The sequence below is a fragment of the Pteronotus mesoamericanus genome, unplaced genomic scaffold (assembly GCF_021234165.1).
Source record: "Pteronotus mesoamericanus isolate MK-2021 breed Mesoamerican mustached bat unplaced genomic scaffold, CSHL_Meso_final contig_82, whole genome shotgun sequence".
Taxonomy (NCBI): Eukaryota; Metazoa; Chordata; class Mammalia; order Chiroptera; family Mormoopidae; genus Pteronotus; species Pteronotus mesoamericanus.
Genome location: NW_026555265.1, coordinates 29,185,003 through 29,257,091, shown reverse-complemented (window position 1 = coordinate 29,257,091; position 72,089 = coordinate 29,185,003). Strand labels below are relative to the sequence as shown.

At 34.3% G+C, this 72,089-nt stretch overlaps 2 protein-coding genes and 1 pseudogene across 2 annotated transcripts; 1 reads left to right on the top strand and 2 right to left on the bottom strand.

The window, feature by feature from the left end:
- The first annotated feature begins 16,423 nt into the window (after positions 1-16,423).
- On the top strand, positions 16,424-31,381 carry POU1F1 (POU class 1 homeobox 1). The gene is made up of 6 exons (XM_054585296.1): positions 16,424-16,565; positions 19,439-19,510; positions 27,005-27,229; positions 29,280-29,444; positions 30,224-30,284; positions 31,171-31,381. The coding sequence occupies exons 1-6, from the start codon at positions 16,424-16,426 to the stop codon at positions 31,379-31,381; spliced, it is 876 nt and encodes a 291-aa protein (XP_054441271.1).
- Positions 31,382-35,275: 3,894 nt separating this feature from the next.
- CHMP2B (charged multivesicular body protein 2B) lies at positions 35,276-64,949 on the bottom strand. The gene is made up of 6 exons (XM_054585235.1): positions 64,673-64,949; positions 51,318-51,409; positions 46,001-46,195; positions 41,021-41,123; positions 37,150-37,256; positions 35,276-36,948 (listed from the first exon to the last, which is right to left on the bottom strand). The coding sequence occupies exons 1-6, from the start codon at positions 64,704-64,706 to the stop codon at positions 36,838-36,840; spliced, it is 642 nt and encodes a 213-aa protein (XP_054441210.1). The 5' UTR covers positions 64,707-64,949; the 3' UTR covers positions 35,276-36,837.
- Positions 57,863-58,506, bottom strand: LOC129079948 (60S ribosomal protein L14-like; annotated as a pseudogene).
- Positions 64,950-72,089: the final 7,140 nt, after the last annotated feature.

Genomic DNA, 72,089 nt, shown 5'->3' with positions numbered 1-72,089 from the left:
TTACTTGACCTGAATAGATGATCCTGTATATTGATTTAAAGCGTTAATCTTCTGAGGATGAAATTTATTTTGTTGACCTGTGTTGCTTTATCATTAAATGATGGTCAATGCTGGCCATCTGCTTGAATGAGCAACAGGAAAATGACTAATTCATTTTGGTGCTAATTTGTTGAGGATTTGAGTTGGCATGTCACTGAGGAAGCCTTCTTTTATTTGCTTACACAATTTATCTTTTTATGTAAACTTGCTGAAAGTATCTTTGTTGTCTCTAAAGAACTGTTTTAAGAGATAATTTCAGTCTGAATAAAAAATTTCAACTTATCCCATTACACTTAAAATCCTAAAACTGGATCTGGAGACTGGCTAGCCCATCTTTGACAACCCACAATGTAAACTCTTCTAGTGAATAAATCTATCTGTAAGAGTAAATTGGATACCTTCTGAAGATACATGGATTACAGAAAATGAGATTTAGTAAAAATTGATATTAATTTAGTTAAAAGTGTGTGCTTAAATGATAGAAGATACTTACTGTGAGAAAATAACAAATTTTCTACTTGTGTGTTATTAATGCTCATTGCAACTCTCTCATTAGTGGTTATAGACTAATTCAAACACAGAAAATTGTGGCTGTGATTTGCTTAAGTGCAAACATGCCCACAATAGTAGTGAATGTGAATGTACGTTCAATGCCCTGCTGACCAAATGCTCGAACTTGGGACCTTGGAAAGTATTTCCCAAGTTGTTAAGATCCTGTGCTAGGAAACACAGAGACTCAAGTGTTGGTCCACGTACCTGCTTAAGCTGAGATCAGTATGTAAAGTTTTAACACCTTTATTACTTACTATGGAGATTATTGGTAAAATGTATTATATTGTTGAAAGGCCAAAAAATAAACAAAAAAAAACCAACATCCTAACCTGTAATGAAAAAAGAATCAAATTAAAAAGCAATAATCAAATCAGATACCATATCCTTTCTATCTATGTATTATTCCATACTTCATGGGTATGTTGAGAACTTCACATTCATAAATAGCTAGTAAGAATATAAATTTTAAAATCTTTTTAGAACATAATCTGGCAATATGCATCTCTACTTTGAAAATATTTCTATATTTTTTAATTTAGTCTTTATTGTATTTTTTTCCATTACCATTTAGCCCCTTTGTACTTCCCTCCCCCAGCACTCACCACACTGTTTCTATGTTTGGAGCAATTTATTTTCATTTCTGTGACAATTCATTTTAGTAGTCCAAGGGGATAATCATAGATGTTAGCAAATATTTGCAATCAAAGATTTCATTGGAGACTTATGTGTAATTAATCAAATATTGAAATTTCCCTAAATATTTGAAAATAGGTTTATATTAACAGATACAATAATAATATACATGATAAAATATTATGCAGACATTTAAAATATCTTTATTAAATTATTTAAACATGAAAAATGCTGATGCTATTAAATAAAAATGATATAAATATATATTGACAGAAATTATTATCCAAATTATATTTATTTGGCTAATTAAACAAATATTGCCAAATGCTTCTAATGTCTTTTCTGCCTTGGTATTTTTTTTTTTACATGGGGAAACAAAATAGAATATAATTAAAAATTGATTGTAGGTTTTAATTAGAATTCAAATACTAATTCAATAAAATTTTACATAGCTATTACAATCTAGTTAATAAAAGGAAGAAACACACCTGCTCATTTTTATCACTTTTTAAAAATGTATTTAAAAAACCCTGAATGCCAAAGGCACCATAGGCAAATATGGATAATGGATTGGTGGTTTTTATTTTGTTTCCATTAATCTTTAGAAGGTAAATATTATTACCCTTCTCCAGCTTTGCATGTGTTCTAGCCTCTCAGTCGCAGGCTGTCCCACCTGGATGTCAAATGAAGTATTTCCATCATCCAGTCCTAAAGTTCAGGTCAACATATACCTGCTATGTGTCCACTTGGAGTTCTGTTCTATGCTATATCAATCTTCTAGTTTATGGTTATGATGACTCATGATTCTGTTTTTTAACTATGCTAGAGATGCGTAACATAGAGCCCTTTGTCCTGGTTTACCTTATTCATACCTGTTACCTAGTATAATTGTTAATAGTACCACTTTCCTTCTAAAGACTGTCCATATTTGGATGAAAAATTATGCGGTTAACACCAACCACAAGAGAAGAGGACCATTTCAAGGAAGGGATAACCAGTGGTTATCATCACAGACTTGTCAGTGGAGATAATTATCAGGGAATGAAAAAGGTTTGTTCGGTAATATCATGTAAACAGCTATTAAGTAGCCTTCACATAGGACTAGTCCTGTTATTGGCTTAGTGTCAGGAATTAAATTACTCATTGAATTATGATCATTCCATTTTTGCGATTATTAAAATACCTTTTTAAACCTTAATTTTCTCATCTGTTACTAATGATATCTCCCATAATAGTTACCAAAAATGAATTGTGTACTTTAATAAACTGTGTATCTTTAGTTCTTCACATCTACTTTGGTTACTTCCACTTTTTATTGTGTCTCATTTATTTGTACTTTCATAAACTATTATAATTTAATCTGTACTTTCATAAGAAGACTGACTTAATTGTAGCCAAATGGGTTAAGTTTGAGTTTTTAAAACTCCCTGTGAAATTATTCATCTCATTTTCAAATATAACCTTTTAGATTCTAATATTAACTACTAATTGAAGAAAGTGTACATGTTCTTTCTCCAAGTAATGCTTTCAATAAATGAGATAATCACTGCATTGCAAACGACTTTTTAAAATCAAGATGTTCTTATGCCAGAATTTATCTCCTCCAAATGCAGTGGATAGATGAGGCCAAGAGTAGGTGGAAACAGACACGATTCTTACTTATCTCAAAGGTGTAATTAAGAAAATGTAGTAAAAACCATTATTCTGGAAAGAAGTATTTATGAAAAGATTTTAAAGACTTATATGGTAGTGATATTCTTTTTAGTGTTTTTTTTTTTTAATTTAGGCAACAATTTCCAGCTCCCTTTCTCATCCCAGATTATTTATTTATTTGTTTGGATAAAGTTAGATTTGGAATTTTTTTTCAAAGACCTGGTATTAGAAGACAGCCGTGTAATGAGGATATTGATTGCCCTAGTGGCCAGGAAGACAAGCGGAAAGCAGCTCCCATTGCTCACTGCATTTCCTCCACCAGCCTCTGCAGCTTTCTGATTTGGTCTCCTAGTTCTGCCAGCCCACAGTGCCTTTCTTCCAGTTTAATTACCACCCTTGCCGCAAGGCTGCATTCTAGCCTCAAGCGCTCCATAAATAATTTTTATAATGACTTCATCCTCAGCAATATCTTTCTTCAATCTACTGTACATAAGTCTTAGAATTTAGGGCAAGATACTTTTTGGAGATGTTCCCATTTACATGTTCTTCTTACATTTCCTATGTTTTCTTTCTCTATCTTTCCTTTCCATCTCTTCAAGTGCTTCCGTGGCTTCTGTTGCAAAGCTTTCTGCGTTGTTTCCAAAAGTCTGAAGACTTGAGGAAAGGATGGCGTAAGCCTTCAAACTGTTCCTGCTGAAAGAAGAGTGATGTTGGTACTTGGAGAAGAGGAGACGAGCAGGCCACTCTCCGGCAGGACCCAAGGACCTCAGAGAGAATGGACGCAAGTGCTTGATGAGGTTCAGCCCACACCCAGAGCTCCGCAACAAAGATTTCTGTGTCTCAGTCATGGCAGAAATGTAACAATGAAGGCTCGAAATGACCGAACAAAATGTATCTAAACAATAACCAATGCAGCCAGGTGATCATAACTTCAGGGACCCACGACCTTGAAAAAGAGTGGGTTTGGGAATCTCCAGAAATGCCTTAAGTTTAATTTCCCAGCCTCCTTAAGAGATAAGGAACTTGAGTTAAAAAGAAAATGACTTAGAGAAATTGGCATGGTTAGTATTTCTTACATAGCTGGATTTGTGAGTGTAAATTCCCACGTTTTGAAATTATTTCATAGAGCTTCATAGGAAGAAATTATGCCCTATTCTTCATTTTAAAGTAGAGCCGGTGGGAAGAAGTTTCTCATAAACTTCCAGGTGTTTCAACATAGATAGGCCTGAGATCTCAGACTCCTTCACCACAAATATTTTTTACCAACTTCCCCTCTGGTTGTTGATGGTGGTGGGGGAGGGAGGCCTTTTAGAATTAATGTTCATTGACGTTATGCTCTGACAGGTGACTGTGGTATTTGAGAGGACTTGCTTTTGCCTCCATTCCTGAAGTCAAATGTATGGTTGCCCTCCCTGGATGTAGTAGGAGAGTGTCCCTTGGACCATGATACCTTCAAAATGCATAAGCTGAGTACTTGCAATGAAATTAGAGTGGTAGGGAGGAAAAATATGGAACAGGGGCAGCCAAAAGACTCATAGGCTTCCATCCAGAACTGTCTCTACAATGTTCATTTCCTTTGAGTATCTCTACTTACACCAACTACAACTACCAATTTCTTTACTTTCCTCTACCTCGAGCCTCTTTAAAAACAAACAAAAAAAACAATTAGACTGACTTGACAGGAAGGAGGCGTGAAAGAGGTAAAGGGATTAAGAAGTACAAATTGCTTGTTACAGAATAGTCACAGAGATGTAAATTACAGCTTAGAGAACACAATCAATAAAATTGCAATAACTATGTATGGTGCCAGGTGGGTACTAGAAATACCAAGGCAATGACTCTGTAGAGTACGTGATTATCTAACCACTATGCTGTATATCTGAAACTAATACAGAATAATATTAAATGGAAACTGTAATTCAAAAATAAAAAATAAATAAAATGAAAACAATAACAAAAACAGTTTGAGTTTCAGCCTCCAATTCCTGATCTCCTTTTCACTTAATTACTGAGTAATCTGGTTTTGTATTAGATAATTCTTTATTTTTTTTCTGCCACTGTATTTTCTTCTTTAATTAAACCTTAGTGTTTCTTTGGGTAGCTACACCTTGTGTTGAATATGATATATAATATAGAGAAAATGTGTGGCCACTACAGTCTGGATCTTGACTGTTACTAAGTCCAACACTTCCTTTTCCATACACAAGCCCAGATCTGGTATAGATTCACCAATGTATTTATCCCTGTTTGTTTTTATTGTCTGGCAGAAAGTTTCTTGGTTACATAAGTGTGATTTTTCCAGACCTGAAAGTACTAAAATTGTTGTATTTATGATGATTTTGATATGTAGACCTTTTTCATGTGCACATATAGCCAAATATGTATGTCTTTTCCTAAAAGAATCCTTTTCTTTTTCTTTCAAAATCAATTTTCATCATAAGATCAGATAATCACCTATAAATCCTACTTGCAAGATTACATTTTTTAAACAAATACTTTAATCCATGTGTACTTATTTGATATATGCTCGGAAATGAAGCTCTTATTGCAATGTGTTTTTCAAAAGTAAGTCAAGTGTCACAGGACCATTATTAAATAACACTTTCTTTTCCTGCTGGTTTTCAATGACACTTTCATCAAAAATGAAATTCTCACATTGATACTTATATAAATGATTTTGAAATTATTAATAGAATTTGAAAAGTTATTGTAAATACTAAAATACTATTTTGTTAGAAAACAATTTAATTATTATATTTTTAGGTTAAAATCTTGCCTTCTCTTTTGTTTCAAAGCATTACAAGTGACCTTTTACAGGTGCTGGAAATTGATTTAAATATGCTGATGAAATCACTTGGCTTGCAAGATGTTTGATAGAAAAATGAAACTTTAAACTACCAACTGTGTTGAACAGATGATGTTTTTCTGCCTAATGCACCAATATTCATCAAACAAGCATGTGTCCAAAGTTCAGGTATGAATAAAAATGAAATGGATTTTCTGGGTGCTTACATGTTAATCTTGATTAGGTCATCATTTCTCAATACCATTATGATTTGTACTTTGTTTTTCAATATGAAAGAAGCAATTAAAATATTATAAAGCCCCCATGAACTCAGAAGAACTTTTGTTCCCATTACTAATCATTTTTAAACTGGAATTCTGTAGTTAGCTTTACAAACTTGCGTAACTGACAGATTCTAGGAACTTGTTCCACTCCTATTTTCATCCTTCTTATCTCCCTAAATTTTGTCCCCAGATTATGGATATCAAGTAAAAGTAGAGAAGATACTAAGAAGAATAATTTAAGAAAACAAAATTCTTTTTTTAAAAGATTTTATTTATTTATTTTTAAATAGAGGGGAGGAGAGGAGAGAGGGGAAGAAACATCAGTGTGTGATTGCTTCTTGCACACTCCCTGCTGGGAGCCTGACCCACAACCCAGGCATGTCCCCTGACTGGGAACCAAACCATCAACTCTCTGGCTTGCAGGCCTGCGCTCAGTCCATTGAGCCACACCAGTCAGAGCCCAACTTCCTCTTTTACATCCCTATCTCTTTTAGCCCACCTTCTTCAAGCTATTTGACTTCTTGGAAAATATGTAGAGTTAAAATAACACAAGTAAGAAATATGTTTACTTCACTGTGTATCAATTAGTTATGTGTGTTTATTAAATGGAAATGTATTTTACCACATATGTGTTTTTGATATTTTGTAAATATTGTCAGTATTTTAATTATTAATTATTTTTAACTATGGAGACACTGATACATTTTTACATTAGAAATATAATGATCACATTTGGTCTACTATATAATGTGTTTTTATTTCATAGACTGAAGTAATTTAGTGATTTTAGTGATGTTCAATTTTGTGTCAGTAAATGACTCCATAAAAACTAACTTTCTAATTTTTATTTATTCATAATATCCCAAGAATATCAGTGTCACTGGATTTATTTATTTATGTGTTTAACTTCATTGTCATGAACATTTCCAGGTCCTGTTTTACTCAGATTGATTATTTATGGTCCTTTAAAATTCAGAATTTAACTAATCTAGTTTTGACATTTTTGTCAAAACACTTTGTTTATACCCTACATGTTTTCTGAGAACCATGGGAAGAATAGCTTTAGACTTAGAGATAGTTCCATTTTTCAAGGTCCAACAGAGTGGTTTTCATTTGCAAAATCAATCTATTACAAGGCAGAATTTCTCTCTCAGGGAGAAAAATCTAATTTTATTTACCTTTTATTGAACTCTTCAAGTTTTCTTTCTTTTTTTACTTATATATTTTTTCCTTTATTTTTATTGTTTACACTATTACAGATCTCTCCATTGTTCGTCTCTTTGCTTGCCACACTTCATCCTTACCCTCCCTTCCCTCAGCCATCACCGCACTGTTGTCTGTGTCTGTGGGTTGTACCTATGTGTTCTCTGGCTCACCCCTTCAGCTTCTTTCATCCAGTCCCCCTTTCCTCCTCCCTTCAGCTGCCAGTCTGTTGCATGTATCTTTGCCTGTTTCTCTTTCGTTCATCAGTTTATTTTGTTCATTAGATTCCACAGAAAAGTAAGATCATATGGTATTTGTATTCACCAATTGGCTTATTTCACTTAGCATAATAATCTCCAGGTCCATCTATGCTTTTGCAAAAGGTAAGAGTTCCTTTTTTTTTCACAGCCACGTAGTATTCCATTGTGTAAATGTACCACAGCTTTTTTATCCACTCATCTGCTCATGGACACTTGGACTGTTTCCAGATCTTGGCCATTGTAAATAATGCTGCTATGAACATTGGGGTGCATATATTCTTCCAAGTTGCTGTTTTGGGATTCTTAGAAATGGAACTACTGGGTCATAAGGCAGTTCCATTTTTTTAATTTTTGAGAAAACTCCATACTGTTTTCCACAGTGGCTACACGAGTCTGCATTCCCACCAACAGTACACTTAAGTTCCCTTTTCTCTACATCTTTTCCTGCACTTGTTGTTTAATTAAACTTTTAGACTCCTGTCAAAAATAATACAATTATTTTTTAGGAGAACTAGGATCTAGGCAGCTGATTTTATATATAGACATACAAATGTCTACATTTGTATATAAATATAAAATATACAAAATATACAAAATTGGACATAAAAATATACAAAAAATATACATACATACACATATATATATACATATGATCACACACACATACTACATATATGGTTCTTTGTTATTGTACAGGTCATGAGGAAGTATTCTATAAGTTGTCTTTTCTATAAGTTGAACAGATAAGTTATCTGTTCTTTTCAAGTTTCCTGGCAGAGACAACGCATTCTACTTGCTTTGTAAAGACACCTAAACTTGAGTTTACCTCCCAAGACTTGTTCAATTACTACACTGAAGGATTCTAGTACTTGATGAAAATATATGTGAAGAGATAAAGATTTTCAAAGTAAGTGCAGGAGAGAATATGTGGATATTTCTGTGATAGTAACACTATAAGAAATATTAAAGAAGTATTTTTGAAGAAATGTAAATAAATTTATATTTAATAATGCATATATCTAACAATGTTGGAAAAATATAGGACAGAGATTAGCATAAAATCACTTGAACATCATTAAATTTACATAGAACTAAGCACAAATGGGTCACATGTTCGATAAACAATTACAGAATCTAAATTCGGTTTAGAAAGATATGCCTTTTAAAAAAATGTTCCTTTCTAATTATTAGGCATGAAATGGTGTTGTGTGCATACATGCCAAGAACAGCCCTCAGCATTATTCTTAAATAATATCCCCCAGCCACTGAGACATTTCAATGCGTTTAGTTATGCTGCCACTTAGTTTTCCTACATTCATCACGTCATTTACTTTTCCCATTTAAATTATTGATTAAAAAGATTTAGCCACATCTATTTCAGAGTAGTATAGATTTATGAAAGTTTAGGTTATTAGATCTTCTGTTCCTCGTATGATCACACAGAAATTTTAAAATACTTCATCTGCTTATGAAATTTTTGCATAATAAGTAGAAAAGATGAAAGCAGCATAAATTATAATTTTAAACATGGTAGTAAAAAAGATAAGCAGAAGAGGGTACAAATGCTATTGACAGCATTTTAGGATAGGTAATCTTAAAGCAGAATAGGGTATGAATATGTCTTCTAAAACACTTATGATTCTCATTGTGATCGGTAGTAAGTCTTGATTACTTGTACTTTTATGATTTTTTCCCAAACCTTGTGAATTACACATAAATGACTGAATTTTTTAGTTGACATATTTTGGCTCTCCTCAAAAACAAAGCAAAACACTGAGGCAATCCCAAATAATCAAACATAGCCTTTGATCTCTAGCAGAGGAAATGAAACACCTTTCTTTCTCCCATTTTGCACCCCTGTTTACATTGTCTCCCTTCTACAACTCCAGCATTAGATTATCTTGGGTCATGAACTAAGCCATAGCCAGATGATTATAATTAAATAATCTCACTGCAGTAACTAAGGAAAGCACTCTGCTTCTTTCATCTTCAGAGATGCTTAAATGAAAAAGGAGTCAGGCTCTTTCGGCACAATATCAATTAAGTTGCTGTGTTCTGTATTCATTTCTTGTTACATCATACGATATCCTTGTGTCACCCAGTAAGACTACTAAGGAGCTAATCATTTTTTTTTATACATCATGAGTATAAGGAATAAAAATGTACATTTTCTGATTCAGGTCCCAATAGCAAACATCTTTTGTGAAAGATTTATACACTCCAACACATACGTGTATACATCATTTATTAATGTTGTCTAATAAAACTAGGAGCAAAGAGGTTTTGTGACTAAATTAAATCAGACACAGCAGTCCATTGTTTAGACAAGACTTACTCTGTTTAAGTGAGTGAGGCGAATGACAAATCCCCCCATGAACTCTAGCAGGGATAAGGCCCTTATGGACAAGCATCATTCCTAAGTCAATGACTCACCTTGACATTTATTTTCCATAAGTGACAAGTTTACCCTTTAGACGGCATTAGGAAAGCATTCATCTTCAGCAAGGTTGCCAGCCATTGTCATTATCTCTTCCTTGGGTAATAAAGAACCTCGATTTCTGGAAATGAAAAATTTAAGCAAGAATAAACTGAATAATCTGCATATCATTGCTCCTTTCATTATCAATAAAGAGCCAACCATGATATGCATAACTGACACGCACTTTAAATAATGTCTGATTGCAATGTGACTGAGTTCCTCTTCAGTCCATATGGCTATATAATCTTTTTCTTAAAACACTGCTCTGAGTAAAATTTATCATCTTTTTAAAAGTTATGAGTTGTGGGAATACTACATTTTATTGCCACTTAGACTAACTGAATAAATTAATTTAGATTCATTTTCATATCTAGGTGGGGTCCCCCCAACTTAATTCCTCTCTCGTGCGTGCTCTCTCTCTCGAGAAAGAGTAAGAGAAAGAGGGAAAGTGGGAGAGAGTATAAAATAACCACACATTCTAATTAGTTTGGTGAGATGTGAATTGCAAGTTGGTAAAGAATGAATTAAGAGCAATTGAACACATTATTGTATAAAGTTAAATTGTACAGTAGTACTGCTTCATTGCCATACAAGAAATAATATTGATATTATTTATGTAATATACCTGTGTTCTAATACAGTTTGCATGGAGATCCAAATGCTGAAAACAAGAGAACATTATGTGTTTCAGAGAATTTGTTTTTTCTCATGTTTTCTCTCTAAATCCATATGAGAGACAAAAGGTCTATATAGAGAGATACATAGATACAGATACATGAATAGCATTAGATAAATCTCAATATCAATATACCTTTTCCTTGTACAACATAAGGCAGTATTATAAACTTCCTCAGCTTTAAGTGCTTTGGATTCCTATTCCAGCTCCCCTACTTACTGTATGGCTTTTGGTAAGTCTTTAACCTCTCTGTAACTTAATTTTCTAGTCTGTGAAATGGTACCTACATCACTGGATTAGTGGGGGGTCAAATAAAATAATACTCACAAAGCACATTAACTTAATAATCATAAATATTCATTATTATAAAAAGTCACTTATTAATAAATGCTAACATTTATTATACTCTCAACATTTCCTAAATGAAACAAATGTCAATAATTATCTCCATTTTACAGATAAGATAAACAGACACCAAAAGGTGTAGTTACTTGCCAATCAGTGCACAGTATTGAGGTGTAAAGCTTGGGCTCAAGTCCAAACTATTTGGCTGCAGAAACTAGCTAAATACTAAACCATTATGCTATCATTTTTAACTCAAGCAAAAACGTTTGAAAACTTAGAAAGCATAGATTAAAAAAAGAAAAAAATATCAATTTTATTACTTGGAGATAAATATATTTGAATATTACATTTAAAGAACATAATAGCATTTTTATGGGTTTATATATTTCTTAAAATGTAATTATTCTATTAACACTCACATAGTGTATTTTTCAGAAATAATTCCTCGCTTAATTGAAGAGGAGATATAGTAAATGAACCAGACTAATAAATATTCCTGAGTAAGACTTCTGGTATATTTTCTCTTATTACCTTAAATTGAAGTGGATTATCTTTTTATTTATATGACAGTTCTCAGATTGTGTTACCATTTTCATTAGTATTTAAGCAATTATAAATAAACTCTAAAAACATAATGAATGTTAACAGCTTAAAATCTCAAGAAGAATTGTTTAAGTTTCCAAAATAACAAAAAGCAAAACAAAAACAAAACCACTGGATGAAATTTTTAGAACTTAAAATTATTAAGAAACACACAAAATAAAATATCAGTATATTTAGCTCATACACAAAACCCTGTTTATGAGGAGGGGACACTCCAAAAAAACCAATTATCTTCTGGAAGGCAGGCCTCTTGTAGTACAGGTTTCCCCGATATGTGTGTTCTAGGAACCCATCTGTATCAGTGTATAAGCAGATGTTGTTGTGAGAGGCTGAGTTCATCTTCATTTTTTTTTGGAACACTATCTCAAGGCATTTGCCCATTTCATGACTGGTGATTTGCGAGCACACATGCCCACACTGTACTGAGTGTTCAGCAGTTTTGACCAGAAAACAGCATGAACCCCAAGCTCTACCCTCCGTATTCACCTGATCTCATCCTGAGTGACTCCTTTTCATTTCCCCAGATGAAAAAGTCTTCAACAGGAAATGTTTTGCTGATGTGGAAGAGGTGAAACAAAAAATGGTAGAAACACTAAAAGATACTAAAATCCAAGAGTTCAAAAACTGTTTTGATCATTGGAAAAGTCTTGATAGGTGTGTTGCATCAGAAGGAAAGTACATTGAAAGTTACTGAAGTTTAAACATGTAATAATAAATACACAATTTTTTATAAATAAATTCTGGGGGTTTTTTGGGGGGTCCCCCTTGTATTTCAATGTCCCATATACATTGAAATTACCAGCCACAAATTAGAAAAATTTTAATCATAAAATTATAAAAATAATGAAAATTAACATACTTATACATTAAAAAACACGAATTGATAAAACTGAAGGTTATTACATAAAAAGACAAAATACACTATCTGTTAATTAACAAAATGATGAGTACAAATAGCTAATATAGATATGAAATTAGCATATTAGCAATCAAAAGTGGACATTAAATTAAGAAATGCTATTGTCTTAACAGACATAAAGCATTAGTAATGATATTTTATTCCTGACATTGAAAATGCAAAAAAAAATGTTAATTTGACTCTTTTGGTGCTATTGTAAAATGGTAGAACAGCATCAATCATGTTTTAAGATTGTTTTTACAGATAACAATTTCTCATCATCTACAAATGCTTCCAGGGCAAACCAATTTATTTACAAGTGTAGGCACAGGAGCCATATTGGAACACACCCGTAGCCACAGCCAGTGGATAGCTATAGCCAGTCACAATGGCTCTCTCATCAATGTAGTTTGAGAAGCAGCAAAGTAATCTCCTTGCCTGGCTAAGAGCTTAAGGTGTGATCTGGAGATCTGTGAGACTGCATAGATGGAGAATCAGCTGGATGTTTTGCAGAAAGCGTGAAAAGTGCGGAATGCAGGGGGAAAGAGTAGGAAAGTCAGAGAGATGTGACAAATGGCTTTCCATTTCCTATTCATACTCAGCCTATGGCTTGACCTTTTCTGTGAGCTCTATTTTTTGCTCAAATTGTTTCTGATATTTGAAACCAAATCATAATAGAACAAATTATTTTAAAAAGCAATTTGGAAGACAAGCCAACTGTGGGGGCAATGAAACTAAGAGAAAATATTTGCAAAAGATAGAGCTGGTACTGGATTGTGATCCCAAATATATAAATGATCCTTAAAATACAATGATATGAAAACTAATAACCCAACTTAAAAATGGGCAAACAATCTGAACAGACACCTCACTAAAGAAAAAATACAGATGGCAAATAAACATATAAAGGATGCTTGGCATCATGGGCCATCAGATAATTGCATATTAAAACAACGGTGAGGTACCCCTGCATACCTGTTAGAATGGCTGAAAGCCGAAATACTGGCAGCACCAAATGCTGATTAGGATGTGGAGGAATAGGAACTCTTATTCATTGCTGGTGGGAATACAAAATGGTAAAGCCCCTTCGGAAGACAGTTTGGGAGTTTCTTACCAAATAAAACATACTCATGATTTAGCAATTGCACACCTTGGTATTTACCCAAGGAACTTAAAAACTTATGCTTACACAAAAATCTGCACAAAGAGGTGTATAGCAGCCTTATTCACAATTACTAAGACATGAAAGCAACAAGATGTTTTTCAGGAGATGGATGAATAAATTAACTGTGGTATGCCCAGACAGTGGAATATTGTTTAGCACTACAAAGAAATAAGCTATCAAGCCATAAAATAATATAGAAGAAGCTTAAATGTATGATATCAAGTGAAAACAGTAAATCTGAAAAGGTACACACTGTAAGTTTCTAAGTATATAACATTCTGAAAAAGCCAAAACTATGGAGACTGTGAAATGATCATCAATCAATGTCAGGGATTAGGAGGAGGGGGAAAAAAAGGATGAATGGATGAAACACAGAACTTTAAGGGCAGTGAAACTATTCTGTATGATATTACAATCATAGATACAGTCATTATACATTTGTTAAAACCCACAGAATCTACAAGAGTGAACTGTGGACTTTGGGTGACAATGATGTGTCAGTGTAGAGTCATTAATTATAACATACGTGCCGTTCTGGTGGGTAATTTTGACAATGGGGAGGACAATGCATGTGTGGATGCAAGGAGTACAAGGCCTCTATCTGTACGTATAGCTTAATTTTATTTTGAACCTATAGCTACTCTAAAAATATCCTTTTTAATTAAAAGAAAGCAATTTGGAAGTGTTTTCAGGAACTTAAAATCTCATAAAACAAATTCAGTAATACTAGTTCTAAGAATATATCCTAAGGGATGATATTTAAAACAATTCAAAATAGTTATATGGTAAAGATACATTGTATAAAAAATATTTTGGACACAAAAATTAATTGCATTGTTATTTATAAAAGTGAATAGCAGAAAAAATACAAACACCCAACAGCAAAAAAATGGTTAAAAGTATAATGGATCTAAACAAATATTGCATAAAATTAAAACTGTTTTATAAAAAGTTGACTTGAAAATTGATAAGTTAACAGATTATAGTTCTGAGAAGATATAATGGGAACTTCTATTCTTGGCTTTCCACAACTTTAACTGTTAACATTCTGGTTTGCATTACACAGTGCAAATCGTTAAAATTTAAATATTATTAAGGGAATGATGTCTATGATTGCAATTTTAGAATTGTAGGTAGCATGGTAATTCCAGGCAGGTTTTATAATCCTCTTCATTATCTATCTATTGGCTGATCTATTTTACTAGCATATTCCAATGGTTCTAAATAATAATAGCAAAATTATTAGGGGAAATTTTCAAGTGCTATTCTGTCCATATATCATTTACTTAATTTTTAAAGTATGCAATGCTCAATAAATTTATTTGTATTTAGTTTAACAAATTATTTTTATAAACACAATGAAAAGTACTTTTGTAAATGTGAAGTCTGAAAATTATAAGAATTTTGCAAGAGTGAGATAATTATTTTTGATTACCTGTAATCTCTCATCAGAGAAGACTAATAAGTCTTGAAAAAATGGACAAATGTGTCATTTTAAAAATACATATTTTGAGGCAATAGCTAATGATTTGAGCAACCTTATCTTTTTTATAAAATATCAACTGGTTATTAACAAAACATTTAAGTTTTATGAAAATACATTCTTCTCAACTTTAACATTAAATTAGCAGAAAATGGCCAATTCCAAGTTACCTTGAAACATTCCAAAATATACAAGTTAAAAAAAAAAATCTAATGAGGTATGGTCCTTGCTTAGGTCAGTAATATCTGTGCTTGCCAGGTTACTTCTGTTTGCTATCTAACTCCAGTATACATTTTTTTAAAGTATCACATTATTCATTTATATACTGAAATCATGATCATTATAAAATCTTGATGCTGATATTTATCAAGTCAATTGTAGCATTTTTTTTCATTCTCATATAATGTGAATATATTCTGTATACAAAGTTTGCACCTAGTGCTACCATGGTTACTACTAGTTCTGAAGCAGAATGGCTAAGGGCAGAGGCTCAGGCACAGTCATGTGTGGTGAGGATGGTATGGTATACAACTCACACAGCTGTTGTCCAATTTGCATCACATAACTGTGGAAAGTGCCTAGAAGCTCATCAGCATATAGTAAGAACCTACTATATATTCACTTTTTAATGAGTAAATTGAAATCTAGGGAGCAACACTATTACTCATGTTCATCTTCTCTACAGATAACTGTAATTTTATGCAATATTTTTTCATTTATAATGTTATAAAATTTAAATTGGTTTTCATAGTTTTTCAAAAATCCATCTCTGAGTGTGAATCAATGGTTATATATTCATTCTTATATTTAGTCTTCTATGCTATCAGTTTAAACTTAAATACTTTCTCCAAGTTATATAGTACATTCTCTTGTTATTTTGCAAGTTTAATGGAAAGTTATCAAAAAAGAAAAAATCTCGTATATAAATTTCTCATTTTTTAGTAACAAAAAGACACCTAATCTTCAATTTATTGGAGCATTATTTCTTTGAGGGACACTTTTCTAAGTTTTTTATTTCTTTCTGAAAGGTCTGAATTAGTGAAGTTGTCAAAAAAGTTTCAGATTTCTCCTTCCCTCTCAATCTATACCCCAGAACTGGCTTTCCTCTCGGGGGTGGATTACGTTTGAGTTAGAAGGAAGGCAGTTCAGATTGATAAAGCAATACCCCTGGGAAAAGATGATTAACATGTATAAAGGGATTTCCCTGCAGTATAAATGCCAGCACGCGCCCTCTTGGCGCTTCAGAGGCTTCCTGATGTATATATGCAGGTAGTGAGATTTGAAACAGCCGTTTGAGACAGTAATATAATAAAACTCCGATTTGGGGAGCAACAATACTCTTCGTTCTTCTACTCGCTTGTGGGAATGAGTTGCCAACCTTTTACTTCAGCCGATACCTTTATACCTCTGAATTCTGAGTCTTCTGCAACTTTGCCACTGATAATGCATCACAGCGCTGCCGAGTGCCTGCCAGTCTCCAACCACGCCACTAATGTGATGTCCACAGGTACTGATTCCAGTAACAGTCTGCAGGTGGCTCGGCCTAAAGATTTCAGAATAGATGCTTTGAATCTTGTTAGTTTAGAATCTCTCTGCTTTTTTTTTTATTTTTCTTTTCAGTTTAATATGTTTTGAGTACTAAGAATACTGAAGAAGTCAAAATGTCTAAGAAACTTTTCAAGAAATATAAGTGTAGTAATTTAAATTATTTTTGGTTTGATTATAAAGATCTGTTTTTTGCACAATTGAACAGTGAATTTGGCTATTGTTAACCTAAAATCACTTTAATGGAAAGTTCATGGGTAAAAAAAAAAAACTAAAGAAATAATGTAAAATAATTTAGTGTTTTAAAGGTGTAACGTCTTTAACTTACAAATATATTTGGTTTTTAGATAACATTTGCTACTATTCTAAAACCAGCCAAAATACCTTATAGTAAAGACAACTAAATGATTCCCAATACCAACGGCAATGGATTTCAAAAAAAATAAACTAAATAAGTTTAATAAACTTACCTTTTTAGCGTAATTCAAAACTCAAAAATAAAAACTAGAAGCAATATATAACATTTAGAGCCAAGGAACTGAGTTAAATTTTCCCAAGACTGCATTCTGAAGAGATTTCAACCTCTAACCAAGTTTTAATATTTTCTTATATAAATTTCCTAAATAAAAATTAAACTTGAGAATTCAAATGTATTATCTTAAATACAATCAAATAAGTATATTTTGCAAAAATACAATACATTCTTTAAGCATGCAGTAACAAATAAAGTGTTTTAAAGTAGAATCATAAAAAGACAAAATTGAGTAAATTCCTTCCATTAAATAACAATGTGCTATATTCATTTTCCATTTGTTTTGAAAGCAATCAAAATAGGAAATCAATTTTATACATTTAGAAATCAAAATTTTAGTTGACAAATTCATATTCTGATTTAAATTATTTATGTTTTATCTTTTATTATAATTAGGCAGTTTACAAATATAGATGTAAGTTCAGCATTAATCTCTAGCTGGATTTTAAAGAATATAGAGATTATGTAGCTAGACTTTGGTAAAATTATTAATGTTGAGATTTTTTTCACCTGCCTAAGAGTCTTATAATTTAATTTACAAGGTAATATTGAAAGTACACTCAAACATATTTTAAAAATACAATAAAATATTTTATAAAAAATATATGATATAAAAATTTAAACTATCACATAGCTAGCTAATCGTATATTTTTAATAATAGATCTTTCTATAAATAAGAGATGAGAATAATGCTTTGTTTGTTTAATTTACTGTGTGTGAATATTATTTCAGTATGAAAATATTTAAAATTGAAATAATGACAGCAAGTTTAGGCACAGACCCCATTTACTTATTTTTAAAATGTATTTTTAAAATAAATGAGTAACGTATTTAGTAAATTAGCCTATTCTTTATCCATCTTCTCAAAATCAGAGAAATAAAATGTGTTTAAACTTTATAAAGTAAAAAAAAAAATATAATGAGTAAAAATGACCTAAGTATATTTTAAATGATAATGGCATTGTACTTATATTTTTTCCATCAAATCATAGTCATTTGTCCAAATAAGAAATTAGAAATAATGAGTATAATAAGAAGATTGGGTATTTAATTTGTTTCATGTTTATTTGTTTAATTTTTGAATGCATAGCGAAGTTTTTATGTGTAATCATAATGAAAAACGACTTTAGTTCTTTCTGCATGTTAGTTATAAAATGAAAATTTATGCAGATATTTTAAAATATTAAACACTGTTCTACAGCTAGAGAAAACATGTTTTACTTTCTGAAGAGACTTCTTGGCTTTAATTACTAGATCATATCTCAATATTTTCAAAGGATCCAAATTTTCTACTTTTCAATATCTCTTGAATTTGTTCAAGGAGATATAATTATAGTATATTTATGAAAAGCCAACACTATATTCAGGATATAAAGGAGAATAAGAAAATTAAATAAACGAGGAAACATTAGCTAGTGATTTTATTGTCAACAGCTCATGCTTTTAGTTATCTTGGCGATTCATGTTTAAAGCTTGATTTTAAAAAGTTCAGCAATTTAAATTTACTTTCAAAATATACATTGATTCCATGAGGCATATTCACTATGAACAAGCTTATGTTTCTATACCACATACAACATTTATAGACATTGCCACCCAACAATCAACTTATTTTTTTACCAGCTTTATCATTAGAATTGTTAAATTGATTTTGTGCCTGCAAAAATCTATCACCTCAAGGTTTCATCATCAACATAAACATATCATACATTGTCACAGGGTTTTCACAAACCTCTAAATTCAGGGGAACTTTTATGAGGAGCCTAGCTGCTCTGCCATTTCCTCTTTGGTGGAAGAAATTTGTCAGGAGAATAAGCAAAAGTAAAGATTGCTAGAGTCAATTTCTGTATGCATTCTTCCAGAGAAAGACCACTTTATAATACCGTATTACAGAAGAATTTTAAGAGACTATTCCTCTAGTCAGTTCACTGCAATGTCTATACTGAATGGAACCTACAAGAATTCTACAATTCTCAATTAGCCAAGGTTCAAACTGGCCAGTCATCCCCTCACAGGGTATAGGACAATCAGTGAAGGCTACTCTCCACTTTGATGATTTATGATCTCGTTACTAGAGATAAACTTTAACCACTAGTTTTAACTTACTCGGAGAACTTCCCCCAAATGAGAGCAAACAATTGGCGTGTAAATTTAAGAATCGCATAAATGTGTATGTTGGAAATGAAACGAATGTGTCTTGAATCCTCATACATTTTCTTACCAGTCCCGTCTGTTTTGTCTTTGATCCAAACTTCTAAATGTTTGCGTACATATTTCTCGGTGACAATGTTGGGAAACACAGCAACTGGACTTCATTATTCTGTTCCTTCTTGTCATTATGGAAACCAACCATCAACCTATGGAGTGATGGCAGGTAAGAAAAATTGTCTTTATATATGAAATCGAGTTTGGGGAAACTTTCCTGGGTTTGAGAGACTCTTGATCAGAAATTTACATACATTTTTCTTCTGAATAAACAAATCATCACTAGATCAAGACTATTTATCTATTGATCCTTGTATGAGGCACTGACAGCATATTTCTTAAGGAAGAGAAAAATATCACCAAAGGGATCCACTCATCTCAAAACTCATGACTTAATTTTAGGCCAGAGAAAACACTTTAATGGTTTAATATTTCAATGGTTTAAATTTTGTTATGCACCAATTTTTTAGATATTTTTAATCTTTTATATTTATAATTTCAGGGAGAGAAATATGGGTGACAATAAATTACTAAAGGCTCTATGTTAGAACACAAGTGTGTGTGTATGTGTGTGCACGTGTACACTTGTGTAACACTGAGAGGGAAACTTTGGATAAAGGAATCAGATAGTAGGAAATTTTTTTCTTGTGTTCTGTTATCCAGAATAAGTAATGAAAAAGTCAAACATGGACTTATGCCTATAAATTTGGAAAAACTTAAACAAGTTATTTAATTTACCAACCTTTAATTTCTCAAAAATTTGTTATAAAATTTTTGTAAAAGTGAAACATTAAAAGTTTAAAAATAAAATATTCCAGAACTAAGTAGCTTTTCTTACATTCTATGAAAGCAGCATTCTGAATAAACTAGTATCATCACCTTTGTGGAAAATGAAGACTGATGCTCTTAATGATTATCTGTAGGTTCTAATGTCTCTTTTTAATGATTAGGAAATAAGGAAAGCCATATATATTTTTCCCCTTTGAAAACTGATAATTTATGATTCAGACACTTAGTTGTTAATCAGTGTTCATGGTTAATGAGAAGAACCCTCATTGATGATGAACTACTTTCATTATAAAATAATAAAATGGTTGCGTTTAGCCAGTGGAGGTACAGGAAGAATGCTTTTGGTGGCCTCCACCACATTTTGATTATAAGACAGAAAAGGACAAGCACATGGCCACGTGCTGCTCTTCTGGTGGGGAGGCCTTGCTCCTCATTCACAGAGACTTCCCTGGAGCCAAGTGCAACACGATGCGCCCTCGAAACCCAGCAACTGGCAGCAATGGATTGAGGTCAGCCCGAAGATCTGATCAGCCACAGACCGAATGCTTCAAGATGGTTTTTGCTATCACCTTTCTTTCTACCAGATCAAGGCCAGAGCTGTGGACCTACTGAGTTCCCAGCTGCCCGGCAATTCTAACATTCTGCAGTTTCCCTGATTGGAGCGAATAGGCTCAGGCAGCCCAATTTGTTCTGGTACAACTGTCCTGGCAGGCACTCAGCAAACCTGGAGAGGCCCTTGGAAAAGCCCTGTGAAATGATTCCATGTCTGGGTGACCTCAAAAACCAAGTGTTATCCTAAGATTTGGAGGTGTCACTACAGTCTTAAAATGAAATGTGTTACTGAAAGAAAAACTCACCATAGCAAGCATATAAATTACATTTGAATTATTTTTTGAGTGATATCATTAAAATGTGATAATTTCTAATTTGTTAGAATGTCATTATTTTGACATATATTCAGTACTAGCGTTTGTGTCACAGCAGATTAAACTCAGAGAATCTGAGCTCTCCTGACTTCATCTCCAAAGAAGCTACACAAATTGAGTTATAAAACACAGTAATTCAGAAATAAGATAGCAAAGGTATAAAATGCAGAAGAGAAACGTAGTTACATCATTTGAATTTTCTGAGTAGTCTCAAGATGTTCATCAAATCACACAATCCACAGAAGTTTCTTATCATGAAGAACAAAGACAGGTTCACTGCCACACACTCCATATGAAAGTAGAGCTACAGAAAGCACTATATTTCAAAGGAAGTAAAATTGCTATATTTTAAAAATAGTTTTTATTATATTTTTTATTACCATTTAGTCACCTTATACCTCCCTCCTCCCTGCAATCGCCACCCTGTTGTCCATGTCTGTGAGTCCTTTTTCCTTCTTTGCTCAATCCTTCCACCCTCTCCTTCTTAGCTACCATCCTGCTAATGTGGGCATCTTATTACCCATCCTCTGATGCTTACATTTAATTTGAGCATTTCATTACATTAGTAACCCACTGAAAAAGAAAGCTATAGCTAATATTTTGTTCAAGTTAGTAGGGCAGACTTTAATTACAGATTAATTCACTGTACCTCATGGTCCAGGTGTGGACATACCAAAGAGATTAACTAATTGGGAGCAATGAATTAGCCACACCATGAACTAATTACGAACTTTGTTCAAGTCACTTAACATCCCTAAGTTTCCATCTCTTCCTGTTTAAGTTGTGTGGGTACCTCAACTTTACCAGAGTTGAGTTGTGGCTAATTTTTACCAACGCAGCCCGTCTTTCTCCTTTGATCTTCTGTTTAGATACACTTGCAGCTAAATTGCTGCTTCTGTCTCGTCTCTTTTGAGAATTCAGATTATTCAACACCCTACAGTATCGATAACAGCAACCAAGGAATTTTAAATTCTATCCAATATCTCTTCTAGTTAATCACAAAACAAAACAAAAGAACAGCAAACACTCTCAAAACTTTGATTTTTGAGTGTTTTCTCATTTCTCACGCTGGGTGAAAGTTAGGAAACAAGGTCGATGGGCTGTCCCCCTGCCTGTGGAAACTGAGCAAGTCAGCTACATGGTAATGAATGTTTAACCCAGCAAGATTATATTACATAGTGGCCAAACCAAGACCTAGTGTGAGAGTTCTTGTTTGAAAATTAATTTTAAGAGATAAGCAAAATAGCTGAGGTTTGGAAATCAGCCAAGAAGATGAATGTCTTTTTTTTTTTTCAATGAGAAGTAGATAATAGAAAAAATTACTATGGCTGTAAGTGCCCACTCCCCATGGATTAATGCAACAAGGCAACAGAAATCAGTTTGACAGATGACATAGAGAAATAGCCTATTCTGAAGTCCGTCTCTTCATTCTCAAATTGTCTTTCTTTTCTTTCCTTTTTTTTTTTTCTTAGTTCTAAAGATCTTTTGCCACTGAATCATGAAGGGCCTCTCAGTAGCCTTTTCTTGTTTTTTAGTTAGTCTCTGTCTCAACTAGTCAACTTGGTGACTGCAGACTCAACTTGGTGATTGTAGCAGGAAAGCAGCCATAAGCAATATGCAAACAAATGGGCATGGCTGTGTTTTAAATGAACTTAATATACAAAACCAGGCAGAGGACCCCTGTTGTATATGGATAGTATTTACCAGTACACAAAAGAGAAGAGATCATAATTCAAATGTATGACTCTTCACATTGTCATGCATGAGGGAAAAAAGAAAATAAATAGAAATATTTAAATGCTTATTCCTGGGTATGTCTACAGCAAGGCAAGAGTATTTTTGCTTTGTCTCTTTACTTCACATTTTTGTTCTTTTAAGGCTTCGAGGCCATCACCTCAGAGATGCTGTCAGCATGTGTCAGAGCCACATGCCGCAGAAGAGCACTTTGGTCCCATGGTACATTGGGACCAAAGAAGAGCCCTGCAAAGCAGGCCAGGCCTCTGCTTCCCATTTCCTGCTTTAAAGATTCACCTCGGTCCTCCCACTTCCACCACACAGAAATACACGTAGAGCAATCCAGCAAGGCTGTAGGGGGTTCATGTGCAATATGAAAATAGACTTTGGGCTCTGAAGAATATGCAGACACTTCCAAGCTATTTCAGTGAGCGCTTATCTAAGCTTACAGACAACTTTGCTTTCTCCATGTTTGGGATGTTGAATATGGGACTCGCTGCTGCACATGAGTCACAGCATCTTTTGTCTTCTCCCTTTTCCCTTTTTCACTAATCCAGGCTTTAGAAAGATTTTTAAAATATCTTGCCAAATATGCCATACCAATCTCTCCTCAGTCTCCCCCAAATATGGCATCAGATGACAGAAACTGCAGTGCATCTGGCTGTGCTTACGACTCATTGTGATTTTCTGTTTAGGGTTAGTTCCAGAAAAACTGCGTCCCTGTGGATAATTGCGGAAACTTTCATTTAATGAAAAATAAAAACATCACATGTGCTTTCCTTTTTGTCCTGGATGCCTGGTCTTTGAACATGGTATTTACTGTGCACTTTTTACAGATTCATGATCAAGTTTATTTTCTAAATATATGTTTCTACAGAGTATTTACAACATATAAAATACTCTTAAAATTTTTCTGGAAATAAACATTGCCCACTTCTAATATTTTAACAAATAGCTATAATATTTTTTGTCTGAAAGTATTTGTTTTAATGTAGCCAAATGTGTTTAAACGGCAGAAATTTTTCTAAGAAAGAATTTAATTTACCCAAGTGTAGATGAGGCAATTGTTTTGATGTGATTTATTGCAATGGTCGTTGAACTTCAGTTCTAGTTTCAACTATAGAGTTAATTCATTGTGGCACCCAAGGAAATTTATTTAACATCTTTTTACTCAGGTTTCCTAAATTTTAAATTGTGGGTAAAAAAATCACATTCTTCCTACATCATTTGTTTATATAAGGATACAAAAATGGCAACACAGAACAAAGTGTCATGAAAATTTGTAGCGGTGCGTGGTTATGATCAGCAACAAAAATTGAATGATCAGGATCGCTCACAAATTCAGGTCTTATAGCATCTCATGTAAAAGATATGCAAAAGAAAATACCTATTTAAAATAAACATCATTTGACATAGGTTAAATGAGTTATCTAAAGCAGAGGTCCTCAACCTCTGGACCTGGGCCTCAGACCTGTAGGTCCAGCCTGTTAGGAACCAGGCAACAAGCAAAGCTCGCTGGAGCTCCGCCTCCTGTCTTCCCCACTAACCCCAACCACAGCAGGAGAGTGAGGCTCACCTGAGCTCCAGCTCCCCGCCCCTACCACGCCCACCTTCCATGAAACTGGTCCGTGATCGCAAACCAGGTTGGGGACCGATGAAAAGTAGCTTGTAATACATTAGATGTACAAAATCTAACAGCAGCCTGACTTTTTGTCTCTGCTTTTACTGTTTCTCGGGGTATTTTATCATTAAGTTGGATTTGAAATTTCCGAATGGGGAAAGACGTAAAAATTGTTTTACATGTAAGAACCAACTCTGAAAGGATTGAAAGAAAAGTCTTGAGATAATTGTTAATTAAATGCTAAACTAAATGTGATCAGTTTTCTTTGCTTATGTACTAATCTTTCTTTTGCTTCAACTAGCAAAAATCTAAAACTAATAGAAAGCTAAAAATGAACCCCAAATTAATAAGCATTTTCAAAAATAAACTATGTAATAAATTAAACATTGATACAATTGCTTTTAAAATTTTTGTCTGGTTTGATCATGTAAACAGCCACTAAAACATTAATTGGAGTAACTGACTTTTTAAAAACTAAAACTGAATAATTTTGGTTTGTAAAAGTAGCATGAAATTTTCTAGACATGAATGGTTTCTCTCAGATATTTTTCATACCTGTGAAATAGCTATATTTATTTTATGCCTTTTATTTAATCTTTCACTTGTATGTTTACTTTGCTGCAGAAAAATAATATAGGCTATTGGATAGGAGTCCGCTTTATAATTACATATTCTTCTATAAACAAGCCAACAATTTGCTTACTTACAGTATTCTTTACTCATTACATTTTGATATATTAATGTAAGATCTATATGTTCTGGCAAAATACATTAGTCATGTCTTTGATTTGTGAATGTATTTATGAAGAAATTATAGGTAGCATAAACTTGATGTATATTTTCTACATTTCCAAGAATGACTATTGCATGTATTCTGTAGTAATTTATTTGTAGTTTAAATATTTATTTATATTCATAACAAAAAATGAGTAATTGCTGAATATTTTATTTATATCAAAATACCTCAGATACATTTATCATTTAACATAAATTGAAGTGACATCTCTACCAATTAAAATGTAATGAATTGATGAAGAAAACAAAATGTTTAAGAATTTGGCTTTATATTATCTTTCACCCATGCTCCCCAACTGAGATAAACTCTTCTCTGCTAATAAAGAATGAAGTCTGGAAGCAATTTAAAATTATTTAGATATTTTAGTTTTTTGTGATTTATTACTTAATCTGCTCAATCAACACAATGCTTTATTTTTTTATTCATGGGTGATTACCTATCATATGTAGAACTGTACTCTTCCTTGTCTTTTTTTTTTTTTTTTGCTTCATAGCATCATTAATGGCATGAACTAGGAACATAATGTGTTCACAGAAACATGATTGTGCATCAGCACCTTTACAATATTAAAGGTGTTGTGTACAAGTCTATAGGCACTGTACACAGGACGGTGCCTGCTGGGGGCCCCACCCACAGAGCAGGTGTCCATGGTTTCTCCACCTGGGAAGACACAGCTCAGTCAAGAACATCAAGACTGGGGTGTCCATTTTTGGGTCTGTCCTCTAAGAGACAGCAGGTCTATGAGGACCCCTTGGGGCCAGTTCTTGTGGGAATCTGGGGCAAGCCGGCCAGGGTTGCCTAGGTCCAGGTCTTACCAGCCGGTTAGTACAGCAAATTTAATTAAAATTCTGTATGCATATTTTTAAAATGATCAAAAATGATTTCATTATAGTGAATACTTCTCAAAAATTCTTTTGCTGACTTTTTAATAGAACTTTAAATATTACCTTTTGTTCATGTTTATTCACTCCTCAAATATATTTAAACCATATTATTGTAGTTTATGTTCTCGTAATTCTCTTTCTCCCTGCCTTTGTTAGATTTTAAAAAGACATGATTATTTCCCCTTGAAGTTAAGCATTTCTTGATAAAAGAGTCAGGCTTCTAAATATTGTAAAATCAATTTTCTGATCCTAAGAAAACTTTCCTGTATAGCACTTAACCATGTGACTTGATTATAAAAAAAAATCACAGATTATTTGTTCGGTGAATTAAAGAAACAGAAATCAAAATATACATCTGATGAACAAACTCAACTAAAAGCAAAGCAGAGACAGACTCATAGATGGTGAGCAGATGACAGCTGGTGGCGGGGGCAAGGGGGAGGGGGATGGAGCGAAAAGGAAAAAGGAGTCCTGGACCTGGACAACAGTGTGGTGATGGGGAGGGAGGGGTAGAAGGGGATTAAATGGTAATGGAAAAAATACAATAAAAATTAAACTTAAAAAACAAAACAATATACATTCTGCTTAGAGTTGAACCTCAGATTCCCAGAAATGGGCATCTTTAATAATAAAAAAAATAATGGAAAACTTACACTTCTGAGAGAATTTACTTATTTTTATTTTAATTATTTGCAATTCCTTTGGCATATCTTTGTTTTTGCTGCTCTAGGGAAGGTGAGAAATAAATAATCACATTTATACTAAGCTTCTCGTACTTCTTCAGAAGACCGAATGTCAGTTCACCTTTTAGAATTGGGACTGGTTAGAGCGAAAGAATGGACTCTAACAGGCAAAAACCTTGCTTGTATAGAAATGGGGGGTAATTACAAATGGCCCTTTTCTTTATTCACAGGCAGCTTAACCCCTTGTCTCTATAAGTTTCCTGACCACACCTTGAGTCACGGTTTTCCTGCCATGCACCAGCCTCTCCTGGCAGAAGACCCCACAGCCTCTGATTTCAAGCAGGAACTCAGGCGGAAAAGTAAATTGGTTGAAGAGCCAATAGACATGGATTCTCCAGAAATTCGAGAACTTGAAAAGTTTGCCAATGAATTTAAAGTGAGAAGAATTAAGTTAGGTATGTGCTTTTTAAGAGCAATGGGCCACATAGTTTAGTCACCTGATCTTTACTGTATTACTGTTCAATCTCTTTTACTATCCTCAAAAGCCCAAGACAGCTCTCATTCTACATCTGTACTGTGGATTTAAGTTAGTACAAGTGTGCAACTCTAAACAAACCTTTATTTCCTTGTAATTTTTTAATAGCCTCAACACATAGATTTTAAAATTAATGGCACTTGTTTTCAACATAACCACCTCAACATTAGGTTAAAAGTGCCCAGTGTTCTTTATATTTTTTTTGAACTTTTGAATAAATGATACATTCATTTTATTCAAAGGCATAAAATAATATAAATATAATGTATTCCTTCTGTTTTTCTTTCCTATTAGTCAATGTTGTTAGTTTCTTGTGTAACCTTTTAGAGATATTAATCATATACAAGCAAGTACATATATTTCTTCATGCAGGTTTTTTAAAATTTAACTATGTTGGGGAGTTTTCCATATTAAGTTTTAGAGAGCTTTTTTTTCTTTTTTTTAAAAAAGGATCTGTTACATTCCATTTTACAATTTATTTAACCAGTCCCCTACTGATGATAAATTTATGTGGTTTCTGATATTATTTTGTGAAACACAGTGTTACAATAAGAAACTTCAGAAATGTCATTTTGTACCTATACACATATATGTGTAGGAAAACTGTTACAAGCAAAATTCCTTCATCAAAGAGTATGCATATTTTGGTAGATGTCAAATTTGACTGTGTAGGAATTACACCAAATTTTACTGGCACCATGAGTGCCTCTTGCACCTCCCCTCAGAAAATAATCTCCATCAAGACTGGAGGTTTTTTTGTTGGTTTTTGATTTGTTCATTTTTGTTTTCTCCTTAATGACATATCCTCAGAACTTACAGCAGTGACTGACAAATAGAATAAATAGTTGGGAAAAAATATGCAATTAACCTTTTGTATCCTTTCAAATCAAATAGGTCAAAGTTGTATCTCATGGTAATTTCATTTAAAATTCCTCATCTGAATGAAGATTCAAGTGTTCTGTCACATATTTGACAGTCATTTGTAATTTCATTTCTGTAAATTTCGTATTTATAGCCTTTGCTCACTTTCTATTGAAAAGTGTTTCAACATAAAATAACTGCAACAACTAATCTTGATTTAAATTCATGAAGCAGTGAATTTTTTTAATGGATTGAAAACGATAGTTCAAACCTCTGTACTTGTGGAATGAATCATAAGTTATTTGGTAATAATATTTATCGATGGGTATCATATGTAACCACCTTATGCATACAGGTAAATAGCTGTAGGCCCTAAATTAATATGCAGTTACTATATGCAATAAATTAGCAGTAGGTAATGTATAACATTCATTTTCAGTTTGGTATTTATATTGCTGTGAATGTTTCACATTCGATAGTGTTGGTTTCTAGCAACTTGTACTCTAAAAATGTTTGGGACAATCAATGAGGATCTTTGCCAGGAGATGGAAGCATTACCAAGTGATGTAATCAGTGTGCTTGGAGGAGTAGATAAAATGTTGGGTGATCAAAGTCTCATAATAAACATAGGAAGCAAAATAAAGTAAGCATAATCTTTAGTTTTATTTGGCACTCTTCAACAATATAGTTGATTTTTTTCCCTCTAACAGTAAAGATAAAAATAGTTATGATATAGCACTATATATTTCATGCATTGTATTAAATATACTATAGACTTGAGCATATATCATCAGATATTTAATAATAACAAACAGTAAAAGAATTTTTAAGTATCTGATAACACATCTATACAATTTGACTAAGTATGTATGGCAGTTATTTCTCTATGAATTATTTTGACTCCCAGAAAAAATAATTCACTAGAAGGAATATTTTTTGAAGTACGGGACAATTTTATACTGAACCTTACAAAATAATTCTAAATTTCCAACAAGTATATGCTTAAAAGTGGTATTGAACAAAGAAAGATGCACAGATTTATGCAATGTTGGACCAAAATGAATGCTTCCTGAAAGCTGAAGCTAATGGTCTTTGCTGTCCTTTCACAGGATACACCCAAACAAATGTTGGGGAGGCCCTGGCAGCTGTGCATGGCTCTGAATTCAGTCAGACAACTATCTGCCGATTTGAAAATCTGCAGCTCAGCTTCAAAAATGCATGCAAACTAAAAGCAATATTATCCAAATGGCTGGAGGAAGCGGAGCAAGTGGGAGGTACTAAAGCTATATATCTCTGAAGGCTCTGTGATGTTTTAACCTAGTAACAGTGGCTTCAACTGGTAGGATTAATGATAAAGCAAGAGGTTTGAGGTTATTTGAGGTTTTTTTCTTCTTTAAGATAAAAAATAACTGTCTTGTTTCAACACACCAAAAGAAAGGAAGGCTAATGCAAGTGCAGAAATAAATTTACTGAGAAGGTATAATGAGAGAATAAGCTGTATGAAGACAGCTTTCTAAGACAGTGTGGCATAGATGTGAAACGGTGAAATAGATTTTTAACACATTCAGATTTTTTTTTTGCCTCGGTTCTATACGATAGTGATTGTGCATGCAATCATTTTTATAACCTTACACTGGCATAACCAGAGCATTTGCACACATTAGTCTTCAAAGTGAATGACATAAGCAACTGCCAAATGAGCAATTTAATGTGATAAAATTATCTACTTATACTAATATGTCAAGGCTGGATAAAGAGCAAGGTTTGGGAGATTTAGAACAAGAGATCCAACAACAAAAAAAAAAAGTAGGGATATGATTTTTTAGATAACTGTCTTTGAACAGTTAATATTTATTTTTGTATTAAGATTTTTATCTAGGGCTTGTAATATAAAATCACACAGGTTACAAAAAATTAAAACAAAAATATATGGTGATTTTATTTTGCATTGTTTTATAATCAACATTTGAAATCTAAATCCAAACCTGAGGGTTTGTTGTTTTTTTTTAACCCTACCTGGTTTCTGTACTTGTCCCTCTTTTCCCCATTACAGCTTTATACAGTGAAAAAGTGGGAGTAAATGAAAGGAAAAGGAAACGGAGAACAACTATAAGGTATGCTTTTGAGATAGTAAATGTTACTAGAGGAAGGAAAGGATATTTTACAAATGAAAATAAGCTTTTAGCATAATATAGATGCAACATAATTTATAAATGTAAGGTGAATATAGTCAACTGAAAAAAAAGTATGAAAAAAGCATATTTTTAATACCTTAATGGTGAAAAATAGAGAGCTAGTCATTTTTAAAAAACTGTATTGTTTGATTCAAGAACACTATTGCTTTTGCTTCACAAGTTTTGGATAAAACAGAATCTGATCACTTCTAAAAACAGTGACTTTTTATGCTGAACTGTTAGATACAAGTCTTGCTCAGGCAATTTGGTATCTGTGTTATTAAAAAAAACAAAACTAGTAATCAGTATTTTAGTATCTTCAAATTAAAGGTAACTTCTTGCAATTTAAACCATAAAGATTGTTGTTTGATCTTTTTGTAATGTCTGTGAGGTTCACAGAGGAAATGCTAAAATATAGGCTTTGTTTTAGTTGGTTAGTTTCACTATACATTTCATCTCTTGTATTGTAAGCAGCTTAAATGATTTCTGGAGGACTTTTAGAAATGCCTACCCAAAGTGTTCCTTCCCTTCTCAGGAAGTCAGTGCCCTCTTGTGGTGCAAAGTGGGATAAACATAGAAAGTCTGGGTTCCTCTCCTTTCTTCCTGTGACTCTGGTAATAAATGGTACCCGGCATAAGACAAGCATCTAAAAGTATGACAAATCGTACATCTACCTTTTCTGAAGAATTTTAAAAGTGTTTTCAGAGTATTTAAGTTTTGTTTTCATGTTAATATTTAGGAAATTCAACCTAATTTAATTTTGATGTGCCAAAAACAAAATCTCACCCTTTCTACCCCTACCTCCTGCCCCAATCCTATCTCCCAGTATTGCTGCAAAAGGGGCTCTGGAGAGACACTTCGGAGAGCAGAATAAACCGTCCTCTCAAGAGATCATGAGGATGGCTGAAGAACTGAATCTCGAGAAAGAGGTAGTAAGAGTTTGGTTTTGCAACCGAAGGCAGAGGGAAAAACGGGTGAAAACAAGTCTGAATCAGAGCTTATTTACTATTTCCAAGGAAAATCTTGACTGCAGATAAGATTTCCTAATGTGTAATTGCAAATTTTTCTATTGTTGATTCCTTTCTGCTCTCCAACAAAAATAGAAATTAGTTACTTGGTTGGCTTCAGAAAGTACATCAATAACTTCTGCAGAAGCTTTTCTTTTCTACATTCTAAAAATTCAGTTTAAATTATTCTGATGAATTACTTTCTTTAAAATAATTCTCAGAAGCTGCATTTTACATTTAAACCAAAAGATATTAATAGGAATAAAACAATAATTCTCACCCTGACTTGTGTGGCTCAGTAACCAGAGGAGATCCGATTAGATAATTCCCTAACCAATGTCTTGCTTACCTTCAGCTTTAATAGTTTGAACTCAAGTTTTGCACTAAGAGCCAGAGGTGCTTTATTGCATTTAGGAATAAATTTTAATCAGAAGTGACACCTCTGAAGCTAATACAGTTAAGGCATAGTACCCAAAGAAATGTTTCAATAGAGATTTGTAGAAACATTAATTTATAACCTTTTATTCTTCCTAGACATTAACATTTTTTGATGTTTAGCTACAGAAAATATGCTTTATGGATCCTTGAGCCACAAACTGCTGTTCTGTAAACTGCAGTAGTGCAGGGAAGATATGGGCTTGTTTGCTGTTTTCTTCAGTGACTTGGAAAGCATTTGCTTATACCAGGCATGAAATCTTTAATTTAATTTCATTGATTAATGATTTGTTCATCATTAAATGGTGTGCTGTTAATAATGGCTACAAACTTGAAGGGTGACTAAATTTAACAATGTAATTTATTTTTAAAATCTCATAACCCACAAAATCATCTGGGGTCCTATCAAAAAAGACAATCACTTTTGGTTTAATTAGAATATGATTTATTATTAATAAAGATTGATATATGACCTTTGAATTCAGGGAATTGTAGCTCAAGGGACATTTATTTAATTTATAAAAATGTACTTCCTTGAAACTTTCAAGTAGAAGCAAACTGTAATGTAATATCAAGATCAAATAGTGACTTTTTTGCATTTAGAGTGTAAATCTGCTGGCAATGCTTATCTAATTGATTCTATATAACAATAATAGGAGCAATTAAACCAAATTTTATTATTGATTTGGAATGCTTACTCAATAAATTATACTGTCCAGTCTCTTGCTTTTTGTGATATTAATAAAAACCAGTATAATACAGGTCATAGTCTCTGTAGATCACACATGATTGTGCACCCACAATCACCACCAACTGGGTGACTAGAAACTTTGATATATTAACAACAACAAAGTTTTCAGTGGCCTGATCATTTTTCCTTAAGTACAGGAGGTACTGAGGCAATATACATATATTTCTTGTTCAAGAGCAAATTTCAGATTATTCAGCTATGTAGATGTCTAAATTCCTTCTCTGCATAGATCACCTGCTGAAAACATAAATTGGTGAAAGGATTCTTTAATTTACAAAAGGCAGGGTGTGATGTACATATACACATTCATACATAAAAATACATATGCACAGCTTTGAAACTTGAAAATAGAAGCAAAATGTAATGCAATATAAACCTAGGATAGTGGCTTTTTGCACTTTAAGTATGAATCTGTTGGGAATGTTTAATCTGACTTCACATAGCAAACACAAGCATGTACAGGTTTAGATAATCATCACACGCATATGTTTACTTCATATTATCAGATATTCACCCATAAGGTCATTATTTTCAAGTTTAGACACAACTGGCATTGGGAACCAATTTTTGTCCCTAAAAGGAATTACTTTAAGTCAATACTTAATATTGAAACAGCAATTATTTATTCACAAGTTAGTTGTAAATGCACTGCTATTTACTATCAATTCATTTGTACTATTAAGTTTTGAGACTATATTTTCTAACTATATTGAGATATTTTATTAGATATTGTTCTTTTAAAGTTAACTCTAAATTGCAATTAAATGACATATGTAATTCCCTGTGCAGTATCTGTGTTCATTCTTTCAAGAATAAATACCAAAAGCTGACTTTAGCCATGTAGCCTTTTGATCTGATGTTTTTGTGGACTCTTTTGTGGTAAATCTTCAAGAATTCAGTGGCATAGTCCATTGAAATGGAAAGATGTCACTTCTACTGATTGGTACATTCAATTTTACCCAGTAGACATGGTTGATAAACTCACAGAATTTACTTTTGAAGAATTTGTCTAAATAAATATTTTCAGTGTTTGGGGATAGGAGTGTGTGCATGCTCTCAAATTCTTAGGAAGATGGTGGTGTGCGGGGAACGGTGTTTCAGCGGTAGGGTACCTGAAATCGATTTCACAATCCTCAGGCTTCCGCTAAGGCAAATTTGATCCAATTGACACTTGAAAGAATTAAGGTTAGAAGAATAGATTAAAACCCTTTGTGGGACTCAGCTTCTAGAGAAATTGGAAAGCTGATCTGTTTTTCCACAGCTGCAAACATGTATTCACGCAGAATAATGGCATCATAGGAGAAAGTCCTCATAGATCTCTTCTCAGACCTGGAAACACATTACTTTAACTTGGGAGTGTCTGAAATAGGAGTACATATTTAGGTAGGCCCGCAGGGATCAGGCTAGAAGTGTGGCTTCTGGGCTAGTAAGGAACGTGCATATGGAGGTGAAAGCGCAGGCTTCCTCTAAAGGCATTCAAATATAAATAATAAAGCACATATCACTATACATGCCAAATAAAGTCCACTGGCGGCCAGACTCCACTTTTAATGTAGAGGGTCACCATCTTGAGCCCTTAGCCACCAGGCCTTGCCTTAACCAGGTACTCCCTCAGGGCATGGGTCTATGCAACACAATTATCTGAGAGATGGCCATTTGATGTTTTCTAAGACTAGGTGCTATTATTAGTATTGCCACTTTTGTACCATATTCTACTTTGATTCTATGAAATCTCCATCCATTAATTTTACATCCAATAACAGAATGCAACACTGGGCTGCATCTTTTTCAGTAACAGAAATTGCTATACTGTTCTGCTCTCTATTGTTAACCTCTTGTGTGAAGTTGTTAAACTCTTTAGCCAATAACAGGAAGTTAGGGAAAGTTTTTTAAAAAGTCAGTATTTTCATCAAAATCATTGTATAAGAATTCTTGGTTCCTAATCTTAAGGGACCAAAGAAACTTTTAATTTTAGCAAAGGATATCATAACATTACAAATTTATAGTGATTGTGAAGTGCTATGAACATTTTATAAATGCAGCCGAATAAGAATGAGTCCACTTTCTCCTTTGGGTTCCCAAAGTCTTCTGTGGTATCAATGTATGACTGAAATAAAAGAAATCACTAAGACTTGCCTGTTTAAAAACTATTTTAAAATGTTAACCCCTGAAAGTTCTAAGAAAGGAATTATAAGATCAATTTCATTTAAAACAACCTAATGCTTAAGCTTACTCCATTCATAAACTTCAGTCCTATACCAACTGCTATTTTTTTCTTTTTTAGAGCAATGGCTATTTATTACATGTATTTAGAAATTTGTGAATTTTTTAGATTTTTAAATCAATCAATCAGCCCATCATTTTAGAGAGAGGGGAAGGGAGGAGAAAGAGAGAGAAATATCAATGTGAGAGAGAAATTTGGATCAGCTGCCTCTTCAACACGCCTTAATTGAGGACCGAATCCACAACCCAGGCATGTTCCCTGACAAGGAATCAAACCAGCTACCTTTTGCTTTGTGGGACAGCTCCCAAAAAACTAAGCCACACCAGTCAGGATCAACTGCTAATTTTTAAAAAGACAATTTTTGTTGTTGTTAAAATGTAAGTAGTAGAGTCAGATCTAATTTTTTTATTTTGAAAAATTACCAGATACGCATAAAAATTTTAACTTAGCAGAAGCCAAAAATAGAGTGAAGAGATATATAAAAGCATAATAGCAATAAATCTTTATTGGGATTTTTCTTAACAAAATAATTTTTAAAAACAAAAGCCCCCCACATATAAACAAGAAAGTAAATAACATTAGCTGGCATTGCTATTACATCCAGGAATCAAAATAGTTCTGGGTTAACATTCTATAATCCAGTAAAATCTCTTGACTCATTAATGTTTAGGGTACTTGTATTTAATACTACTAATAATGGAACCATATCTTTGAACATTATAAAATGGATTATAGATTATAAACTATATTGTTTAGCTTTTCATTCTTTCCACCAATCCATATGTCACATGCTAGTTCTAAAACATATTTGTATTGCCAATATTAGTCCAAAATGTCCGTCATCCCAAATTAATATCCCAGGTTACACCTACATAATCTTCTCCAGAGTTTTTATGGCGGAATGTGCTAGAATCCATATATTACAACATCATTTTTCAAAACTAACATAATTCTAAATTCTATCTCTATAATCTGCTACTTCATTTCTTCTTGCTTTCCATACAGACATTAAATACCAAAGCAATTTTACCTTTAATAATACTGCTAAGATGTTAACACACATTTAGGCAATAATTTCTCACAAAGTTTTAGTTTATTTACCAAGAAAAAAGTGCTAATGTTTATTTTAGAATTTAACTAGAGTACTGTCATAGTATTGTTACTTAATTGAGAATGATGGCTTCAATTTAGGAGGTTCAATACACCTATTAATACAGTTCAAAATTAAACAGATTAAATAATAATTCACATTGAAGAAATCTCCTTACTTCTTGGAAGGCCAAAATATATCATTTTATTACTATAAAATATTAATTCAGAATCTATTTTTGCTAATATATTCAATTTAGTGTTATAAGCTTTACAAAAGACAGCCTGGATTTTTGTATGAGGCCCCAATTTTAGTTTAAAATGTAATTCTTTTCTGTCAGTTAAAATAAAGATGTGCACAATATGTTTGTGCTATTTAAGGCAGGTGCCAAGCACATTTTCAAAGGTAATGAACTTATCAACTAGAATGTCCTCCCAAAGGAAAAAGAAAACAAAAACTCATGAACAGTTTTTGTTTAAGACAGATGTTTAAATAGCACTCTTCTTCTAGATCATTTAAAAATAATTTGGCAGCTAAATTGCCTATAGTCATAACACGTATTGCTTACAAAGGACAAGCAACAGATACAGAATTAATTATATACTTTTAATATTTTTACAGGACTCTTTTCAAGTCGATGCCTGGTGGCATTTAACAAGATTTTTGTATTTAGTGTAAAAAGATTTAGAACATAAACTACACTAAGTAAAGAATATAAATTTTTCTATGCCATGCAGAGAGGTTGTCAACTTTTTACACATCATCACTCCTAAATAGTTCTAATGAAAATCCAAAGAGTTCCCGTTATGCATCATTATCATTCTTTGGCAAAAGAGTCAAAATAGCCATGGGTTAGGAAACAACTGTTCACTCATGGTCTTCACTTTTGCAAAATAAATATGTTTTGTAAAAGAAAACGGCAATATGCCTGGTTTATAATTATAACTAAATAATTATAAATAAGCAAAATATTACAGCTTTTTTGACTAATCTACTCCTAAAGCTTTGAGTTGTCGTTCAATCTCTTCATCAGAGATTGTAGCCTTTGAAGTAGAGGCAGATGGTAAGCTTCGGGCAGCGGATGGAGCTTTGGCCATCTATGTTAAAGAGAGGAAAACAGAAAAAAATGTGTATCATTAAACATTTGGACTAGGACATAAAGGATGTGCTACAAAGAGGTTTAATTTATTTTTCAAACAAATATAAAAACGTGCATCTAATAATAAAGGACAACTTAAAACATTTAAATGAAAAAAGTGGTAGAAACTACTTCCAACTGAGAAGACATTCATTCATACCTTTCCAGAGATTTCAATTCCAATTTCATCAAGAACTTGATTCACAATATCTTGGCTTTCTTCTTCCTCATCAGAGCCATCAAAGATGTCATCGAGTGTGTCATTGACTTGGAAGGATGGGGGAAAAAAAAGCATTTACTTTCAGAAAGATTTCAGGTTAGATTTACATTTTTAGGAGGCAGCCCAACTATATATACATTTATGTTATGTTATATATTATATTATATTATATTATATATTATAGCCAACTTAGGTGAACCAACAAATTACAAAAATCATTTTCAAATGTCAATGAAGTTCATTGATGAATACATTTTGAAGGCACTAAATCTGGAATAACATTTCTTTCAACATAAGTTATCCTATAATAAAACAAGTCTACTCTCATTTTTAAAAAAAATTACATCTTTAATGAACAAGAACTACATGATACAGCTACAGGATTAAAGTTTAACTATGATTCCTCAAATTAAATCTGTCCAGCTAGTAGCTGTTAAACCTGACTGTGGAAGAAAATGTAAGAATCCAATATCCTGTAAATACCTGGGAGACAATTTATTCTTTTTATACCTATAGTTGTGTTTTCAACTTTCTTAAATTTTCATTCAAGTTGTATGTAGAATATTCTAACAAAGTTTAAGATTCAATATTTTATTAAACTTGTCCAAAGAATGATGTCCAATTTAGCTCATTATTATTGCCATACCTTTTCCCCACTTCCTCCCTTACCTTCCCAAAATATTATGGAAAGCCTTCTGCATATAAGGTATCATGTTAGGAGCTGTGGGGAAGGAATTTCTGAAGGCCTGGGAATATGTCTCATTTATCTTCAAAATGAAGTGCCTAGCATGTGGTACAAATACAATTGATAGATGGAGAAAAATGAAGATTTTAGGTAGTTTACACTTACATAGAAAAGAGAGAAAAATAAAAGATTGCGATAAACAGAAAAATAAATTACTATAAAAAGGGAAGAGATTATATCCAACTGGGAGGAAGTAACTGAGGTGGTTCTTGAAGGAAGCACAGGATCTGACCAAAGAGAACAGAGGGAATACAGTGGAACAAAGACATGGCTGAAGACAATGAGGAAGTGTACAAGAAGAGTAAGTTTTTTATTTGGTTATAATTTAAGGAGCATGAATGTAAAATGGTTGTGAGGGAAATAATCAGCTGGCTTATGATCATTCTCCTGATTATTGGGGGATACCCCCAAAGGAAAGGAGACAGGTAACCTAGTCTGATCTCCTTGTAAGCATGCTGCTAAATGTGCTCCTGGTAAACAGACGTATATTTTCTAGTAAGAGAGTCCTTGTCTATGAAATGCTCTTAGCAAGATGCTCTTGGTTTATTAGGACTGCTATGGTAAACAAACCTATAATCTATGGGCTTATGAGTCATGACTCACATATGGTAGGTCACCATCTGAGCTATAAATTTAAGATGTTTCTTAATTTAAATGTTCCCTTCAACATGAGATGACAAGTAAACCTCATTACACACATCATCTGTCATTCTGGGTCAACGACTCTGTGTCTGATAACAAAAAGGTCTCGGTTTATCTGGGATGCTTTGCATGTTCATTTAATTGCTTATATCCTTGACATTATTAATAAATCTTGCTACTGTTTAATAGCTCTGATTTGTATGAGCATGACTTGAAAATCTGATATTTTGTGTTAACTCAATAGTGTAAAGTAAATTTGGAAAATGCTAAAACTAATTAAATGGAACATCACTTCTGAAGAAATAAACTGATGTTAAATTCAATTGTTCCATTTAGTAACTACACAACTTTTGAGGAAAGCCACTTTACCCCTCTGACCCTCCGTATTCTCACTGGCAAAATAAAGGGGCTTGACCTGAAAATCGTTTTTGATTTATGGTTTTTATTTTGTAATCAACAAGAAGCCACTGGAGGAATCTGATTGGCATGCTCACCTTACCCCTAGCTTCTATAAAATAATGTAGCAGTTGCGATACTGAAATGGTAGTGAAGTAATAAGGGTGGGAGAGAGTCCAGGTCAGAGTTATAAGGGCCTCAATGAAGAAGTAGTGGCAGAAAAAAATGAAAGGAGGAGGCAGAAGAGAAAACCAGAGTCGTAACCAGGGATTAACAAATACTTTCAGAAAAAGTGTAACAAAATTAATCAAGGATATAATAAAGATTTTTCAAAGAATTTTTTTCCTAAAACTTGAATGTAAACAAGTTTTAGAGCAACACTGCATAATGTAAACTTTAATTTAAAAAAGATGTCCATTGAAATTTAAAATTTAGCTTTGGAGGAAATACTAATGTTAACGTACTTTATTTGGTTATAGAAAAAACAACCATCAATAACTACTATTATTTCAGAATCACTTGCAAAGTACTAACACACAAATAAAAACTGTGATAAATATGTGTGTTAAGTATGAGCTTATTAATAATTCTTTTCAGTACAGCTTGGTAGAAAAGTTAATTCCTCTGATAAGATATGCTCACACCTGTGCCATCATTGGAAACTAAATAAACATGTCAGATACTGTGATCATTATATAAATGACAATTCTCATAGTCATTAAAAATAACTAAAGATGTTTCAAAAAACCGTATTTTTCAAAGTAAAGATTCAAAGTAAAAACTAAAGAATTTTTGATAAAAAATACACACAGTGTCATTAAATTCTAAATGCAAGATACTCTGAAATAGAATACTGGAACAATGGTAAGTTTAGAAACCTTGGCAATTTAATTAGACACCATTTTTGCACTAAATGCTATAAAATTAAAATGCTAGCAGTGCTAAACTAGCATATCCCTACATAGTTGTAAAACAGAACATATCTTTACAAAACAGTGATGCCAGTTTTGACACAGCATGTAAGTAATAATTTAATGTTGACCAGGATGCTATAAAGGATCATTCATTACTGATGAAACAGGGACTGGTACAGTCCTTCTGTGAAGAATTTGGTAGTTTGAATCAAAGCCTTAATTAAGTTAATACTCAGAGGAGATTTAAGAACTTTACACAAAGATAAAATAGAAACATTTATGAAAGGATTATCAAACACATTTAACATATTAAAACAATCTTATTAACCACTATAAGAATGTTTCAATAAATTAGGGCTGATATTATTTAATACTTTTGGTATGCAAAATTGAAACCATTTTTAAAATATGGCTTCAGGGAAGATTGAAGGTCATGAGTACATGCTTATGTTATACTATTATGTTCTTTAAGAGCTGGATAAAGCTAAAAATTAAACATGTAATATGATCTATTATAAGATACAGAAAAATATAGGAAAGAAACATACAACATTAATAGTAACTATTTTTGAGTGTTGTGAAGATAGACTTTTTAAAAATACGCTTTATACCTTTCTAGTCTCCATATTTCTACCACAACATGCAATTGGTTTACATTCAAAAAGAAAAGAAAACTAAGTATTAAATAACTTTGGGGAAAAATAAAAAAAAAGAATGAATGAGCTCCATTATCTCTACCTCTAATATCTATGGTATGAAAAAATCAATGCAATTCTGAAACCATCCAATGTATACCAGAAAGAGTTATTTTATTCACAAGATGGTTTTGGTCCATTAGTCAATAAAGTAAAATAGCTGGGGCCAGTATAATATAGAACTGTGGCATATTTTGTATTTTTTTCTTCAGTTAAACAATAGAGTTTTGAGCCATATACACTACCAATTAAAAAAAATACAAGAGTTACAATACAGCTGCTCATTTAGAAGGGTACTGTATTATTTCTTTTTTCCATATTTGTGCTTTCATGGATGAGAATGTGAGGTTGCTGGTAAATAGACTCAGCTAATTCAAACAATGAAAACTATAAATTTCATTACAAGTTATTAAACTTACTCATTTCTTCAGTCATTTCCATTTTCATGTTTTCCTTCTGGAAATTCTGCATTGTTTGTAATGTCTTTTGTGGATCCATCTTCTTGTTAACTGCCTGCATTGTCTTTAAAATACGAAAATATCTAAGTGAGCTACACAATTATGAAAATTTTACCATGCATAACTCCTAAGAGAACAAATCAAACAGACACAGGCTTTGAAAAGATATACATTCTGCCATAACCAAACATAAGAATGTTAAGTATTCTAGAAAAAAATAAAATATCGTTTGGAACCCATCTATATAATAAAGACGGGTGTGGAAAAACCTCATCTGAACAGTAGACGATGGAGTACATAATTAAAAAACACTGTCGATAAAAAATCCATTGTTTTTCAGATGGGAAAACTACATTTGTCTATTACATGGTAAGTAGGTAATGACTAAATTAAAAATAATTGTAATTTGATTTTTATAAAAATTTTAAAAATATTTTATCATTTATGCTATTACAGTTGTCCCACTTTTTCCCTCTTCACCTGTCTTTAACTGGCCTGCCCTCTGTTTCCATAATCAGTCATTAATTTAATTTCTAAACTAAAAAGGATACACTAGCATATATATTTAATCCATTAACACATTTTAAACCATGGTTTAAAGAAAAACACAAAACATTGAGTTTTGCAAAAATATGTGAAAAGAATTTTTACTTTTCATGTTCACAACCCACTTATTAAGAGATGAATGCCACTTAGGATAGACAAAATATCTTATATACATATATGCATTATATAGAGTTAATTTAGTATTAAAAGACACTATACAATATAAAACATACTAGTTTCAGACTGTGAAGCAGTCTTTTTTTAGGTACATTTTATTGACTATGCAATTACAGTTGTTCCATTTTTTTGCCCCTTTATCCCCCTCTGTTCTGCACCCCCCTCCCACCAGCATTCCCCTCCCCCACTAAGTTCACGTCTTTGGGTTGTATATATAAGTTCTTTGGATTCTCCATTTCCTATACTATTCTTAATCTCCTCCATCTCTTTTGCACCTACCAATTATGCTTCTTATTCCCTGCTTCTTCTCCCTCCTTCTCCTCCTGATAGCCCTCCATGTGACCTCCATTTCTGTGATGCTGTTCCTGTTCTAGTTTTTGCTTAGTATGTTCTTGTTTTTTAGGTTCAGTTGTTGACAGCTTAGAGTTTGTCGTCACTTTTCTGTTCATAGTTTTGATCTTCTTTTTCTTAGATAAGTCCCTTTAACATTTCATGTAATAAGGGCTTGGTGATGATAAACTCCTTTAACTTAACCTTATCTGGGAAACGCTTGACCTGCCTTGCCCGCCCCACTGTGTCACTTTCCCACTACCCACAAGCAAATTGGGCCCTTCTAGTGCTGACTCCCAGGTGGGTGAGTCTGTGTATGTTTTAGGACCCTGTGGGTCTCTCCAATAAGCCCTCCTGTAAGGCTGGGAGTTTCTCCTGCTGCTACAACCCTCACAGGTTTTTACAGCCAAAGGTTTTGAGGCTTTATTTCTCCGCGCTGGAACCCTGAATTGTGCAGTCTCTTTCTCTCCCCAGTTGTTCCTCCAGGTTTATCTGCTCATGCATGTGGGACTGCCAGCTGCTGCCTTGCCTGCCCGGTCCTCAAGCCACTGCCTTGCCATCCTCTCCGCCCTGGCTGCCTGTCTCCGTCCTCCTACCAGTCTGGATGAGTGTTCCTTCTTTAACTCCTTGGTTTGTCAGACTTCCATACAGTTGTATTTTCTGGCACTTCTGGTTGTTTTTTGTTTTTAAATTTGTTGTCCTTCATTTGGTTGTGCGAAGAAGCAAAGTGTATCTACCTATGCCTCCATCTTGGCCAGAACAGTCTTTTCTCAGACAATTTGTATACAATGCAGAAGCCAAAGTAATCTTTAAGACAGACACTATATTCTCTCCATCTCCCGCCAGCCTACACATACCTAACTCTGCAATGGCTTCCCATTGCTCTTAGTATTAAAAGCCAAATTTTGTAACTGGCCTGTGAGACCAAATACCAACTGAACTCTGCTTAATAAGTCAGTCTCATTTTGCACCACTGCTGTCTAGTCACACTGATCTTTCATTTCCTTAAACATGCCACGCCCTCCCCTGGCACTGGACTTTTGTGTGTGCTCCCTCTTGCCTGCAACGCTCTTCTCCATTTGCTTTTTCTACCAACATTTCAGACTGCAGTTCATATGGGGGGCGGGGCAAAAAGAAAACGAAATTATCTTCTGGAGAGGAGGCCCCTTGTGTACAGGCTCCCTCTGCTAGATGAGTGTTTTAGGATCTCATCTGTATCAGTGTACCAGCTGGTGGTGTTGTGAGAGGCTGCATTTGCCTTCAATGAAATTGTTTTGAAGACTCTTTCAATGCATTTGCTTATTTTATGATGGATGATTTACAAGCACACCTGCCCATACCAAGCTGTGTCCAGCAGTTTCTGGCAAAAAAACAGCACAACCTCTCGCACCCCCCGCCCCCACCCCATCCCCTACCTTCCTTATTCACCCAATCTTGCCCCAAGTGACATTTTTTTTGTTGTTTCCCTGGATGAAAAAAGTCCTCAAAGGGAAATGTTTTGCTGAAGTGAAAGAGGTGAAACAAAAACAGCAGAAGCACTAAAAGGCATCAAAGTGAATGAGTTCAAAAACTGTTTTGAGCATTGGAAAGTGTCTCAATAGATGTATTGAACAAATGAAGAGTACTTTGAAGGTGACTGAAATTCAAACACATAAGAATAAATATACAATTTTTTAATAAATAAATTCCAGATTTTTGGGGGTGCCCCCTCATATACCAGTTTCTTAAAGTAGTAGTTCCTGATACCCAGATGAGAATATATAACCCTGGTTAAATCCTACTCAGTATACATAAAATTTTATACTTATTGGTGTCACTATAATACTTGCAATTTACATTATTGTTGTAAATAACACTAATAGCAACGATAATGATAATAATTATAATAGAGCAGTGAATGCCCCTATAATCTTACTGCATGTCAGACATTCTAAGCACTTTATAGAAAATAATATTTAGAGTTAAAATGACACTACCTGACAAATCTTTCGGGTTACGTGTGACCATTTTCCCTATATTACAGATGGAAAATGAAGGTATAGAAAGATGAAAGAACTTGGCCTGGTCCCACAGCTGCTAAGTGGGAGTGAGATCTGAACCCAATAAGCGGGCTCCAGGGCATATGTGCCCAATCACTGCACACACTACCTCTTCAATGGGCTGCTTCTTAAATAGACTGTAATCTACTACAGGCGAAGCCCCTGCCTGGTTTTGCTTCCTACTTCATCTGTAATACTTGACACAGTTCTTACCTTTAGTATCTAAGCAAATATTTGCTGAATTAACACATTTCTAAGAAATTTAAGTGAAAATTACAGTTCAGATATCTGTACATGGCAGAGCCGTATTAGCTATCTTTAACCTACCACTTGCAGAAAATTGCAAAAAAAACTACAGTTGGTCCTCACATTATTTTTGTATTCCGTATTTTTGAATTTGCCTCTTCATTAGACTTTTTTTAACCTCAAATCAAACTTGCAGTGCTTTGTGCTCATGTGTGGACATGCACAGAGCACCAAAAATTTTAGTCACCCAACGTGGCTTTTCAGCTGAGTTCAAACAAGGCAACGCCTTGTCTTCTTGTGTCAGCTCTCAGACTGTAAACAGGTGTCCTTTTAGCCATTTATTTATTGCAAATTTATTGTGCCTTTTTATTGGTGATTCTGCTGTTTAAAATTGTCCCCAAGCATAGTACTAAAGTGTCACTTATTGTTCCTAAGCACAACAAGGCTGTGATGTGCTTATGGTGAAAATACACTGTTAGATGAGCTTTGTTCAGGCATGAGTTATAGTGCTGTTGCCATGAGTTCAATGTTAATAAGTCAAAAATTAAACATGGTTTCTTTCCATGGAAACTCACATAAAACAGATTTAGGTACACACTGGTTGACAAAAATGTTGTCGCCAAAAGCTCACAGGAACCTAACCCTGAACTTCCCTTTGGAGCAATGGTTCAGCATTCACTCATTCAGTGTTCCCAACTTTGTAGAACACTAGGTATTGCAAATAATGAGAATCGACTATATATATACCATTTTCCTAATTTGAACTTCATGCTTTCTCTCCTCCATGGCTTTTTTCATTTTGCCTTTCATAGTCATACTCATCCTTCCTTATATTTAATGCCTAATGATGTTTTAAGACCTAGGTCTTCTGCAAAGTCTTTCAGATCATTCTGTTCAAAGATCTGTATGGTTCACTGAAGCTTCGCATAGACTGATGTATAGTGGGGTAGTGTCCTTTTCAAACATATTTTAATACTACCTCCCAATTGGCCTGTAAGATCTGTGAGAGGAGAGTCTTTGTCTTAAACTTTGTCTTGTTCCTCACAGCACTTCATATGCACTAAGTAGCTCATCATTTATTTTAAAAAATCAAAAGGCTTAGAGTCCTTTAAACTCTAGAGTAAAAACATTTTTAATATAAAAACTGTAAATTAAACAAATTCCTATTAAAATTAATTGGTAAATCCTTCTAACAGTATTCATGTATCCTTCTGACACATACATGAAAATGAATCAAGAGGAAATTACTACTCTAAAATAATCAAAACTTACAGCTTAATGAAATAAGAAGCCCACAAATCTCTCACAATTTAAGAGAGAAAAGTAAACATTGTTTTAAGTCAACTTTAAAAATTTAGAAGCAACATGTGGCTGTGGAACAATGGAAATGTCCCCGAACAAGAAATTTTTTTATTAAAACAAATCAATAAAAACCTTGAAGGGGTTATCTAGATTATCTAATATTATAAGTCAACTTACTAAAAATTACACACGTTCTATACTACATATACATCAGGAAGTGCTTTTAAAATGGATCTGAATGTTTGTGTTTAAATGTCTTAGATTAAACTCTAAGTCTATGGATATAAAGGCTTCTGCTTACCTTTGCTGTGGTAGACATTGCACCTGCCATCTTCATCTGGGAGTTCATCACTTTTGTTTGTGTGGACATAGAAGTGACTTTAGAACTTACAGCAAAAGTTCTTGTTTTCTGTTTCCGCAGTTGTACAAGCTGTTTGGCTAAAACTCTGCAAGCTTCTTTATTACCGATTTTGGCCATCTTCTTAATTTCTAATTCCTAAGACAGGAAATAAAAAGGGGAATAAAATCACTGAGGGGCAGGCCTCAAGATTTATTTCAAAAGAATAGATCAAACATAAAAAGAGTAAGGTAAAGTAGGTTTCCAGTTGTTCATATGGAAAATACAATAATTAATCAATAGTAATACAAGAATAAACTGTGTTGTGTACTCACAACTGTAAACCTCCTTTTGCCCACCCCAGTATATACCCTTTCTCCCTGATCATGGAATGAACCAGAAGCTGTCATAAAGTCATAGAGAGAAAAGAGTCATTTGAGAGGATAATTGAGTTCATACGCTCTCACGGGAAAGCGAGGAACCAGTACCTTCGTCCACAAGTACAAAGCTGGTCTATGAAACAGTACTTACATAGAGCCCAAAAGAAAATAAAAAACACTCAACCATAAGTATGTAGGAAACGAGAAAAAAATAAATAAAGACTTGGTGGGACGCAGCAAAAAAAGAGCATAGTGGTAAATTTAAAGCTAATAATATAAACAAGCTAAGTGAAAAGGTGCATCTAAAATCTCATTAAAAGGCAGATTATCAGGTTAGATCAGAATGCAAATATATGCTATCTCAAGAAACCAACTTTAATTTTTAAAAAAGGATAAGTAAAAGAATAGTAAAATATATTCTATATATATACTCATTAAAATCTGGAAATCTGGAGTGGCTACATTAATATCAGATAAAACAAACAAAACAAAACTTGAGAATAAGGAATATTACCAGAAATAAGAAGGCGCATTTCATAATGATGAAAGAATCAATACATAAAGATGTCCAAACAACCCTATATGTCTATGCACCTAATAACAATGCTTAAAAATATATGAAGTACAACTGAAAGAACTGAAAGGAGAAGCAGACAAATTATACAATTAACATGAGGGATATCAACAACTCCTCTCAGGTATATTGCTGTAATTTTTAGAACAGATGGATAGAAAATCTGTAATGATACAGAAGATTTTCAAAAAAACACTTATGAACTTGATCTTACCAACATTTATAAGAAAACTCCTTCAACAACAGCAGAATAGTCATTTGCAAGCATGCACTGAAAAAAAAAATCACCAAAATATACCTATTCTTCATCAGAAAAGAAGGCACAATAAATTTAAGGGGTTAAAAAGGTATGAAGTACATTCTTTAACCACAATAAAATTAAACTAGAATCAGTAAGGAAAATATGAAAGGAAAATCATAAATGAGCAGAAATGAACATGATTCTAAGTCAGTCATAGGTTAAAGAAAATGAAATAATATTTAGAACTTAATAAAACGAAAATGCCACGTATCAAAATGCGTGGGCCGCAGTAAAACAGTTCTTAAAAAGAAATGTATAGCATTAAAGGTTATATTCAAAAAGGTGAAAGGATTAAGACATACTAATTGGTGATTACAAAATAGTCACAAGGACGTAAAGTACAGCATAGGAAATACAGTCAATAATATTGCAGTAACTATATGTGGTGCCAAGTGTGTACTAGAATTATCACTCTGTAATATGCTAAATGTCTAGCCACTGTGCTTTACATGTGAAACTAATAAAATACTGCATTTCAACTGTAATTTAAAAATTGTTTAAATTATTTAAGCAAAATTATAGGCAAAAAAAGGTTATATTAAAAAAATGTCAGAAGCTTCAAAATTGAAGTAAAAAAACACAACACAAACAAAAGAAATAACATAAAGAAATTTGGAAACTAGAAAGAGGTGCAGAAAATTAATGAAATCTAAAGCAAGGTTTTGTTTTTGTTTTCTTTTTGTAAAAAATTCATCAAATTGATATACCATTAGCCAGACAGATGAGGGATAACAACTAAGAAAAAGCAAGTTATAAATACTGGGAATGCAAAGGGGGGCATCATTTCATATCCCAATGATGGTGAAGGACAATAAGTATTATGAAGAACAGCATGTCATCACATTTTAAAATTTAGAAGTGGACAAATTACTTGACAGACACAAACTACCAAAGCTCAGTCAAAAAGACAGATTACCTGATCCATATCTTTTCTTTTTTTTAAAGGAATTTGGTTTAAAACCTTTTCACACACAAAAAAAGTCCAAAAAACCCTTCACTCCCAACGTGTTTGCCAATTAATCTTATCAAACGTTTAAAGAAATACACAAACCCTTCCAGTAAAGGAGTAAGCAACACTTGCCAACTCACGCTTTAAGATAAACATTACTCTGATGTCAAAACTAAATAAAGACATTACACAAAAGTACAACCACAAATAAATGTTTCATGAATACAGATGCAAGTGTTCTTGACAAAATTTTGGTAAATTGAAAAAAAATTTTTCAGAAAAAAATACATCATTACCAATAACATATATCCCAAGAGCAAAAGCCTGATTCAACTTAGGAAAATCAAAGTAATTCACTAGATTAACACACTAAAGAAAAACTACATGATAATCATCTCAATAGATGCAAAACTTTTTTAAAAAAGCATTTGACAAAATTTATTCTTGATAAAAAGTCTCAGCAAACTAGATAAAAAGGAACTTCTTCAACCTGAGAAAGAGCACCTACGAAAATCCGACAGTTTTAATATCACACTTTATGGTGAAAAATTGAATGTTTTCCCCTAAGTAAAAATATGAGGATATCTGTTATCACCACTTCTATTTAACATTGAAAGTTTTAGCCAGTGTAATAAGGTAAGGAAAAAAATGGCATCAAGATTCGAAAGATGAAATGTTTAATTTATTTATAGATATCATAATTGCCTCAGTAGAAATCTCATAGAATCTACAAAAAGGCTACTAACATAAGTGAGTTTAGGAAGGTAACAGGATTTCAGATCAATATACAAAACAATAAGTGTATTTCTTTCTATATACAGGCAATTAAAATCAGAAACTGAATTTGTTTTCAAAATATCTAGCATCAAAAATATGAAATAGGGATAAACCTGACAAAAAAAGTATAGAGGCTATATAAGTACAAACACTCCTGAGAAAATTTAAAGATCTAAATAAATGGGGAGATATAGCACGTTCAGAATTATAAGATTCAAATTTGTTAAGATGTCAGGTCCTCTCAAATTAGTACAGATACAATGTAATCCCAATCAAAATCTGATTTTTTTTTTTTGGTAGAAATTGACAATTTTATTTGAAAGTCCATTTGGAAATGAAAAGCACCTAAAATAGTCAAAACAATTTTGAAAATATAAGTACAAAGTTGAAGGGTTAACACTATATATAACTTTAAATATAACTTTAAGACTTATAAAGCTCTACTAATAAAAAATGTGATATTGGCTTAAGAATAGTCATATAGATCAATGGAATAGCATAGAGTTCAGGATGAGGCCCACATGTATTTGGATAACTGAAATTCTATAAGGATGACAAGGTATTTGAACAGGAAAAGATGTCAGCAATAAATGTTGCTGGAACAACCGAATTTTCATACACAAAAGTGAACCTCTATCCTCACCTGACAACATAGTGATTTAATTCAATACGGTTCACAGTCCAAATGTAAGAACTAAACTATAATACTTCCACAGGAAAACATAAGAGAAAAATACTAGTGACTTTGGATAAGGCAAAGATTTCTTAGACAGAACACTAAAAGTAGTAATCACAGAAGAATAATAAATTGTACTTGATAAAAATAAAACTGCTCCTCAAAAGACACTATTAGGAAAATATAGGGCAAGGATACGAATTGGGCAGAATATCTGTAAAACATATATTTAATAAAGTACTTGTATCCAGAATATATACATAATTCTTACAACTAAATAATTAGAAAACAACTTGAAAAAAATTGGTAAAATATTTCAGTAGACCCTTTGGCAAAGAGGATAGGCAACAGACAAACAGGTACATGAAAAGAGGTGATTAGGAAAATGCTATTTAAAATGACAATCTACTTACTACCCACCACTAGAGTGGCTAAAAGGAAGAAAAGACTGTTAACGTCAACTCTTTGCCAGGATGTGAAACAACTTTACTTGCACATATAGCTGATGGGAACAGAAAACATTACACCCATTTGCAAATCTGTTGAGCATTCTTACAGAGTTAAATATGTATACATTTAATCTATGATCCAGCAATTCCATTCCTAGGAATATACCCAAGAAAAATGAAAACATATGTTCACACATAGATTTCAACTGAATGTTTATAGCAACTTTATTCAAAATAGCCAAAATCTGGAAATAACCCAAATGTCCATTGGCTGGTGAATACATAAACAAATTGTGGAACATCCACACAACAGAATAACATTCATCAATAAAAAGGTATTAATCCTGATAAATGTAACAACACTGATTAACCTTAAAATAGTTATGAGTGAAAGAAGCCCTATTAAAAAAAAGAGTTGATATTATATATAATTCCATTTATATAAAATTCTAGAGATGTAAACTGATCTGCAGTAACAGATCAGTGATTGCCTGACTGAGGAGGAGGCAGACAGGGAGGGATGGGTCGGAGGGATCACACAGGGAACAAGAAAACCTTTAGGGGATGAAGGATATGTTCATTACCTTGACTGCAGTATGGCTTCACTAGTTAACACATATATCAAAATGTATCAAATTGCATGCTTGAAATATGTACAGTCATGTCAACTATACCTCAATCATGCTGTTTACTAAAATACCTTAAGCAACATATATCTTAAAACATAAGATATTCAAATATAGCCAATCTATTTTTAAAAGTACATTCATTATTACAGACACAATGATAGTTAAAATAGCAAGTAACTTAAAATATGAAGACACCTATGAATTATTTTCTTGTAACCCTACTTGCTTTCAAGGACTACGTTATCTTTGCTATTAACTGAGAATAATTTGGCTCTGTTTTGAGCAATAATTCTTCCTAGGCATTCATGACTTCTACAAACATAAGAATAATTTGATTTTATAATCAGCAGAATCCTGATAAAAGTCAGCAGAATGACACAATAAACAAAGGTAAGCAGAAATTGCAGAAAGGCATTAAATGCCATTCCTTTGTAAAGCAAATTACTTACCACCTGCCATGTGTCTTCTTCCCGTTTAGCTAATTATTCCAACACTAATTTCCAAATTTGTTTGAAAAGTTAAACTGAACTTTAATGTTCTACTTACCAGCTGTTTTTCTTGTTTCTCTAAAGCTGCTCGATCTCTGCTTATAGCCCTCTGTGTACCTCGCAACTCCCGATTCTGTTCCTTTATTACATCTAAGAGAACCACAAAAGAAACCTAAATGTATGGGTTGTAAAATTTTCCATAATACCATTTAAAATACTGGACTCAGAGATGTCAGTAAAAAATAGACTTTGATTTATTGGATGTTAATATTTTTTCTTTCAATTTAATATACAATATTAAAAAAAATCAATCTTCAATTATAAATACTGATTATATACAAAAGTGAGTGCAAGTGTGCTCTAGTCTGAGGTTTAGCCAAAAGTACCTATAAATCACAATAAAACATTCCCTTAGAGAACTGATTAGTATACAATGTTTTATATGGCACATATATATGTCACACACACACATACATCCTTTTTATCTTTCCTTACTCCAGTATTATATGAAATTCCGAAAAGAAATAAGGTCATTTATTAAATCTTTTTTTCTACACTAACTCATCGTAACTGAGTGAAGCAGCAGACCTTCCGATGAATCCCACATCTGCCACCTGATCATCGCATGTAGAAGAAGTTGGCTAACACTCTAAATCTCAGCTTTCTGTGAAATAGGATTGTCGCTAAGGAGTAAATAACATACACAATGCCCTGAAATACTGTAAATGTCCACTCAATGTCTAATTTATCTCAGTTCATCTGGATCCATCAGTCTTACCCTTTGAAGAACTAAACTATTAGTCTAGGCCTGATGGACAATAATCAGGGTTAGCTGTTACTAAACAAGTGACTTCTTCAAAGGATCACAGATATGAATGGTAATTCTTACCAAAACTGATCTTTCATTGTCAGGAATGTTTTAAGTGTTTTACATATATGATAATATATAATGTTCATGCTAATGCTAGGGAGCTGATCTTTCTATTATTTTATATATAACAAAATTTGAGTATTAGGAAGTTTAAATAACTTGCCCAAGGTCACAAGGGAATAAGCAGAAATGCCAAATTTGTACCTAAGTGTTCTGCCTCCAGAATCAATTATCTTAATCACTTCGCTGGAGTGAAGTGATTTAAATCTACCTTTTTAGTAAAGAGGTGGATTTAAAAAAAACAGCAGAAAGAATAGTTTCATCAGAAATGCTGCTGGGGCAACTGGATGAGAAAGAATGAAACTGGACCGCTGACACACACCATACATAAAAATTAACTCAAAAAGATTAATGCCCCAATTATAAGAGATGTAATCATAAAACTCTTAGAAGAATACACAGGAGTAAATCTGTTTGATCTGGAATTTGGCACTGGGTTCTTAAATATGACACTAAAAGCACAAGCAACAAAATAAATATATGGGACTTTACGAAAATTATAAACTGCATCAAAGGACATTGTCAAGTGAAAAGACAACCTACAGAATAGGACAAAATATATGCATGTCATATACCAGTATATGGTAAGAATCTATTATTCAGAATATAAAAAAAAAACTCTTAAAAACTCAAAAATAAAAGACAAACAGCCCCATTAAAACTGGGTGAAGTATTTGAATAGACATTTCTCTGAAAATAAACAGCCAATAAACACACGAAAAATGTGTTTTTGCTCAATATCATTCATCATTACGAAATGGGATACTGCTTCACATCCACCAGACTGCCTATAACCAAAATCAAAAAAGGAAAGTAACAAATGTGGATGAGGGTAGGGATTGGTACGCCTGTACATTGCTCGTAGGAATGAAAATTATTTCAGCCCCTGTGGATAACACTTTGATTGTTCCTAAAAAGTTAAGCATAAAATTATCATATGACCCAACAATTTCACTCCTAGGTGTTTACCCAAAAGTTGAAACAGGTACTTAAGCAAATACTTCTACATAAATACTCATAGCAGCACTATTCACAATATCCAAAAGGTAGAAACAAAAACAAATGTCCATGAACAGACAAATGAATGAACAAACTGTGGTATGTAAGTATAATGGAATATTATTCAGTTATACAAAGACATAAAGTACTGATACTAAGTGGAAAAAGCCAAATACAAATGGGTCACATTTTATGGTTATACCCGTATAAAATATCCAGAATAGATAAATCCATAAAGACAGAAAAACAACAGATTGGTAGTTGCTAGTTGTTGGGGAGAATGGGGTCACTGCTTAATGGGTGCCGGGGTTTACTGTAAGGTGATGAACATGTTTGGGGACCGGAGGTAATGGTTACACACCACTGTGACTATACTAAATGTTACTGACCACTTTAAAATGGTTAATATTATGTGAATTTCACCTCAGCTAAAATAACAACACAACCGGCAACCATTATCCTTTTTATGATGGAACATCACAATTTATGTTCAACATATTGCTGTGTATAGTATACCTTTTCTCAGAATAAAAATAATTATACTGAGTAACAGGCACTATATTAAATGCTTCACAACCTCAAAAGGTAGGTAGGTACTATTACTGAACTTACTTCAGAGGAGGAAATCGGTACTTGGTGAGAATCTGCCCAAGGGAGAGAGTGCTAGGATTCATGCGCAAACAGTCTGATTCCATGGCCTCTGATTTTAACTACAATGTTATACTGCTAGGACATTTTTTGGACAAACAAGAAAGTTATCAGAGACATAACCCTTATAAATACAGAATCAATAAAAATCTACAGTATTTCATACTGAATAAAAAACATTCAAGTCATTATATAAAATATAACTAATAAATTACAATGACTTTCTGAGTAAAAGTTAAAATAAGATGTCAGAGCTCCTATGTCTTACATACAAGACATCCATTTCCCTTTCTCTGCTTACTGCTTTTCAGTGAAGTCATATTGGTGAATATCTCATGCTCAGGATTGACTAAGAAAACATTCTATATGTTTCTTATATATAGAAATATAAAACCATTCCGTATCTTTAGGGAAGATGAAGAGAAATGTCTCTCCCCCGAGCCACTTTCTTCTAGATGGGAAACACAATTCATTTAACAAAAAAAGGGGGCATGTTCTGTAGGCAAATATATTTGGGAAATGTTGAAGTTGAAAAAAAATTAAACAGATTTCTTTACTTCAAGGTTTCTGAAATGTTTAACCTATAAATATGCATTATCAATCCTTAAGGGGAGAATATATTATAGATTATTTCCTAAATTTGTTAAGCCAAGGATTGCTTTTAAGAAATCTCTATTAACATTTCCTAGATACTAAAGTTCCACAGAGCACCGGTTAAAATCCTAGTCTAAAATAACATGATTTATTAGTTTGCTAGTACTGCCATTAGAAACATCACAGGCTGAGTGGCTTAAACAACAGACATTTATTTTGTCAGTTCTGGAGGCTGGAAGGCCAAGCTCAAGATACAATTTCTCCTGAGGCCTCTCTCTCTCTTTGCGGCTTGGAGATGGCCAACTCCTTGCTGTGTCTTCACATGGCCTTTTCTCTGTGTGTGCCATTCCTGGCGTCTCTTCTTCTTATAAAGAAACCAAGTCTGTTCGATTAGGGCTCTGCCTCAGGACCTTATTTAATCTCAATTACCTCTTTAAAAAGACCCTATCTCCAAATATAATCACAAAGCATTCGAGCTTCAACATATGAATTTTGGGGAGGGGAACACAACTCAGTCCCAACACAGTATCTTTCCTCAGACATTGTAGAGTGACACTAAATAAAACAGCAAAGAAAGCTCTCACTTCTCTATCTTTCAAAGAAATCATAAGCCTTTTCACCCTCAATACTCACACCCTTTCATTTTTGAAGTATAACCCCTTCGTGTTCTAAAAACTCCCCAGTTTTTAGGATAAGATGAACTGTTGAGACAGTGGTGCTGGTCTTCTAAAGTTGTAAGATTACTAAGCTATAAATGAAGGTACCATCTTAGTAAGTTAAATTGTGGCCAGGTCATTAACAGGTGCAAAGCAACTGCTGAAGTCTTGATTGCTCAGATCTAGAATTCTATCAGTATACACTTTTTTCATTTCTAGGGTGGTATAATGAAAAAAATATATACTTGATCTTTGTTCTGAGTTCTTGGCACAGAGCTCCTAAAACCTTTGGAATTTCCTTACTGATAGGAATGTCTTTTGACTCAGGAAGGGAGACGCTTAGATCCTGTCAGGATAGGGCTAGTTACCGGAAGACCAAATACTTGATTAGGAGGTGGGAACTTCCAGCTACACCTGTCAGGAGAGGGGAGTTGGTAGAGAGTGGGTTATACAATCTCTTGAACAAAGAGACTGACAGAGCTTCTAGGTTGGTAAGCAATTCACATGCTGGAAAGGCGGTAATGCCCACAGGAGGACTTGGAAGCTCTGTACTCCACCCCTCCAATACCTTGCTTCCATTTGGCAGCTTATTCCTGAGTTTTATCCTTATAATAAGCCAGTAACAGTAGATAAAGCACTTTTCTGAGTTCTGAGTTTTTCTAATGAATTATCAAATATGAGGGAGTGGTGGTGACATCTGAATTTACATCCAATTGGTCAGAAGTAGTGGTGGCAACCTAGGGCTTTGATGGGCATCCTGAGTGAGGGCAGTCCTGTGGAACTGAGCCCTTAACCTGTGGGGTTTATGCTAACTCTAGACAGCTGGTGTTAGAACTGAACTGAATTTGTGGAGACACCCAACGTCAAAGAATCAGAGTAAAGAATAGATGTGGCCATCTTTGTTGAAAAAAAAGCATTATGACATGAAACTTTAACAAAACATAATTTAATCAATAGTTTGGCCTCCCCTTTCTTAGTTTTATGTAACTATGTGTACCATAACTGTCACTGTGTATTAGAAAATGAAAAATAAAGAAAATTAACTACTGCAAATTCCACAGCCTATTGTTAATAGACCTATTAATATTTAAACAGTTCTAAGCTATAAACTGAGAGCATATAATGTTATATACTAAAATACAGTCATAATACTTAAAACATATTATGGTAAGTAGGAAAAGGCAGTAAAATATTTTTCATATGAGATGATAGGTATACCCTATAAAACAAACAAATTACTCTTTAATTTTTAAAAAACAATTCCTAGGCTAAACCCACATTTAATGATTTTGTTTTCTAGATAATAAAGAAGGAATAATATGAGAAAGATTCTGAGGCACTTTCAATGTCTTTAAGGCCAAGTTTATTTTCCATTATATTTATTTCTTAGTAGGTCTGATTTTTTTCCCCTCCCAAATTACATATCTCTAAGAGCAGGGAATGCATGTATTTTATTTATTTATCTATTTATAGTCCCATATTACTTAATGTCAACTGCTATCCCAATATATTAGTTAACAGTGATCTAAGGGAATACACACCTATATACTGAAATGTAAAAGAATTTCCTTCATAGACATTAAACACATTTCTTTAAAATGTATGATAAAATCTACTGGCTATCAAGAATGATGGGTGATACTAACAACAGTAAAATCTGAACTATGATACATATCATACATATCATTCTATAAGGGAAAAAACAGAGCATTGAAATAATCAGTTATTTCTCTTGAAATTTTCTGCTCTCCTCTTTTTTCACTGAGTCCAGACAATGACAGAAACATGTATAGGGTACTGCTGGTATCTAGGAGAGATGGAATGCTCGGCTCCTGTTCATCCTCTGCTTCCTTCTCCAGGTAAAAAAGCATCCCCTGAATTCTGACACTCCTGCACTTCATCTACCATATGGATCTGTTGTGAAGCACTTCACAATATGTGGTAATAGAAAACTTTCAAACTGAAAATGTCAAAAGGATATGTATTATGTGCTCTGTCACCATTTGGTGAGGTAGAAAGAGTCTGGGGGCTGTCCCAACCCCCACTACCCTCCCTTCCTATACCCAGCACTACACTTAGAAAGACCACTCAGGCCACTCTTATGATTAAAAGCCAGCCTCAAGCCTTTAAGTCGCTAGGTACTGAACAAGATAATACAGGGGTGCACTAGAGTAACAAGATCACAGACTTAAATTTTGGACTTAAGAAGATATACACGGAAAAGGTCATCCTGCCTTCTCTGGTCCTAAGTCAATAAGGTCTCTCTGTTTATAGGGGGGGAAAAGCCAAAAATTAAAAATAAATCTAAAAGGGCCTCCCATGTGGTCTAGCCTAGCTCACTGTAATTATCTTAGTGAGGTGTGAGGCCAAGCCCCAACCTGAATTATGATTGGCCTTCCAGACCCTGCTCATTTATATACAATTTGCATATTTGAGAATTAAAGAAAAAAGTAATTATCAACAGTAATTATGGACATACATTAATCAGTGAGGAATACTGTTTTAAGTGCCTGTCCTTTGAAAGAAGGGGGCTGTCTCAAGCTTTCAGGGCCGGTCAGGATTACTCTCTCATGAGCACTGAGGCACAGCACGCAGATCGTACCACTCAGCGGGGTTCCAGCTGATCTATGAGACAGCATCATCCACTCTACCATGTACTGGGTTTTGTGCTTTACTAGGTCACAATGGACTCTGTAATCTAATAGGACATATTTCCTGTTTTGTTTTTTTTCTCAAAAAGGACCTTTATTACTTTTAAAATACCCCCTCGTATTCTTATGCTTTCTTGATAGATACCTTTGGAGCAGGTGCTTTCTGGGCTGGAGCTTACAGACCCTTATGAGCTTTTGGAGGCACTGCCTTCTGGCCTGCGCCTTTCTGGGCAGGAACCTTCTGGGCTGAGGCCTTCTTGCCTGCAGTGGTCACATTTTTTGCTGGAACCTTTGCAATGGCTGCTGCAGATGCACCTTTAGCAGCAAGTGCTTTTTTGGGAGAAGCTTTCAGAAAAGCTAGCTGCCTTTTGAAGCTTCCTTACTTCAAGCTTAATTATTCAGTTCCTCATTTTCTTTGTCTTCATGACTTTGTAACAATCAAAGTCTGCCATCTTGGTTTTCTTTTTTGGCCCTGGCTTCAATCTTCTTAGCCCATCTCATGGCTGCCCATTTTGTATTGATATCTGCCTTCTGCCAGGCTTGTCGAACATACTTCTGTTGGGCACTGTGTGGGAACTTGAGGATGAAGTCAGTGAGCTGCATGCATTTGAAAGACATAGCCTGTCTCCTCACTTGAGTGTAAGGCCCATTGACCAGAGCCCTGTTCTGATCTGTAACATCTACAATCATGACCAGCTTCCCAGCATGGCACCCAAAGGAGACTCAGGCCACCGGGCCAACCTCCTCCAGTAAGCGCCTGAACACCATGCGCTGCCTAAGGCCTGCTGGGTGCTGTTTAGCACCCCAGCTCAGGAAGTGGTGAAGCTGCAGGGCTGCCAGACCTGGAGCCCACAACAGCGACATTCACTCTCATAGTTTCTGCTTTTAATTGTATTTCTTTAGGAAAAAATTGTGCTGATTAATGCAACTTTATTCCTGTCAGTTATCTTGAATCTAACCATCACATGAGAAAAGAGCACAAAATGTTTTTGCATTCTGCTTTCCCATCTCTGTTAACTGGTTTTGGGGATCAAGGTCCCAAGTGGAGAGCGTACTCCTTTAGGTTTCATCTGCCAGCTCTGCACCAGCTGTCACCCCTGGAAACAGTGGGCATTGTGGCCTTGGTACAGTGGGATACTGGGTATTAGACAAACCCTCATCATGGCTATGCAAGAAGAGCCAGGAGTGTGAGTTCAGCAAAAAGTAGGCACAGAAAAGCTCACCAATGAACAATAAAGTAGAAAGGGGTCCTGCCTATGTAGGGATGTACAATCTTCTTGGGTTTATGAGGGGGAAAACCCCCCTGCAAAAATGCTACAAGCTCCAAGGGTAAGAGATAAGAAAGAAACATTGAAGTCAGAAAATGCTGGCTCTAGGAACCAAAGGAAAATGACAATGAGAAAGTCGGTGAAGAGGAATCAGAATTTGATATGCAAAGTAAATTTGTTTTTCAGGTTCAGAAATGGTATATCAGAAATCAAGCAGGAATGGAATCAGCTTAATTAATCAGTTTTGACATATGGTAAAAAAATAAAACAAAACTGTGGAAAACAGAAAGGGCAGTAGATGATCATATTGACAGCCTATTCTACATATGGTCCAGGGAGCCAAGAATCCACTTAAGAACTAGGCTGATGGTGACTTGCTTGGAAAGAAGCACCAGAATATTAAAGATAAAATAGGACAATCTAGCTCTAGGGAAGCATAAAAGGAAGTAAAAAAGGAATGTTTTATTTTTTTCCTACCAGTAAACTTTCAAAAGTCACTCAATCCCTGAGGAATTCATTGAAATGAATTTATTATTATTATTATTAAAATATTGGTTTTGAAGAGCTGAAGGTATTGAAATGGGCTACCTATCAGCAGATCTTTGGGTCACATTTGGTTCTCAAAGACAGAGGCTCTGGCACTATCATGAAGACAACTTAAGTTCAGAAAACTGACAAGGTCATTTTTCAGCTTAAATAAGGGAATGAGAAGGAAGACTCCTCTGAAAAAAGTCTCACTGACACCTGGACTTGAAGGTAGGCAATCGCAGCATGAAAAGAAATACCACTACATGCAATAATCAATAATAATGATAATATTTTAGTGTGCCAAGAATGTAGGAGCCAAGTAGAAAGTAAAATCTGAGTTTTTAAATATTCAGAATAAGCACCAAGGGAACACACATCCCAGGAAAGATCTGGGCACTCTAGGTAGCACCATAAGAATGTTGTACTTTATTTGGAAGAAAGCAGATGTTTCTTGAGGGAATTTAGTCTATAAACATAATAGATATTATTATGTGGCCTCACAACAGACCTCTGGATAGAGTTATCCCAACTCAGTCGAAACTCTGCAGGTTTGCACTCTGGACAACTGGCATGCGTGGACAACACCCCAATGAGGCAAAGGCTAAGAAGCTCTGTTCCTGTTTGTTAGTAATGTCACTCAAATTATCTCTAAACTTGCATTAAAGTTCAAGGTGGGTGGCAATAATATGGATGTAGTAAGCTCTCCTTTTGGGTTAGTAAATACTATTGTTTTGGAACTTAGCCTCTAAATTATCGACTGCTGCAGAGATATTTTCATTTATGCTGAAGACTCTCTGCAATCCTGCTGATATGGAATATAGGAAAAACTTAGAATAAACATAATACAACTCTGGAAGAACACAAGGTCTACTTGGTTCCACTTGATGCAAGTTAGGAAGAAGATGCTAAAAAAAAAAAAAGAAAAAAAAACATAAATAGTGAGGGATTTAACTTATTTTGAGAAGAATTCCTAGAGAAGGAAAAAACCTGAGATAGTTAATGTTATCTAGGGGAAGAGAAAAAGAGTATTTTTTTCATAAGGGCATCATAAGCAAAAATAGTCACAGTGAGAAGTATGGTACATGCAGATGAATGTGAGAACAGTGAGTGTTCTTGGACAGTAAAACGTCCAGAGATATGGTCAGATCAAGAGAACCATATATGCCCTATTAAAAGCACCGACTTGAACCTGTTGGTACCAGAGAGTCAAGGAAGGGGTTTACACTGAAGAATAACATACAAAGACTTGGGTTTTAGGTATAGCAATCACACAAGCAGCTTTGCAGATGAACAATTTAAGGGCTGTGAGGCTATATAATGAAAAGAAGAAAGGTGATTGCAATAAAGTGCAAGATAAATGGGATCTGAATGACAGCAAGGATTTGAAAGCATTATCGAGGAAGATCATATGTGTCAAATATTTAAGAAGCAAAAGGAGTAGGACTTGGCAATTAACTGAAGGTAGAGGGCAAAATCAAGAACTCCCAAATACTGGAGGAGGACAACCCAGGAAAAGAACTGACTTCAAGGAGATGGTGCTGAATTCTGTTTAAGATCTCTTTAATTTGACATCCTTTGGGACCTGTAGGTAGAAGTAATCAGCAAACTATTGGATCTAACTGATCTGACTCTCAGAAAAATATTTCTAGAGACACAAATTTGGGATTCGCGAAGATTTAGGTTATAATTAAAATAATAAGAGTTTGAATAAGATCATGCAGATAGAGAATGTACAATTATGTCATGGAAGCCAAGAGAGTTTTAAGGAAGAAATTATCATGAGTCAAATGTAAAACATAGGCCTGAGAGATGGATCACCCGCAAATGGGCATTGGATTTGGTGATTGAGAAGTCATCAATGATCTTAATAAAATCTCATTACATGAGATGTAAAGCAAACTGCTGTAGAATGGGGCATCTGAGAAACAAAGAGGTGGAAATAGGCGACATCACTACTTCTGCAAGAGGCTGAGATGAAGAGCAAAGAGATAGGACAATATTGCCTAAGAAATACTGGGCCAAGAGAGAGTAGGGAAAAGGAGTTATTGAGAGTTCTACCACCATTAGATATTAAAGTTCTATTATGAATTCTGAGAGAAGAGTCTGGTTCACAAACAAAAGGTAACATGATACCTACCAAAAGTAGAGAATTCCAAGTACTTAGCAAGAACACCAAAATTAAACTGTGCCATAGGATTATCTAATAAAAAAATAACAATGATAATATTCAAAGAGATTAGGCCCTGGCTCTGCCACTTAGTAGTTGTGTGATCTTGGACAAGTTACTTAGTCCTTTGCTTCTTAATTTCCTCATCTATAAAGTGGGGATAATAACAGTACTTAGAAGTGTTGGAAGAGTTACAATAAGATACTGCATACAAAATACTAACTTGAGGCTGGCTTAGAGTAGACCCTCAGATTTTGTCTTTATTTAGAATAACAAACAACAATTAAAGAGTGCATAAAGAACTTCACTTTTTAAGAGGCATATTTAGCTGTGTATTTATGACAAGCCCTCATGGCATCCTGATTTACAGGTTTATAATTAGCTCCAATAAATAGGTCACCATTGTCCACTTAAAGAAAAAACACACTGTAAACACTTTACCCTAATATATGTATATATCTTATAAATCAGTAAAAGGAAAAACAATAACTCAATTGTAATTTCAAATTCAAAAGAATCTTTCTTTTCCATGGCATTGAGGTACAGTTCTCATTAATTTCTGTAACGAAGTATACAGTACAGAGATCTGTTCATCTCTGTGTCAAAAATGAATTAAACATAACTCTGAATAGTAATAAGTGTAGTAATGTTGTCTCCCTTTTTAATTTACATGTGTAGTAGTCTCTAATGATACAGTATGCAACTCTTCCAGCCAATCCAAAGAGACAAAAAGATTCAATTATTCTTCAGATGTATAAACAGTTACATGCTTCCTTTATATATCAGAATTTCATTACTGCTGAAAACAGATAAAAAGACAGCATATAGTAAAAGATATTATGATCAATAATCAACGAGTCCAAAGATCTGGGGGAAATGCATAAAATACATTAAATTTCATAATATATAGCCTCATTACTGCTAAGAATGCTGTCATCTTTTAAACAAACAAAACAACTTCTTTTTAAAAAACCAAGGAGGAAAAACATCATTAAAGCTCTAAATCAAAATAACAAAAACACAATTTTAGAATTAAGATGTCATTAAGTGATTTAAATTGACATCATAATTTAAGAAAACATCAAGTATTCAGCTGGGTAGTTATAGTTGATGTGCATGGTGACAAAATTTATATTGAGGAATGTCATACAGATCTTTAAAATGGTAACATAGTTCCTAGCAAAAGTCTTTAACACTTCCCCCCCACAAATAACTCTATTTAGCAAAAACATTATTTCTTGGATGAATTAACACAACTGCAAATGAGTGTACATTTAAACACCCTCACTGCACATCCTCATTGTCTTTATTTTTATTCGGCTGTACACTTCAAGCAGAGTAGTAACCAGATTGCCAAAAGCACTAGGAAGCACAACAATGAGAATACAGAGCTGATATTTACATCTTTAAAAATATTTAACAGATATTAAGCAATTAAAGTTTGGATGTTTGGCTTTTAATGTTAAATTTTTTTTAAAAATTAATTTGTAATGTCACAGAAAGATGCAACCGTTTTCCTCTGTTTAGTAAAATTCTCACCATATAAACCTGAAACAAAGAAATAAACCTTTTTTCCTTCTGTGGAGTATTATACAATGACTGAAAATCACAATATTAGTATTGGAACACTGAAAAAATAAAGTGCCAGGCTAAAGATGAAATAAACAGCATTCTCAGGAATGGCATACATAAAAACCACTTCACATCACTGTATTACATCCTACAACAACTTGGTAATTATCCTGGTATTGTAAATGGTTAAAAAAGGAAGGCTCAGTTAATAAAAAGTCAATAAATTAAAAAAATATATTTTCTCCCACTCAGTAAGCAAAAACATATTATTAGGGGTAAGATGACGTTATGTGTTGAAGTAAAGGGCAGAGTGGCACAGTAAAAATGATGGCTTTGTTATCCTTTCCAAAATAATTTTGCTGGCACTGGAACAGTGAATAAAGAGAATGAAGGAGTTACCCCAGGTCTGGATTGAGCACTCTGTACCAATCACTGTACAGCTATATCCACTGCTGCTTTTGTTGAGTTAGACGCTTACAAAGGAGTGATTCTTTGGGTGAACCAGCAGCAACCTAGACTCAACATGTAATGGGAAACACCTTTTTTAAACAACTTGAATGAATTTGATTCCTGGTAGTAGTCAATAAAAATATCCATACTATCAAGACTAGTCAGTGTTATATGAACATACATTGTAAGTATTGCTTACAACAATTTGCATATTCCTGTACATTCATTTTTTTCCTCTGAAGATGAGAGCTAAATGTCTGAAACAATAAAAGTACCTTAAAATGTAAACTTCTATGTAGATAATACACGCCACATCTCTTATTTTTGATAGTAAAAGATAACCACAAAGGAGAAAAATCCATTATGAAACTAAATCTAGGCACTTCCCTTGGGTTTCTTTTCTTTTTCTATTGGAGTCAATGAAGAATTGTTTCACATCTCTGCCGATGCGGTGTTCTTAGATCAGGACCAACTTAGGACAGGACCCAAGTTCATTTTTATAACCGGAGCCTGTTTACCCTCCTCCCCGCCCCGCCTCCCACCGCAGGCACAGGTTTCCAGTTCGAGTGACTCGAAGTAGTACAAACCCAACTAAAGAAACAAATCGAGCAGACAGAACTAACAAGAAATTCACTAAATCATCAAGACTAATGACACTCAAGGACCAGCAGCATCCAGCCTCCACGAAATGCTCAGGTTTCCGCTAAAGGAAAAAACGGGTCTGGGGGTTGTGTTGCCAGAGAGAGGAAGCCAGACCGCCCAGGTGGTGCTGTTGAGGTAGGCGACTGGGAGATGGGAAGCAGAAAGTGACGCACGAGGTCGATCACCTGTGGGGCCACTTGATCCAGCCCCGCCCCCAAGGGAGAGAAGCAAGAATCACAGCCAGAAGCCCCCAAAACACGCCTGGGAAACACAGAGCTGGGCCCTTTCGGCCAGGCCTGGAACTTACCATCCACGGTTTTCTTCTTAAAGAGGGACGCCATGGTCAAGAACCGCGCCCAGGCGGCCCAGCTCGGCCCGGTCCGGTGCGCGAATGGGAAAGGACAGGAAGGAAAGGAGACTGGCCTTTGGACGGTTCGGGGTGACGAAGCCAAAGGACAAGGAAAGAGGGCAGGGTCTCCTGGTAGGACCCTCAGAGACCGGTTTCCTTGAAGCCTACGGCAGCCGAGTCTCCCGAAGCTCAGGTGACTGCGAACTAAGACACTTTTTGGAGAAGTCACTTGTAGGCGGCGCCTGCGCGTTGTGAGCTTGCGCGCTTGCGCACTGAGGCGCCTGAAGCCACCGCCGCTGCCCTCACCTCAACTGCGGCCGGGTATCCCACCTTCCGGGTCTGGGCGCCTAGATTCCGCAGTGGTTTGCGGATGTAGCTGATACAGAGAAGCCGTGGGAGGTGACGGGGGCCTTCTAGTGTCCGGGTTCAGTGCTGAGTCCTGATAGAGATGACCCTTTCCCCATTGCCCCGGGGGAATCTGCAAGTAAGGATCCCCACCTTCCTAGTACAAGTGTGGGTGGTCCGGAACTAGTTGAATTACGACCATCCAGTTGCTGTCACTATCAGTACTTTAAAGTGCAGGGGCTAGTTGTAATGTTGAGGTGTTTGTCCCGGGAGTTCGCTCTCTTTTCTTCCCTAACTCGCGCAGCGATCTCCTCGTCGCCCACCGTGCAGCCGCCTGCAGGACCATAGCGCTCACTTGCGGCCCTGGGCCCAGGGCTCTGAGCACCCAGTATCGGTCTCTGGGGATCAGGTTTCCAGGCTTGGGGGAGGCGGGGAAGGAGGGAAATCGGGAGCAACTTTCTTAATGCAACACTTTAATGTTCTTGGCTGAGAACATGAACAAAAAAATCCATACATATTTGTATGTCCCCAACCCTATTTTTTAAATCGGTTTCTTGCAATGCTCAGGAAAAATTCATGTCTATATTGTGAATCTATTAAAATTCATGCCTATATTGTCAGTCTATTAAAATGCTACATAAAATCTATTAAAATGCTACATTTCACTGTGGAAAAAATAAAACACCTTGTCATGTTAAAGGAAAAGCATACTGTAATTTAATGAATCCTTGTGCATATAGGCATAATCTGGAAAACGACCTTTGAATCAGGACTTTAAGTTCATTGTTTTACGTGTGTGTGTACAAACATTTAAGTTTAATGTATTATTTCATTATTTAGAATCTTAAGTTTGCTTTGAACTTTTCCCTCCCAATCTAGTAGTTCTTTGAGCAACACTGCCTTCCACAGGATAAAAATAATAATGGCCTTTATTTTCCCCCTATTGATGTGTTTTCTGATAGGGAAGACACTCCAACAATAGTGTCAGTATTATCAGTCACCTTTGGGTTTATGAATCATGTCTCAAGGATTTTTAAGTATTTGTGGTATTCAAACATCCCGTCCCAATTTTTTTCCCCCTCACAAGATATGAAAGCCCTCAGGGCCTCTGACAATGCTGCTGTTGCTACTAAAATTAGCTAAGAGTTTGCTCTTGGAAACTTTCTCAGAATGACATAGTAATATGCAAGATAAAATTGTATTAGTCCTCAAGTTATTCTAGATATTACGGGAAGGTGAAGAAGTGAGGAAGAAGAAAAAATCGTAAATGAGACTTAGACTCGGAATCCAAGGCCTGGTTGTTTCTGGAATAAACTCTGGCAAAAAGGCGGTCAGCCCTCGCTGCCTGTTTTAATGAATGGCATTGAGCCTTGCTTGAATGCTTGAGTAGCAATAAGCTGTTATGTGTGCAGTAATGGTACTCCTCCCTGCTGCAGTCACCCTTGTTTTATTACTCCTACAGAGCCCCCCCACTGACCCAATTGTAACAGTTGGGAAAATGCCAAAATACTTAGCAGCAACCATATGGAAGACCCTCCAAAAGTGCACAGCAGGAGCTAAAGACAGGGCTTGTTCATTACAATAAAGACAAAATAGAAATATGTGGTATTTAAACTCAACACTCTAGTAGCTTGATTCTCCCACAGTTTGAAGCAGGCTGACATTTAGCTGATATGCTCCAGACTGTCTGGCATCCATTCTGATTAGTTGGTGTCCAGACTGCAGTGCTACATATTTAGTATGTATATCACTAATTTAAAGAGCATATGCACTTAAATATTGCTGAGATTTAGGACACCAAGAGGCCATAAACAAATAATATGGTATTTTTTCATGTATTTAAAACTGCCATCATCTATACAAACTTACTGAGTCAACAAGACATGTAAGCATAGTGGATAGAGGAAACATTTTAATTTCACTCTTTTTAAATCTTATTAAGAAATAATTAACTAATGTACTATGATCATATCATTATGACCCAATGCTCTTCCAAATTGCTTAGACAATGAAAAATATTTATTGCATACCTAATGACATATATCGCGCTATGTGCTGGGGACATACCTCTGAAAAAACAAATACAATTTCTCCCCTCTTTTTCTCTTACCCACATTCCTACCAGGTTTTTCATCTTTCTCATTCACTTGTTAAAATTATTTTTTCCCCTACCCCAAACAATCTGAGATGCCATTGAGTGTTCTATAATTCAACTCAACTCTGACCAGCAGATGGTATCAGATTCCACAGGTGAAAGGTTAAGTCCCAAAAGATTTCCTTGAGTTCAATGCCAATAGCAAGTCCAGGTTGTTACCTGTGCTTCTCACAGACCAGCTATAAATCAGAGGTTCCCCTGAACCCCTCCTTGGGTCCCATTAATTGTTAGACCAGTTCACAGAACCCTGCTCACTCACTAGATCACTGGTTTATTACAAAAGATACTAAAGGGTAAAAACTGCCAGAAGAAAAGATACACGGGACAAGATCTTGAATGCAGGAGCTTCTGTTCCCCTTGGAATTTGAGGCCCAGGAACCGTGGCACATGGAAGTATTCTGGTTCACCAACCTGGAAGCTCCCCAAACCCTGTCCTTTTGGGTTTTCATGGAGGCTTCATTACATTGGCATGCTTGATTAAATCATTAGCCAGTGTTGACTAAACTGAACTGCCAACTCTTCGTTTTCCAGAGGCTGGGGAGATAGGACTGAGATTTCCAACCCTCTAATCATATGGTTGGCTCCCCTGGTGACTGGCCCCCAACTTGAGGTCCTTTCCAAAAGCCGCCTCGTTAACATAAACTCATTTATGGTTGAGCGGGCTTTGTTATGAATTCCAAGGGTCCTTTATAGCTCTTACAGCTTAAGAAATTCCAAGGGTCTTAGGGAGCTCTCAGAAATAGCGACAAAGACCAAATGTACCTTTCTTATTATAAACCACAGTATTAACACTTGTCCATCACAGAGAAGCAGGCTTTGGCCTAGTATAAGAAAAAGAGCTTTAGTTATACAATAACTAAGTCCTATGGATGTGATGTACAGCATGTGGACCATAGTCAATAATATTGTATTAACCCTGTATGGCGACAGATGGTAACTGGACTTATTGTGGTGATTTTTTTCACAGTGTATACAAACATGGAATCATTTTGTTGTACACCTGTAGGAGAAGTCATTCAGAGATGCAATATGTCTTCAGCAGTAAAGGTGTCTGGAAAATGTTGGACTCCATTCTTCTGTGACTATTTAACTCTCTGTAGCCTCAGTCTTGGCTGACTACCCAGAAAGCCAGAATGCCACCCAAAGGTAGAATGCCACGTCAGGCCTGAGGAAGGAGGTTAATGCTGGCAGCGGTGTCCAACCTTTTGGCACCTCTGAGCCACACTGGAAGAAGAGTTGTCTTGGACCACACATTAAATACGCAAACACTAATGAAAACTGATGAGCAAAATAAAAAGGTTTTAAGTAAATTTACACTTTTGTGTTGGGCTGCATTCATAGCCATCCTGGGCGGCCGATTGGACACCCCTGGATAAAGGGTGGATAACTATATGATGTTATCTGTTAACTTAGAAATGCATTTTTCTTTCTGGTGGTTTACATGACTAACTACCGTATGGTTTTACTATTAACCCCCTATAAAAAAGAAACCCTGTCCTGGAAGGGGGGGTGGATTTCCACCCTGTCGGCCACTACTGGGTTAACAAGCAGCTGATTTGCCTGCCATGTATGGCTCTTATGAATTTGAATAAGGCTAGGTCTAAGTTCTTTGGGATTTAGACTTTTGGGCTTTCCCCCAACAATACCTGAAACTAATAAAATATTGTATGCCAATTAAAAATGATATTATTAATATAACTATAATTTTAAAAAGAGAAGGAGTTCTTAAAATCAGAGCCATTCTTAAATGGGATGTGTGCTATGTGAAGTAGTGAGCTCCTCGGCAAGAAAGCGTTCAAGCAGGAGTATATTGTTGTAGACAGGATACTTTTAAAGTGTCAAAGTCTTTATTGGAAGATTGCTAAGGTTCCTTTACAATCTGGAATTTTATTATGAATAATATATAGCTCAGGCCCAATACCTTGATGTACGGTATTTCACACTGTACAGGTAATGCTCTCAAATATTGTTGGTTTCACCTTTAAAGATATGACAAAGCCGAAAAGATATAGCATTTCACCATTTTCAATTATCCTGGCTTAGGTACCCTTATCTCTCATCTGGATCATTACCACACACACCTGTGTGCACACTCACACACACTCACATCCGTTCTCCAGATTAAACTTCTATGTTCGTCCATTAAATGTCTAAATTTTTGTCACCCAGGTCGTTCACCTAGTTATTTCCCTTCATTATGTATCTCAGGTGGAACATAATTGTTTAGGTTCAATCATAGAATTAGGTCCTTTATTACCTCCTTTGTCCTGTACACTCTGTTTCTGACAGCACTCTCTTTGGTTGCATTAGCATTTTTGACTATCATACTCTTTGAATCACCTCAAACTTTGAGAAAAGTAAAACTTTTAGAACACTTTTAAAAATATAAATTCCTACTCAGTCCTCCCAATCCTTTATTTGATTGATAAATAATTTTAACCCAAACACAACTTTTCTTGCATCACTAAAGACATCCATTCATTTTTGTATTGCTTAACTTTAAGCACTTCTGAGGCACTGTAGCTCTCAATGAATCATCAAGGAGAGTGAAGGGTATGGAGTATCTAAGGCTACCACTTCCAACATTTACTCACTGATAAATACAAGGTTTGACTTCAGGGAATGGAAAGTTAGAGACAGATCTCCTGTTTTACCTTTCCTTCCGGGTTTCCAACTTTTCTGAGTGTGCTGTGTCTACACTTCTCCATGCTCTCAGCTTCCCCAACTTCAGAGAAGATAGGCAGCACTTACTCTACTTGACTAAAGGACAACACTCAAATGAGATATCTCACACACATGGACGACTTGTGTACACTTCAAGCCAAATTATGTATGCAACATTTTTCCCATGGTTCAGTATGCTCACCATATTTTAGTGTTAAAATTTAGGTTTTTTTTACTACAACTTCTGCATTCATGCTTTAATAGTTCTAGAAATCCACCTCATTTCTCTCTTTGTCAAACCTTGCTTTTAAAAATATATGCCATAAAGCATGAGTCAGACTAGTCAGACATTTAGTCAATGAGAAAGCTAAACACGTACCCTAAATGTGTGTGGCTGCACATCATTGGTTTTATAGTCTAAAAGACTTCATGTGTTATTTGGAATGTGTAACAATATGATCCTTTTTGAAAAATAAACTAAACTTTGCCCTGAATTCCTCACAGTGTTAATAGTAGTTGCACATGAGTAAACTGAGACAGTATTTGTGCCCCCTGGCACAACAGAACATATGTATATATTTGCCTTTCATTCCAATGAGGGCTCCAGAGTGCAGAACTACCACCACACAAAATAAAAATAAACCTCAATATACGGGTAATGGATTTGGTTCTTTAATACAATAAACCTTAACAGCTCTCTTACTTTGTCTTTCAGATGAATAGGAATCAAGACAGGCTCTGAATGTTAGATTTTAGTAAATTAGTAAGTATGAATAATTTATTAAAACAATAGCATTGCATTTTCTATACAATTAAGGTGGCTCTTTTATAATGATAACCATTTCAAGCTACATTTAAGTGGCCAATTTTCATTGCTTAATAAGTCAAGTAACAAGTACTTATAAAAAAACTACTATGTGAAATATGTGATGCTAGCTAGTAATTTTGTGGGATCAAAAATAAACTATACATGAATTTTACCCTAAAGAAGTTAAAAGTCAGGTAAAGTTATTAGAGGTGCATCAAGAATTCAATAACAAAGCACAGTATATGGCAGTAAAACTTGGGGTCACTAACAAAATTGCATAATTAATTGATCTTATGACTAAATTTGATGCTTGGAAATCTTTTAGATAGTTGGACTCTAATGAGTATATTAGACTAATATACTATTAGTATATTGGACTCAAATTTTTTAAATGTACCTTTTCAAGTTTTTTTCTCTAACATGCAAGGAATTGATTCAGAAGCTCAAAAACGCCTAAGAACAGATGAAAAATTTAAACCATCTTGAAAACAATTTTAAATACTTTTGATGCAAAAAAAAAAATACAAATCTCCAAAGGATATAAATGTGAACTTAATGATAGACATGATAGTAATGATAAATAATATCTGAATGTATACATTACTCAGGCTCTGGGCGAATACTGTATCATTTTCACAGTTCAATATGAGAATCACTTATCTTTGTTGTTTCTATTTTTACTTTATTTGTGAGAATTACAATTTAGGCTACAAACTACAATTTCAAAACAGAATAAAAAGATTAAAAATTTAATGTTACCTTTATATTATAAACAAATACCTATGGGCTTGGCCACTGTGGCTCAGTTGGTTGGAGCATCGTCCTGTAAACTGAAAGGTCCAGGGTTTGATTCTTGGTCAGGGCATATACCTAGGTTGTGGGTTTGGTCCCTGGTCGAGGGCAAACGAGAGGCAACTGATCAATGTTTCTCTCCCTTTCTCTCTCCCTTCCTTCGTCTCTCTCTCTAGAAGAAAAAAACAAAAACAAACAAACAAAAAACTCAACACCAAAGACTTGTGCATTCAGTTTGTTGGAATTTTGTTGTTACTTTATATTTAGGCCCAGTTTTGGGAGACTAACTTTTACAAGGTTTTATGATAATGCCATCAATAATCATATTTAGTGATGCCTATTCTATAAATGGTGTTAATACATAGATATAAAGATGTATTAAGATCTCTGCCTAATAAGAATGTCTATTTTGAATGATGACAACTCACTCTACAAGCAAAGTAACTTGTATTAAAAGGGTTAAATTTATCATTCAGTTGATTTGTTTAGTTGTAACAGGCTTTATGGATTAAAACAGTTTTTCTGACAACAGGCACTCTCTTTGGAGATGTGAAAAGTCTCAAGTATAATTCTGAGATTAGTTGGCATAGGATATTGATTTATAAGGGAGC

Bases quoted from the DNA above. Each gene is read 5' to 3' on its own strand.
- POU1F1 (XM_054585296.1), top strand. From the start codon at position 16,424: ATGAGTTGCCAACCTTTTACTTCAGCCGATACCTTTATACCTCTGAAT. The intron at 19,511-27,004 runs GTAAGAAAAATT...CTTTATTCACAG, and splicing joins AACCTATGGAGTGATGGCAG to GCAGCTTAACCCCTTGTCTC. The intron at 27,230-29,279 runs GTATGTGCTTTT...GTCCTTTCACAG, and splicing joins AGTGAGAAGAATTAAGTTAG to GATACACCCAAACAAATGTT.
- CHMP2B (XM_054585235.1), bottom strand. From the start codon at position 64,706: ATGGCGTCCCTCTTTAAGAAGAAAACCGTGGATG. The intron at 41,124-46,000 runs GTAAGCAGAAGC...CGTATTTTAAAG, and splicing joins CAATGTCTACCACAGCAAAG to ACAATGCAGGCAGTTAACAA. The intron at 36,949-37,149 runs GTATGAATGAAT...TCTTTAACATAG, and splicing joins GAATTGAAATCTCTGGAAAG to ATGGCCAAAGCTCCATCCGC.